The sequence below is a fragment of the Trachypithecus francoisi genome, unplaced genomic scaffold (assembly GCF_009764315.1).
Source record: "Trachypithecus francoisi isolate TF-2019V2 unplaced genomic scaffold, Tfra_2.0 Lachesis_group4, whole genome shotgun sequence".
Taxonomy (NCBI): Eukaryota; Metazoa; Chordata; class Mammalia; order Primates; family Cercopithecidae; genus Trachypithecus; species Trachypithecus francoisi.
This window is the reverse complement of record NW_022681469.1, coordinates 141,146,120-141,218,208: the sequence shown is the minus strand read 5'-3', so window position 1 is coordinate 141,218,208 and position 72,089 is coordinate 141,146,120. Positions and strand designations below refer to the sequence as shown.

The 72,089-nt window shown below is 39.2% G+C and overlaps 1 long non-coding RNA gene across 1 annotated transcript; it reads left to right on the top strand.

Moving 5' to 3' along the window:
- Positions 1 to 38,514: 38,514 nt before the first annotated feature.
- On the top strand, positions 38,515 to 61,242 carry LOC117073375. Its single transcript, XR_004433212.1, has 3 exons — positions 38,515 to 38,525; positions 46,800 to 46,959; positions 61,215 to 61,242. It is a non-coding gene; the product is annotated as an uncharacterized LOC117073375 (long non-coding RNA).
- Positions 61,243 to 72,089: the final 10,847 nt, after the last annotated feature.

Here is a 72,089-nt window from a genome sequence, read left to right as displayed (position 1 = left end):
CCTCAAATTGGATCATGTACTTAGCTTTAAAACATAAAATTAGAATACTTTTTATGAAAAAATCAGAACAAATCTTCAGGGTTCACAGCTAGGCAGAATTCCTAGAGTTGTCACAAAAAGTACAATCTACGGAAGTGAATATTTATATTTTGGATCTCATTAAAACCTAAAATTTTTGCTCTGCAGAAGCTGATAAAAAGAGGATAAAGATACAAGATACAGACTGGGAAAAATATTCACAAATCATGTGTTCAATGTAGGACTTATATCTAGAATATGTTAAAAATCTCAAAACTCAACGGTAAAGTACGCCAAACAGTTCAGTTAGAAAATGGGCAAAATACACACAGAGATATTTCACCAAAGAAGATAAACAGATGACAAGTGAAAAGTGTTCAACATCATTAATTATTAAAAATGCAAATTAAAACCACAATGGGATATCACTGCACATCTATTAGAATTATTAAAAGTAAAGATAGTGATAGCACCAAGTGCTGATGAGGATGTAGAGAGACTGCATCATTCATTTATTACTAGTGGTAATGTATAATGGTGTAGAAACCCTAGAAAACAGTTTGATACTTGCTTATAAAAGTGAACATTTGACTATCATATAACCCAACTATTGTACCCTTGGGCATTTATTCCAGGGTGAGAAAAACTTATGTTCACATAAAAACTTGTGTACAAATCTTTATAGCATCTTTATTCTTAATAGTCCAGAACTGAATACAATCTAGATGTACTTCAGTGGGTGAATAATTGAACAAACTCTAGTATATCCACATCATAGAATGCCACTCAGCAGTACAAGGAGTGAATACAACTTCAGTAAATCTCCAGGAAAGTATACTGAGTGATAAGAGCCAACCTTAAAAGCTTACACACTGTATTATTGCATTTAAATAATGTTTTCAAAATGGCAGTTTTAGAAATGAGAATATATTAGTTGTTGCCATGAATAAGGATTGAATGAGGAGGAGAGTGATTATGAGTGTGGGTATTAAATGGCAAAATGAGGGATCTTTGTGGGATGGAGCTGTTCTGTATCTTGACTGTGGTGGCAGTCACACAAATGTATACATGTGATAGAATTGCGTAGAACTAAACACATACACACACAAATGAGTGCAAATAAGACTGGGGAATTCTGATTGGTGGATCGTGTCAATGTCAGTATTCTGGCTGTGATATTGTGTTATAGTTTTGCAAATGCTATGTATGGGAGAAACTAAGTAAAAGCTACTAGGTATCTCTCTATATTGTTCCTTTATAACTTCATTTAAATCTGCAATTATATAATAATAATTTGAATTAAAATGTGTTTGACCCTTGAAGAATTTTTTTAACAGTTAACATTAGTTGCACTCAAAGTTGAGCTGTCATTTAAATGTTTTAAAGCGAAAGTAACTTTGCAGAAACCCATAATTTCTTTTATTGCCAAATATAAGGCATACATTTAAAAATGTGAATATTCTGTAAGAGATGATTAAGAGCAGCGACTTAGAAGCCAAGCTGTTTGGGTTTCAGTCTAGATTCTATGACTTACTACTAGCTTTGTGACCTTGGGAAAACTCCTTAACTTACCTTGCTTTCTTCTTCTGTAATATGGTTCTGTGTAGTGGTGCCTATGTGCAGAATTATTTTGAAGATTAAATGAGTTAATATATTTAAAATACTTAGAAGGCACCTGACATTGACTAAGCATTAAGCATTAAGATAACCCATATTTTTTCAAGATTTCCTCAGAATTTTAATCTGCTAGTACTTGGTTTTAGACACTTTAAGAAGCTGTGTTATCTTTTGTATGAACGTAATTCCTATTGCTATCATTCACCCCTTTGGAACCCTAGTAGAAGAAGCAAATGAATGTCCTGGGCTGCGAGCTCTTGAGGTTTGTGTTAGGCTGGCACTGGGTTGGGTGACAATCCTCAGGAATTGTGGAGACTGACTCTTCTCCCTTGGAAGCTCTCTGCCAGCTCGCCGACCGCAATCCTCGTAAACACAGTTCTTTGTCAAGCCCTTTCCTTGCTCCACTGCCCACTGTGATAGGAGTCCCAGTCCAAACCCCAGACTCCTGAACTGATCTCACGTAAACTTCAGGACTGTCCTTTTGAGGTCCTGCTCTTGCAGTTGGGTAAGTGCTCATTCGGCTCGTCTTTGCATGACTTTAGATGATGATGTTGTTTTTGCCTATGACCGACAGCCTAAGAGAAGAACTTCTGGAGCCATCAGCGTGGCTTTCTGGGTCCCAGGAAATTTGGAAGTTAGAATTAACAGGTTCAGATCAGCATAGTAGAGGTTTGTGGTGTTCAGGGTGTCCCTGCCAGGAGAAGGGGCTCACTCCTACTTGAAAAGCTACTTCCTGGAAAGGTGAATAAGAAGAACAAAGGAATTAGTCAAGTTTCTGTGCTTACTACATGCCAGAGTCTTTTCATGTATAATCTTACATCTTTTTCTGAACCCAGCTCTGTGAGGTCAACTTATTACATTTTACAGAATAGGACAGGGAGGGCCAGATGCTCAGAGATTCTGACTAGCACAGATGGTGTCAGAGCCAGGATTCAAACCTATGCAGCTTTTATTGTACCCCACTGCAGTTAATAAAACTTCTTTTTCATACATTGTGTTAAATATAGGCAGTTAGTGCTAAAATGTGACTGAAAGAATCTGTAACACTCAAGAGCCCAAAGGTAGAAATAAATTGGAGAGTCAGGCATGAGTACAGTATCCTGGTAGGAGCAACTCTGAGAGTCAGGGAAGGAAACCGTGGGGAGGACCAAGGAAGGCACTGGATGTCTAGGACAGGAGGAGGGCAGGGACTCTGGCCAGGAAGCCAACGGGAGTTTGAGCATATTTCTACCGATGCACAATTGCCATGTCTTTGGGCTCCCACAGCTCCAGCAAGTGTGTCAGCGGGGCACTTGAGAGGGTCTTCAGCCTCCAGTAGCCCAGTCCATGCATTCCCTGTGATGAAGAAGGCCTCATCTTTCTTCCTGTGGTCACATGGATTTGGGACCTTGCCCTCACATGGGCTTCTGAATGGTTTCATGGTACTCCTAACTTCAACCAGACATGGGGGAGCTGTTATCATTGCTTCTGTCCTGGCTGTGTCTTGTTTCCTAACACAACTTTATCCTGCTCTTCCATCCTTCATCCTGTGGGGTGTTTCAGTCTGTAAAAGAAACAGAAAGAAACTGATATGAGGGTTACATACAAGAGAAAGGTTACATACAAGAGAAAGGTTACATACAAGAAAGAGATGGGCCAGGCGCGGTGGCTCACGCCTGTAGTCCCAGCACTTTGGGAGTCCGAGGCGGGTGGATCATGAGGTCAGGAGTTTGAGACCAGACTGGTCAACATGGTGAAACCCCGTCTCTACTAATGATACAAAAATTATCTGGGACTGGAGGCACGTGATTGTAATCCCAGCTACTCGGGAGGATGAGGCAGGAAAATCCCTTGAGCCTGGGAGGTGGAGGTTGCAGTGTTCTGAGATCCCGCCATTGAACTCCAGCCTGGGCGACAGGCTGAGACTCTGTCTCAACCAAAAAAAAAAAAAAAAAAAAAACAGAGAGAGAGAGAGATGAACTAAGTTAGCCTAGAAAAGCCAGGTATTGAGGGGATGGGGAATGGACGCTGAGGAAAGACTTAGTGGGTGCAATGTATGTTGTTCAGGTGATGGATGCCCTAAAAGCCCAGACTTGACCACTACATAATATTTGCATGTAACAATATTATGCTTGTACCATAAATGTATACAATGACGAGGCACCAAGAGTGCCTCTGGGTCCTTTTTAAAAAGAAGGGCCATTTTCTGCCTCTGATGGTTTAGAGCTGAGTCTTGCCTAAGCAGGGTGACACCTTCCTGGTTTCTCAAGAACTTGTTATGTTCTCTCAGCTTCTAATTAGCATTTTTATGTGCTTTCCTGGGGCTCAGTCCAGAAAGCCAAATAAATCATTTGCCTAACCTTCCTTGTTGAGGTTCCCCTGTGGGATGAGTGTAAGTATTTTATTAATCTTTTGGCAGCAAACTCCTATCAGTTCAGTCTTAGCTCAGCCAAGACTCTATAGCTATTTCTGGAGGCACACAGGCTGAGACAGGAGAAACAGTAAGAAATTATTTAGCTGTGCAGCGGAGATAATCTTACTGATGGTCTCTGAGTATATTTTGAAACCCTGGTTCTTTTTTTTTTTTTTTTTTCATCTTTTGCAAATTGCTTTCGTGGGAGATTAGCCCCTTCCGATGTTTTTTGTAAAGGGCACTTGAGTGTTTCTGCTGGGGGTTGGCTCCTCTGGGACAAGTCCTGGTGCTGGCGTGAAGCAGGTGAGCTAGCTGCAGTGGCTCCTCCTGCCTGGTCCCTGTGTAGCAGTGTGCTCTCACAATCCAGCCTTTCTAGAGTGCTGCTTCTTCTTCTGCCCAGCCCACAGCTCCTGCCCAGGTTCCCACTCAGCCTCTGACCTCGAGTTCATACTTTGTGCTTCTCAAGGATTCTGGCTGCAGAGCCTCCTTCCGTGACAGGGCCTGGCTCTTTTTGAGACTCCAGAAAGGTCACACAACCTGTGAGCCTCAGCTCCTCATTTATTTCATGTCTGGAGAATCACCTTTCTTACAGCATTATTGTAAGAATATTCAACATTTAGTTTATTGATATTTAAAAATAAAATATTACAAGCACATATGTGTACCATTCTGCAAACGGCAAAAGCACCCAGTAGCTGTGTATTCCTTGACTAGGATGACTGATTTCACAAGACCTGAGACCCTGCTTTCTTTCTTTTTTTTTTAAACAAGAGCATAAAAGTCAAGCAAGAAATCATGTTTTCCTGACCTGTAATCAGCCTGCCCTGCCCCAGCTCCTTGCACCCTTTGCTACAGCTTCCACATCTGAACTTAATATTTTATCTGTCTGAAACCACATTTTAAAATGGGTTTGATACTTTTCTTGATGCCTGGAAGGACTTGAGGTGTCCATCTCATTATTATGCCTATTTTTGCCCAAAATTCTTGTTGACCTGACTGGCCTTCCCCTTTGTCAGCTAAGTGTGCAAAACTTATCAGACACAAGCCCCATGAGAAATCAGCACAAAACAAAATGGGAGGCAAAGATACAGAACCCATCTCGTGCTCTTTGATGTGCTGCAGTCAATGACTGAGGCTCTTTCAACAGCAAGAGCATTTGGTTCCCTGTTTCTTTCATTGCTACTTTCTCCTTCCCCACTCCAAATTAGCTGAAACTTTACCAGTTAGCAGGGTAGGGTGTCATCTACCCCAAGTTTTGGTATATAGTTTTCTTTCTGATTGATTATAAGCATCTTAACAACCATTTTCTGTAATGAGGTTACTTTCAATGATCAAGTACAATTGAAAATGGGTTAAAGGTAAGGAGGATTTTCCTCTAGCCCCAGAAACTTATGTGTTCTCAAATGTATGCAAAATTCTCTCTCTCTGTTCATGATTTCCTCAGTCTAACTCTCTGTTTCTATGACTCCTGAACTCAACCTTGCACTGGCCTCTGTGTTTAGAAATTGCATTTAGTTTCTCTGATAATCAGTGTTTTCCAGTCAGCTCTGCATTTTTCCTAGGCAGACAGCATGGAGTCACAAGAGCGACAGCTCATACACTGAGTGCTACAGGGGTTAAGGCGTTTTCCTGTATTATCTTATTTAATCCCCAGGGCACTGCGATTACCATCCTCATTTTGCAAGTGAAGCCGCAGGTTTGAGAAGGTGAAGGGATCTCAGGCGCCAAGTACGAGGTGGAATTCAGAATCCAAACTTGGGTGCAGAAGTCAGAGCTGTGCTTGGAAGCTGTGTCTGCCTGGATTCCATTTTCTATCCTACTAACAATCAGCAAGCATTTCGAGGGCTCCGGCATGTCAGGACCCTGTGTCATGGTGCACGGATAAACAGAAGCCCTAGTAAATGCTGCACCATTGCATCCACTTAGATAATACGATGCCCTACTTGTAATATATAATTGAGGTTTATTCCTCACAGGAATTGGAGAAAGGGACAAAGATAATATGATTTTACGCAGTCTACTCTCCTCCTTCCCCCTGCCCTTCAAAATTAATCCCTTGGAGCCAAGAAGGCTGCACGTCCGGCTGCCAGGGCCTGGCAGAGAATCTCACTGTGTTTACTTTCTCATATGTTCTTCTGTGACCTTCTGTATCTGCCTCTGCCTCCCAGGGTTGTTTCTGGGAAGCATAAAGCTGGAGAGGCGCTCAAGAGAGCACTGGCCCCTGTGTCAAAGGGCAGAGGCTCTGGAACTTGGGCCGAGCACTAATTATCATGTGACATCCTGCCCTGACTGCAGGCTTTCTGTCTCTCATTTTCCCAAGAAATTGGACATTTGATGATAAAGCAGACTTTATCCTATCCCATATTTTGTTCTAGATATTTATTTTGTATCACGATATTTTATTCCAGAAGTTTTCTTTTGTGATTATTCATTTAAAAATAAGTGACACAGCACTTTACACATATCTGGCCAGTGCACGTTGATGCATCAAATATGCATACATTGTTCAAAATGATTGTTCAGCATCATTATGTTTTATTGGACCATTTTGTGGATGATCTTACCTGGTGTTCACAACAGCCAAGCGAAAAAAGCAAAACTAATTCCACATAACAAGTGAACGTTTGCTGCACAGAAACATGGCTGGCAGTTGGTCTAAGGTCTAAGCAGCTGGTGCCGTCCTCTGCATCAGAAGCCCTTGTTAAGTCACAGCCACCACTAGTACTGGCCTGGGAGTTAAACCGCAGACCACAGTGAAAGACTGGAAGTGCAAATCCATTAACATGATCATCCCTGGTTTATTGCTAAGTAACAACATTTATCTTGACCCTTTTTGTAGAAGAGGACATCTGCAGGCCTGACTGTGAGTGAAGCAGCTCACCTGGTCTTCCCCGTCAGGGAAACAGTGAACTTTTCCTAGTTTTCATTTGGTGCCCCAAACTAGGGCCCTTTTTCTTCATAACATCTCTAAGTGTTTTAACTTAAATTAAATTAAATTAGCATTTGTTGTTTACCCTTTGTTTTTCTTAAACAACAATAAAAAATTAGCTGAAAAGAACAGAAGGCAAACTGTAGGATAAACCATATATTTGTGTATGTATGTATGCATGCACGTGTGTGTGTCTACAGATACGTGCATATGTGAATGTGTATTGTATGCTTGTGTTTTTGAATGTCTGTGTATTTTTATGCATGTTTGAGGGTATGTCTTTATGTGTGTTTGTGTGCATGTATGTTTGTGAGTATGTATGTGTGCATACACGTGTACCTACAAGAGGAACAGATATATTTGCTTTGCTGTTTCTTTGCAGCTTCTCTGTTATTATTTCTTTCTTTTGTATTGCACTGGGTCTGCTTATGTGGAGCATTCCAGGCAGGAGTATAGTGGTTCCCACTGGACAGATTAATGTCTTACCTATAACATAATCTCAACTTCTCCATCATTACTCATAGAAGAGTCTATATCTTTAGCTTTTCCTTCTCTGATTTGCTAAAGGCTAGATCCTTGTGTCTTGCAGACACCCACCTCTTCTCTCATACAGTCTATGAGACATACAGTACATTTCCCCTTTCCTTCTTGACTCCCCAACTTTTCTGTGCAGCAGAGAAAGAGACTCAAGACGTATTGCCAAGCTATCCGTTTGCTCCTCCTAACAAAGACTCATGGGACCCGTCTTTGGAGGAGTGCACGGTGCATGGCCTGGAGGGCATATCAGTGGACAAGCACAGTCTTTCTACCATAGGTCCAGTGCAGAAGAAAGTGCGTAGGTGACATCAGCGTAATGCACCTTAGGTCCAGGCGAGTACCCACCAGAGGATGGGGCACATCTGACAGGATTTGCATAGGAAGAAAACTTGCCCTGTCCTGGGAGTAACTCAAAATGACTCCTTCATCATTCGCAAATATTTTACATTGCTGTGACTCCTCCTACAACTGTATTCATATTCTCTCCCCAATAATGCATGCTCTCTAGTTTCCTTGTTGCAATTAGGGAGTGACTCCATTGAACTCTTCTTACTCACTCAGATGTAGATTGCAGCAGCCTCTCCCGCCATCCCTCTGGTGTCTCCAACAAGCTCTTTGAGAATCCTAGTGGCCAATGGGTCACACACTTGACAGTCTCAAAAAACATGTTACTTATGGCAACCTTGTTGCAATTTGAATATGCAAGAGATTTTTAGGTTGCTGGGATACAATCAACTTCCTAAGCAGAAATAGGAGAATTGCTCAGGAATGAAGTAACTGTGACAATCATTTTATTTATCCACTCTTGACCTCTTTTCTTCAGTCACATTTAATTTTTCTTCCCAGACAGGGTGGGAAAAAAGATGCTTTTATTCCTTGCTGCTATGACTAAAATAACAACAGATTTCTGTGAAAGATAAAGAAAGGAATGGACTTCCATTTAGCTCCACTCTGAACCACTTCAAACCTTCTGTGCTTTAATGCTCACCATAACCCTGTATAGTAAGTCCCATAGTCCCTTTACCTAGATGAGCAACTGAGGACACAGCCACCTCATCCTGGTAATGGTGTTCAGGACCGGTCAGTCCCCGAGTCCTCCACACCAGGGACCTGCTCATTCTGGACAAACAGGGGTGGCCTGTAAGGTGGCTTGCAATGCAGTGACTAAAGAGGCTAAGGCTAATTTTCTGGGTTGGGGACTGCTGTTCTGCATCACCCAGATGTGATTCTGACCAAACAGGTTCATGAGCCCAAAGATTCAGGACTCAGCTGGTAACAGGGAAGCAGGAGGCCAAGAGTTTCTGCGAGTTCTTAAATACCCTGTAGTTAAGTCTGTGAGGGAAAACGACTTCAGGAAACTCACCAGATCATCTGCTGGTGGACTGTGTTCGGACACGTCCATGTTGGGACCCATGCTGGGATGCCTCCTCATGCTGGGGCCCAGGGAAGCTCAACTCCCTTGTGCTCTACACTTTGCCTCTCCAGCCTTCTCTTTCCTCCTGTCCTGGATGTGTCACTCACCACCTGGTTCCTCCCTCCACGTTCCTAACTGGGGAGTTGTTGACTATGGCCAGTGGTGCTCTTTGAGCTAAAGCCTGTTCTGCATCTGCTGCTCTGACAGTCCCCTGACATCACAGCCCCACAGAAGTTCTCAGGCTCCCAGTCCCCTCAGGAAGCCCCTCAAGATGCTGCTCTCCATCCTTCCCTGCAGCCCAAATGACAGAGTCTACACCCTCCCCTGGTTGTACTGATCCCTTGGCCACCTGTCCTCATCCATTGCTGCTTAAACCTTCCTGCCAATCCTCAGCTCATGAAGTCACTGCTCTCCATGAACTTCTTTCTGTAGGCAATTTTTCTTGCCACATTCTCCAGTCTTTGAAAACCCATTTGGATTTGGGGTCTTTCGAGGAATATTCTCTGACTCTGAAAACTTGAGGAGACTGTGACACTGGTAAGTACTGTGAATGCCCTTCCCTTATGGGGCATGGCCATGTGGCAAACTTCTTGCAAGACTGTAATCTTGAGTGGAAGAAGTATGGCTGCAACACTTCCTTGAATTCTTTCTTAAGGTGCAAAGCAGCTTGCATGACGTAAATCATCAGTAAATCTTTCTCGACTGCTTGACTCTACTTTAATGCATTTAAACCCTACTGAATATATATTAATATTGTAAATACAAAAGCATTCTCATTTGAAAATTATAGGAACTGCATTTGGGAGAATACAAGAAATGAAGTGTCAATGTACTGATGAGTATAGTCAAACAATATTAGAAACAATGAAATCAACAATTAATCAGTGTTTATTGTGATGTATCTAGGATCCCCCAAAGTGCCCATGTTCTTTCATCCAGCAATTTAGGTACTAAAGAGGAAACAGTTTATAAACCTTTGTGCAAGAGATGTTATTTCTGCACTTTAAAGAAATATTGGCCAGAAAAAAAACTTCAAGTTCCAATTGTAGAAAAAGAAGTCATTGGAATTGTGATTTTTCCAATCTATGAAATATTATTATTTTGGATATTGCATTTATTATAGCAGATGTTGAAATGATAATTGTGAAAAGCATTAGAATATATAAAATAATGCTTTTGCTAGAATTTTAGGTTAAAAAAATAGGTTCATAAAGTAATTCAACATATCTAGCTCTACATCTCTATCTCCAAACATCCAGTCATTTACATTATTTATATTTGTGTGTGTGTGTGCATGTTAGCAATTGCAAATCTGTATGAGTCTGCAGCAATCTCAATTCTTGCCTTCTCAGAAAAAAGAATTCAACTTAAGGGGCATAAGGCAGAGTCAGAGACCCAGGCAAATTTTAGAACAAGAGTGAAAGTTTACTAAAAAGTTTTAGAGCAGGAACGAAAGGAATTACCCTTGGAAGAGGGCCAAGTGGATGACTTGAGAGATTCAAAGGCATGGTTTGACCTTTGACTTGGGGTCTTTTATGTTAGCAATTCTTCTGGGGTTGCATTGCTTCCCCCCTGATTCTTCCCTTGGGTGGACTGTCTGCACGTGCAGTGGCCTGCCAGCACTTGGGAGAGGGCGCATGTGCAGTGTGTTTACTGAAGTTGTGCACATGCTCACTCAAGGCCTCTTTCCCTCACCAGTCAAGAGTTTCCAGAGGAAGGTCATATTCCAGTTAAAGTCTGCCATTCTGCCTCTCAGTGCATATGCTTGAGCATACTTGCCCAACTCCTGAGATCTTATCAGGAAGCTGCTGATCACCAGTTTCAGGTGTTTTCTGTCTATTAGGAGACTGCCTTTCCCTGGCCTTGGCTTTCCCTGGCATTGGCTTCGACCAATTGTTATTTTAGAGAAGCAGTTTAACAACCACAGAGCGCTGGCTTCGACCAATTATGATTTTAGAGAGATAGTTTAACAACTGCCTGACTATCACCTGACATTCCTGGTGGGTGGTGGTGGGGCCTCTCCTGCCCTTCTCATGCCTAACTACCTTCTGTAGGAAGCACATGTACACAGATGGCACTGACAACACATGTATATGCATATCCCCAGTTATACATAGCAAGTAATTTATAGCTGACTAGCTACCCAGAGATATATTGTCATTTATATGCATATACCCATGTACATATATATATCTAATCTATTTGTATCAGTTGTCTATCTATGTATCTGTCTATACAACTGCATTAAAAAACTCACCAAAAAGTTAATAGTGGTTGTGTTTAGAGAAAGGCCTATATGGAACTAATTTTTTTTTGTTTTATACTATGTGTCTCCTAAATTTGCTCTTATGAGCATGCATTACTTTTTGTTTTAAATAAAAACAGTGTATTTTTTTTCAAAAGCACTTTGTCCACTGTTTCACATTTATGACCCTCAAGACTTTCTAAAAGTTGGACTGCAATTTAAATAAAAATAGCCACAGCCAAGACAATGGGCATTTTTCCTCTCTGGCAGCCACACAATGAGAATGCATTTGATACACAGCCCAGAACATTCCGAGTGAACTAACAGCAGGAAACACACTCAAGCTGAGATCATTATAAGTTACTAGATGACAATTTGTTCTAAGTTTTGAAAATTAATCCAGCAAATATGATTTGGCCACAAGAAGAAAATATCAAAAAATCACCTAAACCCAACTCTTCCAGTGTTGAACAATCTTTTGCTGTTGTTTGAATATAGCCCAGATGTCTGCGTTTTGTGCTTATGTGACTTTACAGAGTGCCCCAGTAATAGCAAAGAAGTTCCTACAGCTCGCTGGGAGCTGGGTGCACCCCAGGTGCCCTGCTGGGTATTTTAAATACAGTGTTTCTTATTATCATAGCAATCTTGCAACACAATACAGGTGTTGTTTTCTTCTTTTATAAAAGAGAAAGCTGAGGTAGACTGATGCTAAGTAACTTCTGAGAGGGTTGTGGTGACAAATGAAAGAATGCAGGTAAAATGCCCATTTCAATGCCTGGGGCATAGTAAGCATTTAACAATGTTAACTGTTGTAATTAACAAGGGCAACATTCCTGGTGGGTCGTGCCTGAGAGGGACCTTTCCACAACAGAGCGGTGAGATGTGAGATGTGTGGTCAGCAGGGCTCCTGAGCAGGGATTCCCACAGATATAATTTACTTCTTTGAGGCTAGGGGCCATGTGAATGGGAGCCGAGTTCCTACCTGTTCTCCATGGTGGCTGCTTTAAGACAAAAGCCAGAGAGAATCTGATAATGCGGAAAGAGCTTTCACATCAGGAAAGGAGTTAGCAGGCAGAAAGGCAGAATGATTTCTCACTTAGAAAAAGCAAACAAGAGTTACAGGACACCATGAGTTCCTGGGAGGGAAAAGGGTTGGAACTACAGATGTGCAATAAAGACCCAAACACCCACTGAGTGCGACTTCTAGCCTTCCAGAAAGCTTCATGTTCATGACGATGTCCCATGGAGCCACCCGTGGCTGGCTCAACCTCTGTTCCTGATTTCCTCTTCATTGCTGTCAGGCTCTCTGTCCTCAACACAAATCCACATCTCACCCATTCTGTGCTCAGGTAGGAAAGCACCAAAGGAGATTGAAAGAGTCTATTTAAATCTAGTGTCTGTTGCTAATGTTCTTTCCAGAATATTTTCTCATTCTGATCTACACAGCAAGTCATAATGAAAAGGTGGCATGTGTCCATCTTCCTCAACTTGACCTGGAGTTTGGAGAACAGTAGCCCAGAGATTTATGTAACCTGTAGGCGGCTCACAGCTAATCCATGCTGCTGCTTTGTGCAGATTACAACAAGCATCCCCCTGGGGAAGCACAGCATTGCAGGCAGGTGCTTTCTCCTCAAGGCAGACCTACCCTGCCCCAGCAAAGAAACTTGAATTTTGGCTCTGTCTCCCCTCTTTGGCCAGACACCTTGAACAATAGCAGAGCACAGCCTATGCAACTGTACATACTGACCTTAGGTGGCAGAAGGCTGAATTTATAAAAGAAGCAAGATAAATTTATTTGAATAATAACAAACATTTTTAAGAGACTAAGAGAAAGTATTCCTGGATGTTTCAAGAAACTTGAAGCAAATTAACTTTTTCCACGTAAATATGTTGCTGACCAAGGAACACAACATATGATCTTAAAGATAAATGGACCCCCACTGGCCCTCCTGATTAATTCACATATTCATTCAACATTCACCTACTGTCTGCCTGGCCCTGTGCTGGCATTGAGGATTCAGGGACCAATGTGGCAGCTGTGGTACTTGTGAAGCATCTCACTTAACCTGGGGCCCATGGACATGGCATCTAAGGACATGTATGTGAGTAAGAGTGAGTGTGTGTATGTGTGTGTGTGTGTGTGTGTGTGTGCATTTTCCAAGAATGGAAAGATTTCAGGAGATTTTAAAGAGATAAGAGGGACAGGGGAAGGTAATTAACCCCATGACTTAACAACAACAACAAAACTGACATCCAGAGGAGCCCACAGAGCAAAAACAGAGCAGGAAAACAATTGGGCACACAATGTTATCTTTCTTGTTCCCATCCCTTGCGGTAACTTTTCTTTTTCCAACAGAATAGAAGAAAAAGATGGGAAGAGTCAGAAAGAACAAAAACGTTGATATTCAACCATTTGAAACAAGAAAGAAGCCAAAGCAAAGAGGTGAGGATGGGAGAAATGTTATAAAGGAAATGGCATGGAGTATAGCACACATGCACATACACACACCCACATGCCTGCACAGTACAAAAAAGGTGTGAAATACCTACTTCCCATGGCTTAGCACATGTATACACGTGCATGCACATGTACAGAAAGAAAACATGTGGCACACCCTCAGTATGTCTTAGTACATAATTACATGCACACACTGAGAAAAAAGGCATGTAGCACCCCACACATATGCACACACACACACATATGTCTACATAGAAAGGGGAGAGCATGCACACAGCCCTTCCTGTTGCATATTACACACATGCGTACATGTACACAAACATGGGGAAAGGTTCAGAGTCAGTTTAGGAAATCGTTGATGATAATGGCTATTTGATTTATTTTAGTTAAATAGATTAACTAGTTAAATATATTTCTTTACTGTGGGATTTCTCCAGTCCTTTAACATGCTAAAAGGAATTAACATATCTCAAAGGAAAGATATAATATATAGTTCATATTATGTCCAAAGGTTATTTTTTTAAAAATTTTTACAGCGTCTCATAAGACCAGTATTTTGTGGGAGATTTAGAGGAGAGTGAGCTAGACGTGACGAGCCCAACCACTTATCCTGATTCGAAGGAATGGTGTCATAAATTGTGGTGCGGAGTGGTCAGGATCTTTCAACCTGTGCTTATCATGGCTGGAGGGGCCAAGGCTGCATTCTCTGGGGGCTACCACACGTTACCAAAGTGTAGTAATGAGGTGAGGAATGAAGATGAGAAGACTGAGGAGTCACGGCGAATGTGTGATGATGAGGATGTTGACGTTGATGACAGTGATGATGATGATGAAGATGATGGCAATGGTGATAATCATTTTGCTGCTGATGACAGTGACAATGATGATTAGGAAAAGGATAATGATGACAATGATGGTGATGACAGCAGAATTGGTGCTACTAAGAGTAAGCCTTCCTGAGCACAGACTGAAGTGAGAATGCATGGAGCAGCTCCTATGCTGATAAACACAGTGCATATTGCGGCTGCTATTATTGTTGCACGTTAGCGTTCACTCAAAGTATCTCATAAGTGCTATGTGTCTAATATGCATAATCCCAAGGAAAATGCAACCACCTCACTCCTATTTAATAGATGGGGAAACTGAGGCTTAAATGGTTTACTTTGACAAGTTTATCCAGTCCCTAAGCAGTAAGGCCTCCAGTTTGTTCAACTGTGCTCTAATCCCAGGGCCACACCCTTTGACCACTCACTTACGGAAGAGTTTCTTTATGACAGACAGTGCTAAGTATTTACAAATATCAATCTTCACTACAGTCCTTTGCCAGTTGTGTTATTGTTCCTGGTTCATAGAGGAGAACGTGAAGGAAGATATTGTTAGGCAACTAGCCTAAAGCTCGTCCAGCTGATGCAAGACAGAGCCCATCATCAGAATCAAAGCTGTCCCATTCACAAAGAGGAGCACATTTCAATATACGTGTTTGATTAAAGATTGGTGGCCCTTCTGTACTTCAGGGTACAGCAGGGATGGATGACACAGCAAGTCAGGGGAAGTAGCACATAGTGTGTGAGGTCTGCAGAATGATGCATGGTTGACCTCCAATGTGCACATGTAGGAAGCCTGGAGCCAGCCATTGGGGGAGCTCTCAGAGACCCTGTGCTCTGACTCATTCTTTCATGCATTTTGTTATTTCTTTGGCACAATGTAAGGGGAAGTACAATCTAGGCAGAGAAAAGAGCGCATGTAAGGACTTAGGCACATGAAAAATGACACAGTACTTGGTGAAGGGCAAGACGTCAGAACCAAAAATTTTGAGGCCAGCAGGAAAGCAGGGGTGTGTAAGGTAGCAAAACTGGGGTTATATGTCAAGGGCTTGTGAACCAGGCTGGAAATGACTGGCCCCGTACCATGCAGGAGTTACCACGGACTTCGTTTTGTTTTGTTTTAATTGCCTTGGGGTGTTGAAGGTTTGGAAATGGCTTGGACCAGTTTGTTTCCTAGGAAGACATTCCTGGAGGTGTGTAGCAGTATATCCTGGGATATGAACAAATGCAGAGACAACACAACTGTCAAATGAAGATGTAAATGATGAAGGCCAGCGAGAAGTGAGAGAGGCAGTGGGACATCTTCATGGTTTCCGCCAGCTTTAGCCTTCTGCAAACTCTGAAATCCAGGGACAGGGTCAAGGATGCAGAAAATTTTCCAACAGGAAGTTTCCTGTTTCTTCTCATTTAGAGAATGGACATGTTGTAATGACTTGGCTATAAAGTAGAATGGAAAACACATTTTTCTAAAGCCTACATTTCAAGGTCTCATATTGTAGATGGAACACTGCTGCAAGTCATGACTTTTTCAGGTTAAAGAAGACAGGATTTTTTTCTGTCTTTTTTTTCTCCTGGGAGTGCAGATTATAGAACAAAAGCATTCTGTTGCATAAACCCAACACAAGGCATCAGAGTTTGGGCAGTTCACTTTCCTGTGCATTGGTGCTTAGCTAGAGATCACCAAGGGTCACACATCTAAAGGAATTCTCCTTATTCATGGGAAACCTCCGACTCTCGGGAAGACAAGTTTTCAAATGAAAAAAGAATTCAGTTCTCCAGAGCCATATAGAAGAGCCTATCTTTCCAAAGTGTCTCTTTTTAGATGTCATCTGATGTGGTAGAATAAACTTGAGATTAGAATAATCTGGAATTAAAGTCCGATCCTCCAAGGAAGCGGCTCTGGGACTCTGGCCATTTTCCTTAGTTTCTCTGAGGCTCTCTTTTCTTACCAGTAAAACTATGAATAGTAATAAGAATGTAGTGAATAAAGTTGTTGTGAGATGAAATAAATTAATGCGAGTGAAAATTGGGTTCAGTGCCTGGCACATAGAGGTTGTTTGATAAATGGCTGGACCTGGTGGCTCATGACTGTAATCCCAGCACTTTGGAAGGCTGAGGTGGGCAGATCACCTGAGGCCAGGAGTTTGAGACCCGCCTGGCCAACATGGTGAAAACCCATCTCTACTAAAAATACCAAAATTAGCTGGGTGTGGTGGCGGGCACCTGTAATCCCAGCTATTCAGGAGGTTAAGGCAGAAGAATTGCTTGAACCTGGGAGGCGGAGGTTGCACCCAAGGTTGTGCCATTGCACTCCAGCCTGGGTGACAGAGCGAGACTCTGACTCAAACTTAAAATAAAAAAAAATAAATAAATGCTGATTTGCTGCATCCCTCCAGCACTTTCCTGAGGTGCTCCCACACGAGGGTATACATGTTTGGAGGCTGCAGATGGTACTCATGGCGAAGTGTGAGCTTTATCTTATAGGAGCTACACTTGCTGGAAGTCATCTGAAAATGGTTCAAACCTGCTATGGAGGTATTCACAGCAACATCACCTAAAGTCACGGTGGAGCCTGGGTTGGGAGTACCCTGGAACCAGGCATGCAGGGAGAACTAAGCCCCCCTGACATGGGGGTGGCGTTCCTTCCATTCCCGTTTCCCAGTGTCCATGTCCTACCAGCCCAGGATACAGTAGTGAGCGATTCATCCTTGTGGCAGTGAATGTCTGGGGCTGGGTGTGATGGAAGCAGGATGAGGGTGAGACAGCCCCAGGAAAAGTCCACATGCAAGGATTCAGTGTGGCCTAGTGTAGCTGCCTCAGCTTTGGGCTTGGACAGTTGCTGAACGTTGGGACTTTATGCCAGTTGTTGGGCATCCTAATCTGAGAAATGGCATCTGCCACTGCGATGCTTTTTGAGGTTCTTTTATAATCATTTAAGGTTGTACGTGACACAAAGACTTGAGAGTCTCACATATCAAAAAATGTTAAAAAACCTGTTTTTGGTTTGCTTTTTGTGCCATATTTTAGAAATTTGTCAAGGTAATACATATTTATGATTTTAAAGATAGTAATGAAGAGCTAGTAATAAAAAGCAAAATTTCTGCTTCGTTCTTTCCACTTACAGTTTCACTCTGCAGAGGGAAGCAAGTTTTATTCTCTTAACAATCTGGTTTAGTTTTTCAGCAACTCCATAGCTCAAAGTAATTTGCTCATTCATCTTTTCTTTTATTGATCCAGCTGAGATACTGTCTAAGATTTCTGGTTCTGATTCTTGGGACTTAGAACACAAATTCTATGATTCAGAATCTACACTTCAGCCCAAGTGTGTCCTCTTCAAGTTCCTTCTCTTTCCTGCACTCTGGGCCTTCAAGGTCAGGTTTCAAAGTGCCTTAACAGCCAGGCTAAGGGCTTTGAACCTTGCCCAAGGTCAAGAGGAAGTCATAAGGGAATTGTTACATAGGGGAGTTATATTGTTAACCATTATCATGCCATACTTTGAGTCCAATCTTCCCAGCAGATAAGCAAATAGAGCAATTTGTGATCTTTAGTAAAGATCTGGTTGGGTGTGATGGCTCACGTCTGTAACCCCAGTGCTTTGGGAAGCCAATGCAGGAGGATCACTCAAAGTCAGGAGTTCGAGACCAGCCTGAGCAACACAGCAAAACCCTGACCGTACAAAAAAATAAAAAAAAAATTAGCCAGGTGTGGTGGCAGCATATGCCTATAATCTCAGCTGCTTGGGAAGTTGGAGTGATAGGATTGCTTGAGGCCAGGAGTTCCAGGCTGCAGTGTGCTGTGATCCTGCCACTGCGCTGTAGCCTGGGCAACAGAGCAACACTCTGTTTCAAAAAAAAAAAATCTCAGTTGGAATAAGATACAGATCAAAGTTACTTTTCAAAAGCCAATTATGCTTTGTGGAGGGGGAGGGGAGATGTGGCTGACGCCTAGTGGTAGCTCTCATCATTATTTTCATGATCTTTGTTGGAGCTTGGCTTTGTAGGTTTTTTGGTTTTGGTCTTCACCACCAATCTCTTTCTGTAGAACTGATGGATCTGGATAAAGCACGCGTGACGGCTGCTGTGCTCTGAGCGTTAGGATCTGCATGCTTGTAGGCCAACCCTCTAACCTCCATCAGTCAAACATGCTGTGTTTTTTTGTCCCAAACATCATCCTAGATTTTATGGAATGGGAATCCAGTGCCTCATAATCTATCTAACACCCTCTCTTTAAGTGTGTGGCTGAACTAAAGAGAGTTTTTGTCTCCATGATTTGTACCTTCTTAAGTTTTTATGGTTAATATTTTATTGTTTTAATGTGAATCACTCTCCAGAAGTGCTTCAGAGATGGTTCCCATGTGTTTCCTTCCAAAAATATCCATATTCCTCTACTGTGTAAACCTTACAGCTGTTTGTTTGGCAGATTCTTTTGTTGTTGCTGTTTGCTTGTTTTTTTTTGTTTTGTTTTGTTTTAAGGAGTGAAGAGTTTAATAGGCAAGAAGTGAAGGGAGAAGACAGAAGGAAGAAGCTCCCCCGTACAGAGACAGAGGGAGGGGGGCTCCAAAGCCAAAAGAGGAGGTCCCCCGGCGGATTCTTTTTCGGTGCTTCATTCTGAAAAGATTCCAGGGAAGAACTTTTGCCATAGAACATCTTATAAAAATTATTCTTCTCACTCCAAATGAAAAATATTAGAGTGAAAGTCAGTAAATAGAGGAATTATACTGTGTTACTCCAATCTTATGTACACCTTCAGATTTTTATTTTGCTTTGTCATAAGAAGGGTGTGTGTTAAAGAATAGCTTCATAATGGTGCAAAAATACAAACTTGTAATCCTGATATTGTACCACTGGTGGGTTCCCGAGGGTACAGCAAGGGTCAGGTCCCCTGGACACACATCAGTTTTCACATCTGTACGTTTTATGAAGTAATGAGGAACTTAACTGTTTTACTCCCCTAACTCTTTATCCCCTGTGTACTCCTTTCTCAACAACGAGTAAGCCTAAGATGGTAACAGAATATGGAATATTCTACTTAGGTAAAATCTATTTATGCAGTCTCAAATATTTCGATGAATATTTGGCAATAGATGAAAAATCACTTGAATTTTTGTTTTGTGTGGCTATATAAACACTGTAATGCTTGATTAACATCATAATGCTTTAACTGAAGGCTATGAAACCTAACCTGTTTGCTCACTACACATTTAGAAACATTTTTTTCTTATAGGACAAATTTGTCTCCTACTATGCTGTGCCCCACCCATCACACTTCATAGCTTTGGGTGAGGTAGAGTATAAGTGAGCAGTGGATGTAAAAGAGTGTCTCGTATGTTGGATATATGTCTGTGTCCATTTGCTAGGGCTGCTGTGACAAGGAACCAGAAACTGGGTGGCATAAGCCATAGGAACTGATTGCTTCACTGTCCTGGAGGCCCAGAATTTGAGAGCAAGGTGTTGTCAGGGTTGGCTTCTTCTGAGGCCTCTCTCCTTGGCTTGTGGATGGCCGTCTACTTCCTGTGTCTTCCCTCAGTCTTCCTGACAATGTCTTCTCATTGTCTTTCCTTTGTGTGTGTCTCTGCGTCCCACAGCTCCAAGCCCCTCCGCTACGGGGTTATCACCCTCAGGGCCAGATATCAGACAATTAGACCATCCTTCTGCCCCAGAGCCTGGAAATTATTCGGGCAAGCCAATCCTAATTCTGCCTACCCGGCCTCTCCCATGCATTTCTGCAGAAGTGATGGTAAAGGCTCTTGCCCGCATTTCCTGTTCTTCCTCTGCTTCCTGGTGACCCTGGTGCTCCCTTGTGTGGCTTCCCATGGCCTGAGGATCCCCACTCCTCTCAAGCTGTCTTTTCAAAGGCAGTCATCTCCTGATCTGTTGGTTTCAACATGCATCACATTTTCTATCAATACGCTGCATTTTCAAACACACTCACCCTAGATACAGAAGCGGAGCCCCGCCGGTGCATGGTCCTGAAGCAATACCACCCTCACGCCAGTTTTGCTTTGCCACCATCTCTGATGTTTCCAAACTCTTTTACCTCTTCCTCCAAGGATCTTTACCAGGTCCTTGGAAGGATTTTACTTCTCTCTCTTCTGCCTCTCCACGATGGCTATTACAAAACCAGCTGTGTTGTGCAGTGCTTGGGTATGCTTATGTGGACCCTACTGATGGAAGGTAGGAACTATGTCTTTCCAGACGTGAGGGCCCCGGAGCCAGCAAATGTCCCTGGGATGTAGGAAAGCTATCCACCTCTGTCATACAGCCATTCCTCTTAAGGGCAGAGGCACACAGATCAAGAATTAAAGGATGACAAGGAAAAGGTTTTATCATTATATCTTTGTGAAGTCAGCTCTGTCATGAAATTTTATTTTCCCAGGTCCCTGATCTCATTGGAATATATCTTAGTATTTTCAAATAAATGCAAGAAGCTTTAAGTAACTAGAGAAGACTGTGGTGTGATCTTACTGTCTCCTAGCTCCACGTCAGTTCAAACTCTCTCACCTTGTGCTTATTTGGGATTAGTTGTCACATATGTAGGGTGTAAAATACCATGTATTATATTCCTGGAAGCTTAAATAAGAAAGGAGGAAATGTATATTTGTATTCTGTGCCTACCTTTCAACAGAGAAAGGCAATGTTTAAATCTCCTGCCTGCAGTTACCCATTTAAAGGCTGATTCTGAGAGTCATTTAACCTTAGAGTGAGAAGATCTGTCAGGGTCCTGTGGCCCAAGTGTGGGCAACAGCCAGGGCCTCGAGAGAGAGAGATCAGATGACTTTTTAAATTAATGAGAAATGTGACTGTGTGTGTATAGAGATAAAACCTCTGAGTAAATATTAAAAATAAAAATAAACCAGTGAATTATTTTGCCTATAAAAATGCCAAAGTTTTAGATGCTTACAGATATCCAGATGTTTTGAGATTTGCAGGATCTGATTTTCAGTGGATAAAAACGGAATTTATTTGCATATGATTTAGTTGGTTAACTGTCATCTTATTATTCTAGATATCCTTGGTGATGATAATTGATAATTGGTTGATAAACATGACATTAATAGTTATAATTTAATGAAATGTACGCATATGCAAATTGAAGTATAATAATGTAATATTTTACAAGTAATCTTCCTAAAGAGATGTCCCCTGTAGTGAATTATTATTCATTTCAGTTCTAAGTTAAATTACTTTATAATAGTCTGTGATTCTGATATAGCAAGGGTGCTCTTTTTTAAAAATAGAAAATGGACCAGATGCCGTGGCTCACGCCCTGCAATCCCAGGACTTTGAGAGGTTGAGGCAGGTGGATAACCTGAGGTCAGGAGTTTGAGACCAGCCTGGCATGGTGTAACCCTGTCTCTACTAAATCATCAAAATTAGCGGGGCATGGTGGCCGATGCCTGTAATCTCAGCTACTCAGGAGGCCGAGGTAGGAGAACCGCTTGAACCCAGGAGGGGAGGTTACAGTGAGCCGAGATTGTGCCATTGCACTCTAGCCTGGGCAACAAGAGCAAAACTCCATCTCCAAAAAAATAATAATAATAAAAAATAAAATAAAGTAAAATAAAATAATTAAAAATAAAAATAGAAAATGATCAGAAAAATACTGATTTCTTCCTTTTTCTTCTACTTTCTTTTAAGTCTTTCCTTCCTCCTTCCTTCATTCCCACTCTCCCCTCCTGCTCTTCCTCTTTCTTTATCCTCTTCCATCCTTTCCCATTTCTTCTCATAGGTCTGAAATAAAAGGCTAGGCATCAATGTCCCAAACATCCTGCCAAATATCCGTTAATTTTTTTTTTTTTGAGACAGAGTCTTGCTCTGTTGCCCAGGCTGGAGAGCAGTGGCGCGATCTCAGCTCACTGCAAGCTCCCGCTCCCAGGTTCACGCCATTTGCCTCCTGCCTCAGCCTCCCAAGCAGCTGGGACCACAGGCGCCCAACACCATGCCCGGCTAAGTTTTTGCAAATACACCTTAATTTTAATGAAAATTGAATTGGGATCTACACCAATAAAAGAACAGATAGTCAATATTTGGTTCTTATGAAGAAAAATCGCCTAGTGTTCCAGATTTAGCAAATAAAATTATAGAAAGCCCACTTCAATCAAAATTTCAGATTAAAAAGTTGGTAATTTTTCAGTATATCTAAGTTCCATGCAATATCTAGGACATACTTACATGGAAACATTACTCTTGGTTACCTGAAATTTAAACAGAACTCAGCATTCAGTATTTTATCGGGCAACCCCACATGGCAAAATAATTGATTTGGGAAAGAGGCAGATCCAATTTGGATTGCACAATGCATTGGATTTGCACTTTATTAGTGTGTGATGGCCGCACCTCTCTAAATGTCTCCTCAGCAGTACAGGGATGCTCGCTCATGTATCAAGACGCTGCCCTGAGGTCTGAGGGAGATCACGCTTTTGCATCCTGGACATATAGGAGGTGCCAGGCAGTTCTCCTCCTTTGCATAGAAGCCCTTGGGGATCCTTATGCCCTTCTTTCAGAGAGAAATTTCTCCTCTCTCACAAGTTGAACAGAGCCTGGCAATTGTGCAGGACAGCTAGGCACTGGAACAATTCTGCAGACATTATTTTCAGTTATTTTTCCTTCCATCTTCTGATGGGAGTAAAAACTGTAAATTAAAAACAGGCTGCAGACTCTTGCAGTTAACTGGGCAAAGTTTCATGAACAGAAGATTTAAGGTTTAAAGATGTGCTCTAAATTCTAGTGGGAATTAGTTTTTATTAAGCCCTAGTTTGGTCTCATTTCATTGCTCAGCTTTAAGAGCAAAAAAAAAAAAAAAAAAGAAAAAAAGACAATAAAGGATTTAAACTTAAGTAATTTTCTGCAATTAAAATCTTCTGGAATTTAAAAAAACCCAATTATATTAGGATTTGCCAAATATAAATGCATTTTCCATCAACCCATCCAAGAGGAACTGAATCAACCATCAGATTCTCAAGGAGCTGGTGGTGACTCTGCAGTCAACTGCTTGGGAATCAGGGGTTCTAGGTCTGGTCCTTTGACTGATGGTGGCACAAAAGACTACCTTCTCCCAGGGGTGCTGCATGCTCACAAATCCTCATGGCCCTTTGGTGTCATGAATGTTGGAAAACGAAGAACTCAAAAACAGGGAAAGAGGCAGAGGAATGTGTAGCTCTTTGCAGAGCAGAAGTGATGGTTTTCAGAAAAGCACAGCTGTTCTGGTGGCATCCTTATGCATTGCTGTAGTCAACAGATGCCCATAGTTGGCTGCATATCTGATGGGCTCAGGCCACATCTACAGGGTCTCAGCCTCTAGGAAGGGTCTGCAAAGGGGCAGACTCAAGTTTGGAAATTCCTGCCTCATCCAAATTTGACTGCATTTACTTCCAGGTGTAGAGAAACTTTGCAACACACTGAATAATTTTTTCAAATGTTCATTGTAATAATAATAATAATAATGATAATAGTCACAACAGGACCAGTACCTCCAGGATTTGAGAATGTAGCGTGCACTAACCTCACATGCTTTATATCACTTGCTGATGAGCAAAAAGAGCCCAGTTGTATGAAATGACATCTCAGGCCATGTGGTTAGTGACTGGAAGAGTTGGGGTTTCAGGTCCCTTGTCCATAACCTGGTGCAGCTGGGAAGCCCTAAGATGTGTCCAAATGATGGGCTCTTCCTACTTCAAGTTCAGTTCCCACAACATCCATCCAACAATCCCCTGAAAGTACCAAATTGTTGAATGATGTCACTCAGTTTGATAAATGTTTTATAAATGTAAAATTTTAAATTTCTATGAAAACAGGAAATGTTCTAATACCAGGTGGTCCTCCTCAAGCAGACTCATGCTCCGAAATTAGATGGCTAACAAATGAGGCCAGGGCCATTGGCTTGCCTTCTCCCCAAAGGACTAGTTATCCTCACTCACAAAATGTAGCCTCAGTGTTTACCTCTAATCCCGGGAAGACAGCCAGACAGCTCTTGTGTCTGATATTACTGGGATGCTGGAATGGCACAACAAACAAACAAAACACCCCAATAACAGCAAAACCTTGGAACCTGCTCAAGGCAGGGACAGCAGGTGCCCTTGTTAAGAGCCTGGCTCTGGAGCAGAAGCTGCAGCTTTTGCTCCACTCTACCGTAACCTGTTCTGTGACCTTGCTCACGCCATTGGACCTCTCTGTGCCTGTTTTCACAGCCATGAAACAGCGGTTATAAAAGTATGTACTTGATGGGGTTTTGTGACGATTTAGGAGTGATATACATCAGCACATAGAACATTATCCGACGCACATTGACTTCTGTGTAAGTGTCAGTGATCAGCAGCAGTAAAACGAGTGATAGTAAACTATCTTGAAATGTGTATTTCCAATCCAAAAGGAGATTGCAATAGTGGAAAAAGGGAGAAAACTTAGATGCCAATCAAAAGGGATAGATAAATTATGATGGAGCTTTGTATTATGTTTGTTATAAATGTATGTATTCTTCACTGTTAGGCAACAAAGTAGAGCTTTTCTTGATGTCCGATGGCAGCACAATAGTAAGCTGCACCACTTCTGTGGACATTGCAGATGAACACATAAAACCTCTCCCTCAACCAGATCCTGTACATGACAATGAAGAAACACATACTCAAGTGCTGAAAAATAGATTAGCAAAAAAAGATCAGTACCTTAAGCAAGGATCACAATAGAACAATTTAGCACAATGTTCTTTATCTCCCAGTATTGGTATCCTTGTGGGCAGTATCACAGTCTCACAGTCATGGTAAGAATGTAGATGGTCTGAAAGACAAATAATATTGAGGATCTCAGGAATCAAGGAGAAATGTTATCATGGAATTAGTGGGCCATTTGAGAAAATGCGGTCTGATGTATTCACTAATATGTTATATATTGAAATAATAATAAAATGTATTTTCATATATTTTAAAAAAAGAAGATGCAAATTCCAGATGCAAAATTCTGGTAAGCAGCAGAGCTGAGATTTGAAACCCATTTGGGTGCTTCTAAAGAGCTTATTCTCTGTATTATGGAGCACACATTTTGCCTCTGCTCTTCACAGTCTGAGACCAGGGAGATGCTGGCCCAGGATGCAAAGGCAGGAGAGGTGTCTTCCCGGTACTGGGAAAACTTTCAATAGTGTTAGCTGACTGACACGTGTAGAAAGCATGATTCCACAGATCCCCACTGTGGCTGAAATACCTTCCCTTACCTCTTAGTTACCTCTTAAGGGTAATTTAAGATTAAGCCATTTGGGGTTCTAAAGTTGATATTTTCTGATTATCTTCATTAGCCTTATCAGAGTCAATACCTTGAACTGTAATTTTCATAAAATTTTAATTTCCAGTGGAACATCAATATAAACAAAAACAGCTCCCCATGACCCTCCAAATGAAGTATGGTCCGGATATGAGTAGGAAGTATGGGTATGGTCTGACCCAGCCTTGTTATCTTTGTGTTTTGTTTTGTTTTTAGATTCTAGGTTTCTTTACTTGAAAACTGTAGAAAATAGGACATGATAGTCCTATAGTTCTAATTATTGAGAAAGCTTCAGACTGAAGCCAACTTCCTTCTGCTGGTAGAAAAAAAGAGTCTGTGACTATATCTTTCAGCCTCTTGTATAAATTCAATTTATATACAAACTCAAATTCTTAGCTAGACTGTGGGAATTTTGGCAGTGTTTATTTACAAAGTTAAAGTGACCTAGCCAGTAAAATGCTTTGAAACTGAATATTGTGAAGTACTGTCCGTTGAAGATGAATATTGTTACCATCCATAGTGTAGTGTTGAATTCACTGGATTGACAGCAGGAAGTAGTGCCTGAACTCAGTGCCAGGAGCAAGCCATGTGCAACCCATTTTTATGTTTTAAGTGTTTCCATAATCAGACACAGCTTCAATTAGGAAAGTTGGTATAGGTTTTTCATTTTCATGTGGTGTTTAGTCAAACCAGAAAGCCCTAGGGGAATCAAAGGTTTTATTTATCCTGGAGCCCACTGGGCATCCAAGACCAACTGGACCTTTGAGCTGTTTCTAAATATGGAAGACAGTTCCTGAATCTCTTCTCAGGAGATTGTATATGTGCAAATACTGGGGACTGTTTTTCAGCTGAATCAAGCCTTTGCTCTCCATCAATAGTGTACAGACAAATGTTCTTTCTTCAGTGAAATAAAGTATACATAACGGGTAAATAAAACCAGCGTGCACACAGGACAAAATAATTGTTAAAAAAAGTATTTGAAACCTCAGCCCCAATCTTCCAAATGCTCCCCCATGAACTCTTTGCAACCTGCCATTCATTAGCACTTGGATAACCCTAAATCTATCCACTTGAAAGCCAATCTCAGTCAACTAGAGGACCATGATCCACCTCATTTTCAGGATACCAAGGGGATAGGGTCTGGACTCATATTTAAATGGGAAAAAAGCTACACAATCAGATAAAAAGTAACATTGTCGCCAGTGCCTACAACAGAGATATGTGCTGACCATCATGAGGGAATCATAAGTGGGTCCGTATATTTTGCTGGTGAGAGGGTCAGTGAGGAGTAAGTGTTCTAACCTTGCTGGGTAAGAGGGGTTTTCCTGGCAGACACAGGGGAAGGATGCTCTGTAGGGGAAATAAGCAGACGGTTGAACTATCTATTCAGAGATGATTGCGTAGTTCTCTGTGGCTGGAATACAGGTAGTGCTGAGGGAAATGGCAGAAAATGGAGTGGATAGGTCAACTGAGTCAGCCTCTAGTGGATTCCACTTGGTGTGCCAAACCCAGTAACTGGGCAGCAGCCCCTGGGGGTGAGTTGCCAGTGCTTCCAGAGGCAGCTGGTTGAGGGTGGCCAGAAACAGAGTGCCTCTGGCCTGTTTTCTTCTCATAAGGTGGGCCTTTGTTTTTCCAGGGCAAGTTCCCTGAGAAAAGGTACAATGACAGTACAAAATATATTTTTTTCTATTCCATGGCTCTAATAAGACTAATTTGTTAAAAATTTTAAATGAAAAATAATTTACTTAATAATAAATAATAAATTTTAAATTTTAAATAAAATAATCATTTTGCTGATGTACTGCCTGTGGTTCAAAAACTTTGAGAGAAATTCATCTTTTTATTCTTTTTAGCAATGCAATTTATACATGATTGTCCTTTATTTCTAATGTATGTGATTCATTTGGTGCATGAATAAATACCACTTAATTTCATTCAGTGAAAATTAAATAAAATGTATATGCTATCATGTGGTATGTATTTTTAAGTATAAAAAGAATAAATAATATTTCTAAAATGCTTATCAATTAAAAACAGCTTTAACATGGTTTGGTGGTTAGGAATGCTTTTAGCTGCAAGTAATTAAAAATTTACTTTATAGTGACTTAAACAAACATGGATTCATTTTTAATCCACAACAGGAAATCTGAAGAATAGCAGTGACTACTGTCGCTGGAGCTGCTCAGCAATGCCATCTGGAAGCTGGATTTCTAAACCATTCTTATCACGTTGGCCAATTGTGCTCACACTGATGCCTCACAGTTGTAATGTGATTGCTTTGGATTTTGACATAATTACTGGGCACAAGATGGATAAAAGAGAGAAAAGGCTCAGTTTAAAGCCTATCAGAAGCACCCATGCACTTTTCCTCCATGTTTCTTTGGCCACTCTCAACTGTGAAGTGAATATCTGCTCTAATCTTCTAAAGAGTGGACAGTGACAAAATGACGATGGTAGGAGTTCCAAACAACCTAGTGGCCAATTACCTGATCTTACCAATTCAGGCTAATCTCAGATACAACCGGATTTCTTCAAAAATTTAGAATTGGCCTCTCTCTCTCCTCTGAAAGGTGTCTTCAGGGCTGCTGGTGGAGTATTAAGGCATTGGAGATATTTTTATGGGCACCCTCTGTCTTCTACTATCACCAGCTGAGGTGTAACTCACCTGTGCTGGCCTTGGTTGGCAGTCTGTTTTGGTGTTTTTGGTGACTTCTTTGTCCCTATCATCAGGTCTTCCCAGGGGTCTTGCCATCTCTTCCAATGTCAGAGCTTCTTAGTTCTAGCAGTATCAGCAACTTGTTTGTTTCTTTCAAGATAAGAATATGCTCAAATGCTCTTGTATACTGCCTTAAGGCTACTGGAAACCTGGAGGATGGTTCAACTCCCTCTGTTTCTAGACATACATGGACACCACGACTGCTGTTTCTGCTGCTCATGAAGATGCTCCACAGGTCTCTTTATCATGTTTACAACCTCCTTGATTCACAAGTCTCCTTTGCCTGCTGTCCCCCTATCTTCTCCTTACACACCTGTGACTCTCCACCATCTCAGTGATCTTCCTCCCACTCTCAAGTTTCTCCTCCCTCGGCTTCTTCTTTCTCAAACTTCTCTTCCCTCAAGCTTGTCTTCCCTACAGCTTCTTCTCTCTCAGGCTTCTTCCTCCTGGCCTCCCTCTCTAGGCTCTTCCTTATGTCAATTGGGTTTCAGTCGGGGTGGGGAGGCTGTTTACAGGCGAGACTGTTTATAGGTATTTGAGTTTTAAATAATATCCAGTTTATTAGCTAGTCTGCAGTTTTAAAAGCAGCATTTCTTATTTTTTAGGGCATATTTTACTTTACATATGAATCTAGTCAATTCTGCATTCTTTATTTAATATTCAATTACAGATTGAACCCCTAAAAATGCACCTTCATCTGCAAGCATATGTACTTCTTCAACTTTATCAAACTGAAATTAAAACAATGTTTCTGGTCAACTCACCACACATCCCGAACATGGAAGCCTTAACAGTCAAACAGAAAAATGCTCTCTAGGTTGCAGTGCTACTGAGGCAGGAGAATAGGGCCTGGAGGGAACATCTAGGATGCACGCTGACTTCCTAGAACTAAATCAAGTGAAAGCCCCTCAGCTGTGACAGGAATGTGAATGGCTTTGTAACTTCACTTCATTCTCTCCATTGACAAAGACCACACACACCGAGTAACATCCTCTCCATTTACAATAGGGTGCATTCTGAGTGAATGACTCTGTGACTTCACTTCATTCTCTTTATTTACATAGAATATATGCCAAGTAACCAATAGGAAACCTCTAAAGTATTGAAACCCCAGAAAATTCTGATAGCGAGGTCCTTGAGCCCTTATGCTCAGGCAGGCCCCCACACTGTGGAGTATGCTTTCGTTCTCAGTAAATCCCTGCATTTGCTTTCCTCGCTTTGTTTGTGCGTTTTGTTCAATCCTTTGTTCGAGATGCCAAGAACCTGGACACCTTCTACCAGTAACACTGCTACCAGCCTAGTGCACCTGAGCTTACAATGATAACAAACAATACTGGACTAAGCATTTAAATGCTGTTTATAAACAATTGTATTCAAAAAAAATTGAAAAAATTGCAGTACTATTCTGTGATGTCAGTTTCTATTAAACATTTCAAATTATAACCATGAATTTAAATAACAGGTTTTCTATTATGTCAGTGTTATGGCCACCTTCAGAGGCAGATGGACTCCATCCAAAGTTTGGTTTGGATGTTGAGACTGTTGGTACTACAGACACACACATACACACACACACATACACACACACACACACACCAAGGGAGTATGAAAAAGTCATAATCGAGGTCTCTGGGGAGAGCAGAGCAGGTTTCTCAAGCAGGTCCTACATGGCTCCAGAGTTCCAGGAAAGGAGACTGGCTTGGGTTTTATTGTGGCCAGGGCTGGGGCTGGGATGAAAGTTCTCCCAAGCAGGCGGGCACTTGCATGGTTTTAATCTTGCACTGGTGCGAAAGGAAGGAGCGCACAGGCATCTTATCTTGACCAGATGTGGGGCACAAGGAGAAGAAGAAAGGTTGGGGCTTAATAGATGTCTGCAGCAGTCCAACATCAAAAAATGGAGTGAGACCCAGCAACATGATTAGATTCTCATAAACACTTCACTCACCTTGAATAAGAGAAAAACCACACACGAATGGTAGTATTGATTGGGAATTTACCTGTTAATCAGTGCAACTCAAAAGCACTAATTCTATGGGTTTAATCTGAGTTAGCATCCTATTCTGTCCTATTTCTATACCTTCCCTGGACACACAGACTCTGACACAGTAGAGAGTATTTTACTCTTTTCAGATGGCTGAATCTAAGATTCAGAGTGGGGGTGGGATTGGCTCAATTAACTATTCACCTGCTTTTAATGTAAAATTGTCAAGCTTAAAAATGCAGGTCCTATATTATTTCAAAACTATTACAGAAATAGTAAAAAAAAAAGTTGCTTTTTGGAAACTACCAGATATTATAAGATCATCTTAGACTTAGTCTTATTTCAATAAATAGTGAAAAGTAGTACCCCATGGAGCTCTTATCCCTTTTGGTGGAAATGTTAACATCTCACCCCAGCAGTATTCATGTTCCATTATCTTTTACCTTTCACATATCTGTGCTTATAACACATTTATGTATTTTTTAGTATCAATTTGGGTATCAGTATTTTTGAGTACTTTTTAAAAGGACATTAAAAACAATTTCAAATGATAAAACCATGGACCTCTTAGTTATTTAAGCTTTTGTATAAAAATCCAAATTTTTGTGTTAATTGAAATAAAACCAATTTGTAATTTGAAGACAAGAATAATCTTGACAAAGACAATGCAAGAAACATATAAAAAACATGAAAGAAAATATTACCAAGGCAAATATACACAAAGAATAAAATATAACCGAATTGAAGTCATTCTAGGAATTGAAGTTTGGAATTGACATTCAAAAATCAATCAATCTGATTCAAACATTAAGAGAAAAAGCAGAAAAAAATATAATCTTAAAAAAGGAAAAAAAGGCATTTGATAAAAATCAATATTCATTGTGTATTGCTATGGTTTGGCTGTGTCCCCACCGGAATCTCACCTTGAATTGTAGCTCCCATAATTCCCACATGTCATGGGAGGGACCTGGTGGAAGGTAATTGAATCATGGGGGCAGGTCTTTCCCATGCTATTCTCATTATAGTGAATAAGTCTCACGATATCTGATGGTTTTATAAAGGGAAGTTGCCTGCACATGCTCTCTTACCTGTCACCATGTAAGATATGACTTTGCTCCTCATTTGCCTTCTGCCATGATTGTGAGGCCTCCCCAGCCATGTGGAACTGTGAGTCAGTTAAACCTCTTTTCTTTATAAATTGCACAGTCTCAGGTATGTTTTTATTAGCAGCATAAGAACAGACTAATACATGTGGTAAGGATAAAAACTTGTGACAAATTAAAAACTAAAAAAGAGATATTTTTAACATAAAAAATTTATTCACAAAAATTCTACAGCACACATCATTTTTTTTTTTTTTTTTTTTTTTGAGACGGAGTCTCGCTCTGTCGCCCAGGCTGGAGTGCAGTGGCCGGATCTCAGCTCACTGAAAGCTCTGCCTCCTGGGTTTACGCCATTCTCCTGCCTCAGCCTCCCGAGTAGCTGGGACTACAGGCGACTGCCACCACGCCTGGCTAGTTTTTTGTATGTTTTAGTAGAGACGGGGTTTCACTGTGTTAGCCAGGATGGTCTCGATCTCCTGACCTCGTGATCTGCCCGTCTCGGCCTCCCAAAGTGCTGGGATTAAAGGCTTGAGCCACCGCGCCCGGCCATCATTGTTAAAGGTATAAAAATTTTCCTAAAATTAGGAAACCAAAAATGATACCTAAAATTATCTCTTCTGTCCAACATTGTGTTGAGGTCCATGGCCCAGACAATGAAGCACATCTTTCATCACAGCAGATAATTCCAAAGACTTTTCAAAGTGGCTACACCATGTCATACTTCCTTAAAGATTGTAATAAAACTCCTATTGTTCCAAGTCCTTGTCAACACTTACATTTTCTATCTTTAGATTTAACCATTGTTCCGGCTATATCTGTATCCCATACAATTTTAATTTGCATTTCCTAATGATGAATGAATTTGGGTTTGTGCTAGGAAGTTCATTTTTGAGCTGATCATCTTCTTCATTTGACATGTTAGTTCAGGTCTCCTGCTCATTTTTCTTTTGCTCTCTTTTATTATTGATTCATAGGAGTTAGCTTTATGTTTTAGAAAATTGTTATCATTGCTGGTCATATGGCTTAACAAGAAGAAATTATCCCAGTTGTGGTTTCCTTTTCCATACTCTTTTTGCTGTCTTTTGATGAACAGAAGCTCTTAATTTAATATGGTCAAAATTATTTCTCTTTTCCTATGTATTGATCTTTTCCCCCTGCTTAGCATGTTTTCACCTCACCAAGGTCATGAAGCTAGTTGCCTATGTATTATCTGCAAGTTTATGATTTCATCTTTCACATTTATATCTATAATACTTCTATAATATCTTTTTTTGATGTCATAAGTTACTTTTTTTTAATACAGATATTTATTTGACCACTATCATGTTTCATTTTATTCTTGGGTCTTTGTTTTCTTGTCTGAAAGAATAAGGCAACTCTTGGTAGTATAAACCAAAAATAAAATTTTAAGCCTCCAACCATCTGAATGGATCAGACCCCTCCTCTTGGCCAAGGGCATTCTAAAGTTAACCAGAAAAACTTGTTCAGGCCATGACGGAAAGGGGAAGTTGGGCATGTCTCATTATACCATCCTTCCTTTTGTTACTCAGCCACAGCTGACCAGCATTAAAATCAACACAAAGCTGGAGACTGACAGAACAGACTCTTTAAGTCTGATAAGAAACATTTACAAGCTATTCTCTCTGAAGCTTGCTATCTGAAGGCTTCATCTGCATGATAAAACCTTGACCTCCACAACCCCTTATTGTATTAATTCCAGGTCTTATTTTATTTTAATTTAATTTAATTTTATTTTATTTTTGACAGAGTCTCACTCATCACCCAGGCTGGAGTGCAGTGGTGCAATCTTGGTTCACTACCACCCCTGCATCCTGAGTTTAAGCAATTCTCCTGCCTCAGCCTCCCAAGTAGGTAGGACTACAGGTGTGCACCACCACACCCAGCTAATTTTTATATTTTTAGTAGAGATGGGATTGCATTATATTAGCCAGGCAGGTCTTGAACTCCTGACCTCAAGTGATCCTCCTACCTCGGCCTCCCAAAGTGTTGGAATTACAGGCATGAGCCACCACGCCTGGCCTGATTCCACATCTTTAGATAATAACTCTTTCAATCAATTGTCAATAAGAAAATCTTTGAATCCATCTATGACGTGGAAGCCCTCGTTTCCAGTTTTCCCATGATTCTGGACCAAACAAATGTACATCTTCCATGTATTGATTAATGTCTTCTGTCTCCCTGAAATGTATAAAACCTAGTTGTAACCCAGTCACCTTAGGCACATGTTGTCAGGACCTCCTGAGGCTGTGTCACAGGCATTTCCTTAGCTTTGGCGAAATAAGCTTTCAAACTGATTGAGACTTGTCTCGGATACTTTTTAGTTTACAGTAGGATATATAGGCTTTCCTTGCATTGTCATCTAATTGATTATTTCCTCCTAGACATTTCTAAGGTTTTTGCACTGATACCTGCTTTTAGGTATAAGTTGATTAATTGAGCTTTTAGGTCAATCTTCTAGATATGAGAAGAGTGTGAGAAGGCTGAGTGTTTGCTGAAAGAAAGAAAGTTATCTTGTGAATTGAGGCTATTTTGTGTACTATCAAGCCCACATGTGTAGTTAACATGGATAGAGAAGGGGAGAAAGTGAGAGCTTGGATGAGTAACCCATAGATCATTCCATGAGACGAAGCTTTATCTATTTTTTTCTATCTTGATCAAAACTTTTGCTTTAAATACTATTTCAGAATAACTAGGATGCATCTTACATTACATAAGACAAACAGCTGGTTTAATGCATGGTGAAGCTTCATTCTCCCTCCTACTTCCAACAAATCCACTTATAATTATTCTCTAGGATGTTGCCTGATTATTGTTGTGAGATTGAAAACTACATATGGTTGTGTGGGAAGACCTCATCTCCCATGTTATATCCATGATTTACATTGTGAAGGCAAAGTCAGCCTCACTCAGAATGAGAAAGGCTGATGGCCTTTCTCTTATGCTATAAAGTTAGGGGAGAAAAGATTCACACTCTTTTTTTTTTGAAATGGAGTCTCACTCTGTTGCCCACGTTGGAGTGCAGTGGTGTGATCTCAGCTCACTGCAACCTCCATCTCCTGGGTTCAAGAGATGCTCCTGCCTTGGCATCTCGAGTAGCTGGGACTACAGGGGCCACCACACCCAGTTAATTTTTTTTTTTTTTTTTGTGGAGACAAGGTTTTGCCATGTTGGCCAGGCTGGTTTTGAACTCCTGATCTCAAGCAATCCACCCACCTCACCCTCTCAAAGTGTTGGGATTACAGTCATGAGCCACCATTCCCGGCAGATTCACACTCTTCATAAGATTACAGATGTCATCCTTTTGTGCTTAGTCTGTATGTAAATGTGTGAATGACTTATTACAGAGTCTTTCTCATTCTGGGTTACTGTGTTTTTACTTGACTTTAAAACTAAAAACTCACTTTAGGATGCCAAATCTTTTTAAAGGAGACTCCATGTATGTTGGTGACACCTTAAGAGATGAAGTAAGAAGGAAAAGATGAGCCTGGAAGCTTTTGTGCGAGAACCCGGAAGCTTCATGCCATCCAGCTAATTATTGTTCTCGTGCACATGGTTACTGACTTCCTTTCCTAAACATTTCTTATAACCCGACTACTAGAACTTCTCAAAGTATAGTTTTTATTACACATTTAGGGTTCATTCAACCAAGCAATACTTTGGGAAATAGACTGAGGGAGGGGCTAGAATAAACTGTCTATTCTAAAGGTAATGCCTTGTAAATTCATGTTAAACAGAATAATCATTGTTTGAAACTTTTGTAGGAGATGATTCTCTTAATGGCAGATCTTTAGAGACCCAAATAAAACCAAAAATGTGTTCTTTTGTTTTATGGCCAATAGCAGCACGTCACAGCTTCAAAAAACAACACATATGATCGAGAAAATTCATCCAAAAAAAGTCCCTAAACAGGTAAAGACTTATTTATTGTCAGATACAAGAAATAGCATTACAGGTCCTGAGAGAAGTTCTGGGTCACTGAAGAGTGGGTTATATAATGTATCTAAAAGAAACATTCAGAAACCCTACTATAGTGTACCGCTGCCTCACTTGTGTTGCAGCCTTGAAGGCGGCTACCAGGAGCCCTGCCCACATCTGTTTCACCCTCACTCCAGCCCTCAGGGAGCCTTCTTTCTCATGCTCCGCTCTTATTTTACTGGATCATCCTGTGGCCTCTTTCACAATCCTGGTTCTTTTTCTCAGTGTGCGCCTTATTTTTGTCACTGTGCAGGGGTTTAGCTTTCCTCAGTTTCTTGAGTCAGGTTACCTGCACAGTTAAATAAGTGCTGGGCAGCCCAACAAACACCAAAGAGAAGGATCCTGAAAAGAGAAAAGAGGAGGAATAGATACAAATACCTGGACCTTAACTTTATTTTCATTGCAGTGCATTGAATCACACTGCATTATGTGAACTGATAGGATGCTAGCTTTCACATGTCAAGCTATACTGATATCCTGCCAATTCAAAGAAGAGGTAGATAATAGCTTCTCTACAGAACCAAGCAAACCTTGCCTTTTAAGTAATAATCACTCTGTTACTGAAAAATTACTCAAATCAGATAGGAATTTTACTGTAGACTCTTGTTATTTGCTACAAATTTCTTTTAGTCTCAACTTCACTTGTCTTTCTTTTTCCTAAAAATACTCACTTTCATTTAAAGTATTCATTTGAACTTTTCTACTTTTTGAAAAATGTGTATTCAAATTTCTAACCTGTATTGAGTTACATTATTTTTCAAGATTAATCCAATTCTTGTAAAATTGCTACTTAGTGCCTTTGCTTATCCTTCCAGACCTTTTGAAACAGGTAAGAGTGGGAGATACTAGATTAGTCTTACATGTTTAAATTTTGCCTTTGGTGAAGATAAAAAAAGAAGGCTTTAGAGTCAGACAGACATGAGATAGAGTCCTGGCTTTAAGTACCTGCTATCTGACCTAGGGTGATATTTAAATTGTCTAGGTTTCAGTCTCTTCTTCCATAAAATGGAGGCATGATGCTCATTTTGAGTAGTTCTGCTAAGAATATGAAATAATTTAATGTTCATCAAAGGATACCGCTCATAACCAAACACAATCAACATTCAGTGAATGTTGAACGAATAAATGAGTGCCTGAGTGAATAGAGAAGAATGAATAAAGATTTGTACTGCCTTTTTTTTTCTTAAGAAAACATGCCATTTTGATACTTTTAGTCTTTCTATATCTTGATCATAAAAAGGTTTGAATGCACTTTATGGGGTTCTAACTCTGGTCAACAGCCAAACCTCCCATACTCAATAGCTGTTGATTTGGGTTGATTACAGCTCAGTAATCAACAAAGGCAGCACAGTCCTTCACTGAAAATTTTGAGACAAAGCTATATTTCAGAATTTAAAAATGTTCAGAACCTTATAAGATATGTATAAAATGTATGCCTATTATGTGGGATAAAGACTATAAATATCCTCTCTTCAGTTCAGTGTTCACAGCTAAATGCATTCAAATCAAGTCAAACCTTAAGACTGAATAAATTATAATTTTTTTGTTCATTTTAAAAGATTTCTGGATTCTAGAATTGTGAAGAAAAGAAATAATTGTGAATAAGTATAACAATGAATTATTAAATTGGGATAATTGTAGATTCACAGGCAATTGTAAGAATTAATAGAGACATCTATCATACAACATGGTTACTAGAGTATATAATAAATTATATCCTTGAAAAATGCTGGGTGGTTATAAAGCATTCTCAGAAAAATGATAACTATGTGAGGCATTGCATATCTTAATTGGGTAGATTTAGTCATTCTACAATGTATACTACTACCAAACATCATGTTGTACATGGGAAATACATATAATTTTATCGGCTAATTAAAAAAATAAAAAATATGAAACATTTATAAAAGAATTCATATGGAGAGATCCATTGCACTCATTGTCCTGTTCCCCACAATGGTAGCATTTTTGCAAAACTCTAATATCACAGCCAGGATATTGGTATTGATATAATCCACTAATCTTATTAAGATTTCCCCAGTTTTACCTGTATTCATTCTGTATGTGTGTATTAGGTTCTATACATTTTATCACTTGTATAGGCTCATGTATTCACAATAGTCAATATCTGAATAGTTCCAACACCAAATGGATCCCTGTTACCCTTTTACAACCACACCTGCACACCTCCTTCTCTTCACCCAATGCCTCGCTCTGGCAATCACTAATCTGTTCTCTATTCTTAAAATTTTGTCAACTTGAAAATGTTATATAAATGAAATCATACAGTATGTAACCCTTGGTTAAATTTCCATTTCTACATGTTCATTGTTAGTAGATAGAGATAATTGATTCTGTATCTTGTGACCTTACTCAATTCATTTATTATTACTGGGAGGTTTTTGGATTTTTTATTTTAAGTAAATTCCTTGGGAATTTCTACCTGGATAATTCTCTTCTGCAAAGAGAGATAATTTTGTTTCTTCCTTTCTAATCTGTATGTCTTTATTTTTCTTGCCTTCATGCAATGGTGAGAACTTCCAGCACTGTGTTGAATATGAGTAGTGAGAGTGGACATCTCTGCCTGTTCCCTTCTTAGGGAGAAGGCATTCAGTCTTTCATCATTAACTATGATGTTAGAGGTAGGTTTTTTTTTTGTAGATACTTTTATAAAGTTGAAGTATTTCCCTTCTATTTCTATCTTGTTGAGAGTTTTTATTATGAATTGGTGTTATATTTTCTTGAAATGCTTTTCCTGCATCAATTGATAAGATCATATGACTTGTCTTCCTCTTGTTTACATGGTAAATTATATGGATTGACTTTCAGATGTTGAACCAGGTTTGTGTACTTGGAATAAATGCTACTGGGTTATGGTGGTGTGACTGGACACTGCAGAGTTTAGTTTGCTAATATGTTGTAGATAGGTTTTGTGCCTAAGTCCATAAGAAATAATGACCTGTAACACTATTTCTAGCACTGACTGTGTGTGGTGTTGATAGAAAGGTAATATTGGTCTCATAAAATGAGTTGGCAAGAATTCCTTGTTTCCTATTTTCTGTAAGACACTGTAAAATGGCTATTATGCTTTTAAAAAATGTTTTGAAGAGCTCTTCAGGTCAACCTTCTGGGCCTGGACATTTCCTTTTAGGGAGCTTTTAAATTGTGAATTTGGTGGTTATAGGTTTATTAAGATTATCATTTCATCTCAGGGGGGTTTTGGTAGTTTAGGGTTTTGAGGAGTTGGTCTATACTTTCTAAGTTATAAAAATTACCAGCATATCTTTCTCCATCCTTTTATTTTCAACTAACCTATGTTGTGGAATTTGAAGTGAGTTTCTTGTAAGCAGCACATAGTTGGGCTATTTGTATTTGTTTTTACCACCTTGCCAATATTTTAATTGGTGTATTTAAGGTAATTATTGATACGTTAGCACTTACATCTGGACTTAGTTTATAAGTGTTGCATTTTTGTTGTTGTCTCTGAGGTTCCTTAGGCTCTGTTCACTCTTACTTTTTCTTTCCAGACTGTTTTCTTTTGGTTGTTCAGATTGGGTAAATTAAATTGTTCTGTCTTCAAAATTCACTCACTGTATGCATTGTCTTTACTAGTAGGACCATAGTATCAACTGAAAAGAAAAAATATTGTATTTTTTACTTCTGCAATTCCCACTTGGTTCTTTTTTTTTTTTTAAACCCTTTATTTATTTGCAGTTTTTTTTTTCCATTTGTTTCAAGAGAACTTGTAATTGATTGTTGCACCATTTGTGTGTCAATCTTTATGATTTGCCCATGGATTTGGCCAAAAAAAAAATCTAACATAGATGCTGGCTAGAAGTGCATTTGTTTCATTACTCCCAAGGCTTTCTTTGGTCTCTTGGTTTTCCTAATGATGTAATTGGTAATTTATAATAAAACAGTTCGTCTTTAATGTTCACATAGCTGTTCATTTCAGTGAGCCTCAGAACAATTTGTATGGCAGGGAAAGTTATGAAAAATGTACTGTGAAGTTAAATTGAACTTTAAAAAAAATACAAAAGAAAGCATTGGCTTAGAGCTAGTTAGACTTTTACATGAATTTTGAATTGTATGATCTTCTCAATCCCTTCTTTGTTGAGGGACATTTTCCTGGAACTAGTACAATAAGGGAAGGAAAGAAAATAAAGGTAAAAAGATTATAAAAGAAAAAGTAAAAGTGTAATTATTATAATTCAGCATAATTGTAATAACAAAAAATCTTTTCAGCATTACAGATAAACTGTTAGATAAGTGAATTTAGCAAGACCACTGGGATCAACACCATCATATAAAAATCAATTGTATTTGATGGAGTGGCAAACGAAAAGAAAATGAAAATTTTAAAATATTTAATTTAGCATAAAAAAATCAAATAACTAGGAATAAATCTATAAAAAAGATGTAAAATATTTACACCAAAAAGTATAAAAGATAGTTGAGAATATACATGTTCTATAAATATATGTATTAATTTCTTTTAAAAAATTATTTTTTATTTTTTATTATACTTTAAGTTCTAGGGTACATGTGCACAACATGCAGGTTTGTTACATATGTATACATGTGCCGTGTTGGTGTGCTGCACCCATTAACTCATCATTTACATCAGGTATATCTCCTAATGCTAGCCCTTCCTCCCTACCCCGACCCCACAACAGGCCCCGGTGTGTGATGTTCCCCTTCCTGTGTCCAAGTGATCTCATTGTTCAGTTCCCACCTATGAGTGAGAACATGTGGTGTTTGGTTTTCTGTTCTTGTGATAGTTTGCTGAGAATGATGGTTTCCAGCTGCATCCATGTCCCTACAAAGGACACGAACTCATCCTTTTTTATGGTGGCATAGTATTCCATGGTATGTATGTGCCACATTTTCTTAACCCAGTCTGTTACTGATGGACATTTGGGTTGATTATAAGTCTTTGCTACTGTGAATAGTGCTGCAATACCCATACATGTGCATGTGTCTTTATGGCAGCATGATTTATAATCCTTTGGGTTTATCTCCAGTAATAGGATGGCTGGGTCAAATGGTATTTCTAGTTCTAGACCCTTGAGGAATCGCCACACTGTTTTCCACAATGGTTGAACTAGTTTACAGTCCCACCAACAGTGTAAAAGTGTTCCTATTTCTCCACATCCTCTCCAGCACCTGTTGTTTCCTGATTCTTTAATGATTGCCATTCTAACTGGTGTGAGATGGTATCTCATTGTGGTTTGGATTTGCATTTCTCTGATGGCCAGTGATGATGAGCATTTTTTCATGTGTCTGTTGGCTGTATGAATGTCTTCTTTTGAGAAATGTCTGTTCATATCCTTTGCCCACTTTTTGATGGGGTTGTTTGATTTTTTCTTGCAAATATGTTTGAGTTCTTTGTAGGTTCTGGATATTAGCCCTTTGTTAGATGAGTAGATTGCAAAAATTTTCTCCCATTCTGTAGGTTGCCTGTTCACTCTGATGGTAGTTTCTTTTGCTGTGCAGAAGCTCTTTAGTTTAATTAGATCCCATTTGTCAATTTTGGCTTTTGTTGCCTTTGCTTTTGTTGTTTTAGACATGAAGTCCTTGCCCATGCCAATGTCCTGAATGGTATTACCTAGGTTTTCTTCTAGGGTTTTTATGGTTTTAGGTCTAACATTTAAGTCTCTAATCCATCTTGAATTAATTTTCATATAAGGAGTGAGGAAAGGATCCAATTTCAGCTTTCTACTTATGGCTAGCCAATTTCCCCAGCACCATTTATTAAATAGGGAATCCTTTCCCCATTTCTTGTTTTTATCAGGTTTGTCAAAGATCAGATGGCTGTAGATGTGTGGTATTATTTCTGAGGGCTCTGTTCTGTTCCATTGGTCTAAATCTCTGTTTTGGTACCAGTACCATGCTGTTTTGGCTACTGTAGCCTTGTAGTATACTTTGAAGTCAGGTAGCGTGATGTCTCCAGCTTTGTTCTTTTGGCTTAGGATTGTCTTGGCAATGTGGGCTCTTTTTTGGTTCCAGATGAACTTTAAAGCAGTTTTTTCCAACTCTGTGAAGAAAGTCATTGGTAGCTTAATGGGGATGGCATTGAAGCTGTAAATTACCTTGGGTAGTATGGCCATTTTCACAATACTGATTCTTCCTCTCCATGAGCATGGTATGTTCTTCCATTTGTTTGTGTCCTCTTTTATTTCACTGAGCAGTGATTTGTAGTTCTCCTTGAAGAGCTCCTTCACATCCCTTGTAAGTTGGATTCCTAGGTATTTGAGTCTCTTTGAAGCTATTTTGAATAGGAGTTCATTCATGATTTGGCTCTCTGTTTGCCTGATACTGGTATGTAAGAATGCTTGTGATTTATGCACATTGATTTTGTATTCTGAGACTTTGCTGAAGCTGCTTATCAGCTTAAGGAGATTTTGGGCTGAGACGATGGGGTTTTCTAAATAGACAATCATGTCATCTGCTAACAGGGACAATTTGACTTTTTCTTTTCCTAACTGAATACCGTTTATTTCTTTCTCTTGCCTGATTGCCCTAGTCAGAACTTCCCACACTATGTTGAATAGGAGTGGTGAGAGAGGGCATCCCTGTCTTGTGCCAGTTTTCAAAGGGAATGCTTCCAGTTTTTGGCCATTCAGTAAAATATTGGCTGTGGGTTTGTCATGTATAGCTCTTATTATTTTGAGATATGTTCCATCAATCCCAAATTTATTGAGCGTTTTTAGCATGAAGGGCTGTTGAATTTTGTCAAAGGCCTTTTCTGCATCTATTGAGATAATCATGTGGTTCTTGTCTTTGGTTCTGTTTATATGCTGGATTACGTTTATTGATTTGCGAATGTTGAACCAGCCTTGCATCTCCGGGATGAAACACACTTGATCATGGTGGATAAGCTTTTTGATGTGCTGCTGGATCCGGTTTGCCAGTATTTTATTGAGGATTTTTGCATTGATGTTTATCAGGAATATTGGTCTAAAATCCTCTTTTTTTGTTGTGTCTGTGCCAGGCTTTGGTATCAGGATGATGTTGGCCTCATAAAATGAGTTAGGGAGGATTCCCTCTTTTTCTATTGATTGGAATAGTTTCAGAAGGAATGGTACCAGCTCCTCCTTGTACCTCCAGTAGAATTCGGCTGTGAATCCATCTGGTCCTGAACTTTTTTTGGTTGTAGGCTATTAATTATTACCTCAATTTCAGAGCCTGTTATTGGTCTATTCAGGGATTCAACTTCTTCCTGGTTTAGTCTTGGGAGAGTGTAAATGTCCAGGAATTTATCCATTTCTTCTAGCTTTTCTATTTTATTTGTGTAGAGGTGTTTATAGTATTCTCTGATGGTAGTTTGTATTTCTGTGGGGTCGGTGGTGATATCCCCTTTATCATTTTTTATTGCGTCTATTTGATTCTTCTCTCTTTTCTTCTTTATTAGTCTTGCTAGCAGTCTGTCAATTTTGTTGATCTTTTCAAAAAACCAGCTCCTGGATTCATTGATTTTTTGGAGGGCTTTTTGTGTCACTATCTCCTTCAGTTCTGCTCTGATCTTAGTTATTTCTTGCCTTCTGCTAGCTTTTGAATGTGTTTGCTCTTGCTTCTCTAGTTCTTTTAATTGTGATGTTAGAGTGTCAATTTTAGATCTTTCCAGCTTTCTCTTGTGGACATTTAGTGCTATAAATTTCCCTCTACACACTGCTTTAAATGTGTCCCAGAGTTTCTGGTACATTGTATCTTTGTTCTCACTGATTTCAAAGAACATCTTTATTTCTGCCTTCATTTCGTTATGTACCCAGTAATCATTCAGGAGCAGGTTGTTCAGTTTCCATGTAGTTGAGCGGTTTTGATTGAGTTTCTTAGTCCTGAGTTCTAGTTTGATTGCACTGTGGTCTGAGAGACAGTGTGTTATAATATCTGTTCTTTTACATTTGCTGAGGAGTGCTTTACTTCCAACTATGTGGTCAATTTTGGAATAAGTGTGATGTGGTGCTGAGAAGAATGTATATTCTGTTGATTTGGAGTAGAGAGTTCTGTAGATGTCTATTAGGTCTGCTTGCTACAGAGTTGAGTTCAATTCCTGGATATCCTTGTTAACTTTCTGTCTTGTTGATCTGTCTAATGTTGACAGTGGGGTGTTGAAGTCTCCCATTATTGTTGTATGGGAGTCTAAGTCTCTTTGTAAGTCTCTAAGGACTTGCTTTATGAATCTGGGTACTCCTGTATTGGGTGCATGTATATTTAGGATAGTTAGCTCTTCCTGATGAATTGATCCCTTTACCATTATATAATGGCCTTTTTTGTCTCTTTTGATCTTTGATGATTTAAAGTCTGTTTTATCAGAGACTAGGATTGCAACCCCTGCTTTTTTTGGTTCTCCATTTGCTTGGTAGATCTTCCTCCATCCCTTTGTTTTGAGCCTATGTATGTCTCTGCATGTGAGATGGGTCTCCAGAATACAGCAAACTGGTGGGTCTTGACTCTTTATCCAATTAGCCAGTCTGTGTCTTTTAATTGGATTATTTAGTCCATTTACATTTAAGGTTAATATGTTATGTGTGAACTTGATCCTGTCATTATGATATTAGCTGGCTATTTTGCTCATTAGTTGGTGCAGTTTCTTCCTAGCATTGATGAACTTTACATTTTGGCATGTTTTTGCAATGGCTGGTACCAGTTGTTCCTTTCCATGTTAGTGCTTCCTCCAGGGTGTCTTGTAGGGCAGGCCTAGTGGTGACAAAATCTCTTAGCATTTGCTTGTCTGTAAAGGATTTTATTTCTCCTTCACTTATGAAACTTAGTTTGGCTGGATATGAAATTCTGGGTTGAAAATTCTTTTCTTTAATAATGTTCAATGTTGTCTCCCACTCTCCTCTGGCTGGTAGAGTTTCTGCCAACAGATCTGCTATTAGTCTGATGGGCTTCCCTTTGTGGGTAACCCAACCTTTCTCTCTGGCTGCCTTTAACATCTTTTTCTTCATTTCAACTTTGGTGAATCTGATAATTATGTGTCTTGGAGTTGCTCTTCTCAAGGAGTATCTTTGTGGTGTTCTCTGTATTTCCCGAATTTGAATGTTGGCCTGCCTTACTAGATTGGGGAAGTTCTCCTGGATGATATCCTGCAGAGTGTTTTCCAACTTGGTTCCATTTTCCCCATCACTTTCAGGCACACCAATCATATATAGATTTGGTCTTTTCACATAATCCCATATTTCTTGGAGGCTTTGTTCATTTCTTTTTACTCTGTTTTCTCTACACTTCTCTTCTCACTTCATTTCATTCATTTGATCTTCAGTCACTGATACTCTTTCTTCCAGTTCATTGAGTCGATTACTGAAGCTTGTCCATTTGTCATGTAGTTCTTGTGTCATGGTTTTCATCTCTATTAGTTCTTTTAAGGTCTTCTCTGCATTGATTATTCTAGTTATCCATTCATCCATTCTTTTGTCAAGATTTTTAGTTTCTTTGTGCTGGTTACATAGTTCCTCCTTTAGCTCTGAGAAGTTTGATCAACTGAAGCCTTCTTCTCTCAACTCATCAAAGTCATTTTTCCATCCAGCTTTGTTCCGTTGCTGGCAATGAGCTGTGTTCCTTTGGAGGGGTAGATGCGCTCTGATTTTTTGAATTTCCAGCTTTTTTGCACTGCTTTTTCCCTATCTTTGTGGTTTTATCTGTCTTTGGTCTTTGATGCTGGTGACGTACTGATGGGGTTTTGGTGTGGGTGTCCTTTCTGTTTGTTAGTTTTCCTTCTAACAGTCAGGACCCTCAGCTGCAGGTCTGTTGGAGTTTGCCTGGGGTCCACTCCAGACCCTGTTTGCCTGGGTATCAGCAGCAGAGGCTGCAGAAGATAGAATATTGCTGAACAGCGAGTGTTGCTGTCTGATTCTTGCTCTGGAAGCCTCGTCTCAGGGGTGTACCCAGCCATGTGAGGTGTGAGGTGTCAGTCTGCACCTTGTGGGGAATGTCTCCCAGTTAGGCTACTCAGGAGTCAGGGACCCACTTGAACAGGCAGTCTGTTCTCAGATCTCAGCCTCCATGCTGGGAGAACCACTGCTCTCTTCAAAGCTGTCAGACAGGGACATTTACTTCTGCAGAGGTTTCTGCTGCTTTTGGTTTAGCTATACCCTGTCCCCAGAGGTGGAGTCTACAAAGGCAGGCATGACTCCTTGAGCTGTGGTGGGCTCCACCCAATTTGAGCTTCCTGGTGGCTTTGTTTACCTACTTAAGCCTCAGCAATGGCTGGCGCACCTCCCCCAGCCTCGCTGCCACCTTGCAGTTAGATTTCCGACTGTTGTGCTAGCAATGAGGGAGGCTCCGTGGGCGTGGGTCCTTCCGGGCCAGGTGTGGGATATAATCTCCTGGTGTGCTATTTGCTAAGACCCTTGGTAAAGTGCAGTATTAGGGTGGGAGTTACCCAATTTTCCAGGTGTTATGTTTTCTTTTTCTAGGAAAGACAATTTCCTTTGTCTAGCAAAAGGAATTCTCTTCCCCCTTGCACTTCCCAGGTAAGGCGATGCTCACCCTGCTTCAGCTCTCACTGGTTGGGCTACACCTGCGGACCAGCACCGACTGTCTGACATGCCCTAGTAAGATGTACCTGGTACCTCAGTTGAAAATGCAGAAATCACCCATCTTCTGTGTTGCTCATGCTGGGAGCTGGAGGCTGGAGCTGTTTCTATTCAGCCATTTTGGGCACCCCCCACATATGTTTTAATTTCTCTTTGAGACAAACTCTTGCTCTACTGCCCAGGCTAGATTACAGTGGCACAATCATGACTCACTGCAGCCTTGGCCTCTCGGGCTCAAGCAAACCTCCCACCTCAACCTCCCAAGTAGTGGTGTTCCCAGACCAAACCAAGGGTCAGGCTGCTATTTCTCATGGCCCCAAAACAAGATGCAGATGAGCTGGTGAGGGAGATAGTTTTTACTTCTATAACTGGTTGTAGGGAGAAGGCCTGGAGATTGTCACCAGACCAACTCAAAATTACAAAGTTTTCCAGAACTTGTATACCTTCTACGGTGTATATCTACATGTAAGTGTGCATTCATCTAAAGACATAAGTGATTAACTTCTTTTAATCTGTAACTAAAGTCTGAGTCCTGAAGATCTTCCTCTGGAGCCTCAGTAAATTTCCTTCATCTAAATGGGTCCAGGTGCTGGGATGATTACCCTTATCTTGTCTCCTGCTAAATCACAGAAGTTTGGGGAGTTCCTTCAGACCGTCAATAAACTTGTTTGTGGAGGCCTGGAGAGTTTCTTCAGACCCACAATAAAGCTTGTTTAATCCTACATAGGTCCTGTTAAGAATTCCTTTGTTATTTTGTCATCCTTTAAGGCCAAGGAAAGGCCTAGGCAAAACTCTTGGTGGGCTTTTGTTACATCCCTGTCTTTGTATAAGGGGACTGGCTTTTAATGTTTAACTTAACCACTCGGTCAGTACTGAAACTGTTGTTATGGAGGCCTGTGTCAGTGAGACCTGGCCTGCCACACTGGGGCCTACAGGCATGTGCCACCATGCCTGGCTAAGTTTTTGTATTTTATGTAGGGACAGGGTTTTGCCATGTTGCCCAGCTGTTCTCAAATTCCTGGGCCAACCTGATCCACCCATCTCAGCCTTCCAAAGTGCTGGGATTATAAGTGTGAGCCAGTGTGCCCCGACTTGAGAAAAAAATATTTTTAAAAGACCAAAATAAATGAAAGAACATACTATGTTCATGAAATGGGAGACATATTATTGTAAAGAACTCAGTTCTCTTAAAATTATAGTTTCATGCAATATTGATCGAACTCTAGACAAGTTTTGTTGTGTGTGTGCATGTTCTGAAATGGACACAATATTTCTAAAATTTGTGTGTAAATGCAAATAAACAAATATTTCTTCCAATTTACTTCAGGCAATAGTTTTACTAAATATTTCACAGCTACGTAACACCATTTTTCAGCCTCCTATAATAGTTTTCTCACTACCCATTTTCTGGTTCTCAAACCAAACTTATATCTTCGAGGTTTTATTATGGTAGCATCCCACTTCCATGTACCTATTTGTCTTTATTAAATATTGCTACATAATGAAAAATGAGAATACAGCAGCAGCATACAACAAAATTAACTTATTTAGTTCACATATCTGTGGGTTAGCTGAGTGCCAGTGGGTCTAGACTGGGTTCACCTAGGAGGTTCTGTGGGTCTTGGGCTTATTCATACATCTGCAGGTCAGATGTGAGTGGTTAGTCTCAGCTGGACTGACTTGGCCAGGGCAACTCTGTTTCATGCTCATCCCCTCCTGAGAAAAGTCAGGGTGTATTTTTCTCATGGCAATGGCAGAAGTGCAAGAGTAAAAGCCCAATCATATGAGCACTTTTTAAGCCTTAAAAGGCAGTGCCTGATAACATTCCATTGGCCAAAGCAAGTCATTCGTCCAAGTCCAAAGTCAGGTAAATGAGGGCAAATTATTCTCTACCCATGCAGGAAAGACAAATATTTTTGAAAAATAATCTAATATATCACAATTTGTAATGAACTATTTTAGTTTTTAAAAATATGATTTTTTTAGAGCAATTTTAGGTTCACAGCAAAATGGTGCAAAAGTACAGAGTTCTCATGCACCAACCTCTCCCACCTGACACAGTTTTCCTCTTGAATTAGTAGGGAGCATTTGTTACATTCGATGAATCAACATTGACACATTATTACTATTAACTGAAGTATATAGTTTCCATTAGGGTTTACACTTTGTGCAGTACACTCCTACAGGTTTTAACAAAGGCATAATGTCTAGTATCCACCATTGCAGTATCATACAGAGTAGTTTCACTGGCCTAAAAATCCCCTGTGCTCAACCTATTTTTTGTCCTCTATATCCAACCCCCTGGCAACTTGATCTTTTTACTGTGTCCATAGATTTTCCTTTTCTGGAAAGCATATAGCTAAAATCATACAGTATACACTGTTTTCAGATCGGCTTCCCTCTCATACACATTTAATTTTTCTCTACACCTTCCTATGGCTTGATGGCTCATTTCTTTGTAGCCCTAGGTAATATTCCGTTATCTGGATGTTACAGATCATTTACCCACTCTCCTATGGAAAGACATCTAAGTTGCTCCCAAATTCTGGTAGTTCTGAATAAAGCTGTTACAGATATCTGTGTATAGGTTATTATGTGGATGTACATTTTCAACTCAATTCAGTAACTAGCAAGGGGTGCAACTTCCGGATCATATGACAACATATGTTTAGTTTTGTAAGAAATAGCTTAATGGTTTTTAAAAATGGCTGCGCCATTTTGCATTCCCACCAGCATTTGCTCTTTTCCCATTCTCAACAGCTTTTGATGGTGTTAGGGTTTTTTTTTTTTATTTTAACCACATGCACGCTTATCATTGTTTTAATTTGCAATTGTCGAATGACATGATGTTGAGCATCTTGAGCTTCTTTTCACATTCTTATTTGTCATGTATATATCTACTTTGATGAGATGTCTTTTCAAATTGATTCCATGTTTTGCTCCTTGTTGAATTTTAAGAGTTTTTAAAAACATATTTTGGATTATATGGGTTATTTATGAGATACAAGGTATGTATTTGCAAATATATTCTCCCAGTCTGTGGCTTATCTTTTTATTCTCTTGATACTGTATTTTAGAGAAAAAATTTTGTAATTTTAGTGAAGTCCAGTTTATAAATTATTTATTTCATGGATCATGTTTTTGGTGTATAGTTAAAAATCATGATCAAGCCTAAGGTCATCTAAATTTTTTCTATGTTATCTTCTATAGGTTTCATAATTTTGCATTTTGCATTTAGGCCTATGACTCATTTTGATGTAAGGATGTAAAGTCAGTGTCTAGGTTCACTTTTCTATATGTGGGTGTCTAGTTGTTCTAGCATCATTTAGTGTAAAAATAATTCTTTCCCTACTGTATTGTCTTTTCTCCTTCATCAAAGATCAGTTCAATTCATGTTTGTGGTTCTATCTCTGGTTTCTATTCTGTTCCATTAATCTATTTGCCTTATGCCATACTGTCTTGATTACTGTAGTTTCAGTGTTGTGTTGGCTGTTCTTGGTCTTTTGCCTCTTCAAATAAACTTTAGAACAAGTTTGCCTATATCCTTAAAATAAATTTCTGGGAGTTTGATTGGGATGGCATTGAATCTATAGGTCGAGTTGGGAAGAACTGATATCTTACTAATGCTGAGTCTTTCCAGAAACTGATCATATCTCCACTTATTTAGTTCTTTGATTTCTTTCGTCAGAGTTTAATAGTTTTCCTCAGATAGATCTTATAAATACTTTGTTAAATTTATAACTATTTTATTTCTGGGGTGCTAATGTAAATGATATTTTGTTTTTTTCTCAAAATCCAATTATCCTTTGCTAAAATTGATTTGATTAAATATATACATATACATATATATATATATATATATATACACACACACACACACCTATTTAGGTTGTCTATTCTTGTGTAAGTTTTGGCAGATTGTGTCTTTCAAAAATTGTTCAATTTCATCTAGGTTTTTGAATTTGTGAGCATAAGATTGTTCTCTCTGGGCCGGGCGCGGTGGCTCAAGCCTGTAATCCCAGCACTTTGGGAGGCCGAGGCGGGCGGATCACCAGGTCAGGAGATCGAGACCATCCTGGCTAACATGGTGAAACCCCGTCTCTACTAAAAAAAAAAACACAAAAAACTAGCCGGGCGAGGTGGCGGGCACCTGTAGTCCCAGCTACTCGGGAGGCTGAGGCAGGAGAATGGCGTAAACCCGGGAGGCAGAGCTTGCAGTGAGCTGAGATCCGGCCACTGCATTCCAGCCTGGGCGACAGAGCGAGACTCTGTCTCCAAAAGAAAAAAAAAAAAAAAAAAAGATTGTTCTCTCTCTCTCTATATTTATATATATATATATATATTTATTTTTTTTGAGACAGAGTCTTACTCTATCGCCCAGGCTGGAGTGCAGTGGCATGATCTCGGCTCACCACAACCTCCGTCTCCTGGGTTCAAGAGATTCCCTTGGCTCAGCCTCCTGAGTAGTTCTTTATTATCGTATTAATATCCACAGAATATGTGGTGATGACCTCTTTCATTTCTGATATGAATAATTTGTTACTTCTCTATTTTTCTTAGTTACTCTGGCTAGAGTGTTACTAATTTTATTGAGTTTTTAAAAGAGGCATCTTTTGGTTTCATTGATTTTTTTAACTGGCATGATTTCTGCTCTAATTTTTATTATATGTTTTCTTCTGCTTACTTCAAATTTAATTTGCTCTTCTTTTTCTAGTTTCTTAAGTGAAAACTCAGGTTACTGAGTTTAGATTTTATTCTTTAATACATGCATTTCGTGCTACAAATTTTCCTCTGCTTTCACTGCCTTCCACAAATTCTGATAAGTTGTATTTTTATTTCAGAAATTTTTAAATTTCCCTTGAGATTTCTCCCATGTGTTTCCTAGAAATGTGTTGTTTAACTTCCAAGTTGGGATTTTCCACTATCTTCCTATTGCTGACTTCTAGTTTAATTCCACTGTGGCCTGAATGGCCTGAGAGCAAACATTGTATGATTTTGATTCTTTTAAATTTGTTAAGTGGTTTCTTTTTTCAGAATACTGTTTATGTTGGTTAGTATTTCATGTAGGCTGAAGACAATGTGCATAATTTTATACATGTTAATTAAAGTGAACTGATTAATGATGCTAGTGAGTTCAACTGTGGCCTTACTGATTTTCTGCCTGCTGGTCTAATGGATAGAGGGATGTTGAATTCTCCAGTGTAATAGTACATTTATCTGTTTCATATTGAAGTTGTTTCACTTCTTGTCTCATGTGTATTGACACTCTGTTGCAAAGTACATATACATTAAAGATTGCTATTTCTTACTGCAGACTTGACTCATTTGTCATTATGTGATGCCCTTCCTTATCCTTGCTAATTTTCCTTGCTCTGAAGTCAGCTCTGTCTGATGTCAATAAAACAACTCCAGTTTTCATTTGATTAGTAGTAGCATGCTGTATCTTCCTCCATCCCTTTATTTTCAATCTATATGTATTTTTATATTTGAAGTTGATTTCTTGTAGATGACATATAGTTGGTTGTTGTTTCACTCTGAAAATCTCTGTCTTTTGATTGTATATTTAGAACAGTGGGATTTAAGGTGATTATTGATGTAGTTGAATTAATATCTACCCTATTGTTACTCTTTTCAATTGACTCTCTTTGTCTTTGTTTCTGCTTTCTGTGGTTTAAATTGGGCATTTTATAGGACTTCATTTTCTTTCCTTACTTTGCACATCAATTATACCTCTCCCCTTCCCCATTCTTTCAGTGGTTGCCCTAGTGTTTGCAATACATATTGACAACTAATCCAACTCCATCTCCACATAACACTATACTACTTCCTGGGTAGTGCAAGTTCCTATAATAAAGCTTTCCTAATATCTCTTGCTTGTCCTTTGTATCATTGCTGGCATTAATTTTAGTTATTCTTAAACTATAATCAATGAATGCATTGTTGCTATTATTTTTAACAAGCTATTATCTGTCAGATTAATTAAGAATTTTAAAAAATCAAATTTTCAAGATTTTACTTTTACTTATTTCTTCCCTAACACTCTTCCTTTCTTTATGTAGATCTGATTTTCTGACCTACATAATTTTTCTTTTCTTAAATAATTCCCTTTAACATATCCCTCAGGAAAGCTCTATTGGCAATAAATTCCCTTAAGTTTTGGTTGTCTGAAAGTATTTCTTTTTCACTTTTGAAAGATAATTTCACTGGATATGGAATTTTAGGTTGGCGGTTATTTTCTCTTAGCACCTTAAATATTTTATTGCATTCTCTTCTTGCTTGTATAACTTTTGAAAAAAAGTCTGATATAATTTTTAGCTCTGTTCCTATATAGGCAAGATTTTATTTTTCCTCTGGCTTCTTTGAGGATTTCTTTATCTTTGATTTTTCATGATTTGAATATGATATGCTTAGGTGTAGACATTCTGACATTTATCCTGCTAGATGTTTTCTGAGCATTCTATAAAGACATGAAATAAATTTCACAGAAAGTTGAAATTTGTAAATTAAATGGTAAGCATAGAGTTATCCAATATAAATGTAATATGGACCGTATGTAATTTTAAATGTTTTAATTCCCATGTTTAAAAAGCTAAAAGTAATGGTAAATATGGGTGATTATGTCTACATTAGTTAATTTGACAGTGGTAATCAGTGCACAATATATATGCATATCAAATCATCACATCGTACAGCTTAAATATAATCAATTTTTACTTGTCAATTAAATATTTAAAAGTAAAATTAATTTTAGTAATATAGTTTATTTGACTCAATATATTTAAATATTATCATTTTACCATGTAATCAATATAGTTATTAATTACACAGTATATTACATTTCTTTTATTCATATTAGTTCTTTGATATCTGTTGTTTATTTTACACTCACAGCCCATGCTAATTTATACTATCCATATTTTAAGTGCTCACTAGTCATACATGGCTTGAAGTTACCATATTAGACAGTGAAGGTCTATACATTTTTGTATACTAAAAGACTTCATAATATAAATATTTAAAAAATGAAATTACTATAGTAAAACATTTTAAATATGCTTATACATATACTTACATAAATAATCTTAGCATGGGAGAGAATTTTAAAGCAAAATAGATAGAGAAACTCACAAATAACTTAATGGAAAAAGGCACATGGACAGCTTACATACATGTGAAAAGATAGCCTTATTCATAACTAACTAAATAAAAACAAACACAATTTTTAAAATCAACTTTCCAGGCATAATAAAAGTGTTAGGAGGATTGTAAAAGTATAGAAACATGGGGCCGTCATGTAGAGTTGGTGGGTCACTATGTTTAGTGGGGAGTTATTATTCCTTTCTAGTACAAATAGGTATAAAATTCTAGGTTGAATTTTATTTCAACATTTTAAATGTTTGACTCCATTCCTCTTTCTTGCATGGATTTTGACAGAAAATCTACTACAATTCTTTTCTTTATTCCTCTATAGATAGGGTATTTAGTTTTTCTGACTTCTTTTGAGATTTATTTTCTTTGCCTTCGATTTTATGTAGTTTGATTATGATACTTCTAAATGAAAATTTTCATTATTTAATCTGTTTGATGCTTTCTGCGTTAGCTTGATCTGTGGTTTGATGTCTGCTGTAACTTTGGAAAATTCTTGGCTGGGCATAGTGGCTCATACCTGTAATCCTAGAAATTTTGGAGGCCAATACGGGAGAATTACTTAAAGTCAGGAATTTGAGACCAGCCTGGGCAACATAGTGAGATCCCATCTAAAAAAAAAATAAAACAAACAGTGAGACATGGTGGTGCCCACCTGTAGCTAGACCTGCTAAGGAGACTGAGATGGGAGGATTGCCTGAGCCTAAGAGTTCAAGGGTGCAGTGAGCTATGATGGTTCCATAGCACTCCAGCCTGGGTGACAGAGTGAGACCCTGTCTCGAAGAAAAATTTAATGGAAATTCTTGGCATTATAATTTACTTTTTTCCTGCTCTGTTCTCTACTTTTTCCTCCTGGTATTCCAGATATTCCTGGTATGCCTATCTCATTTATTTGGAAATTATCCTATAATTCTTGGATGTTCATTTCTGTTCTTTATTTTTTCATTAATTTTTGGAATGTCTTGTACCTTTTTCATTGAATGCTATTGAGTATTAGTCACTCAAGTATTGAGCAATAGTCACTAAAGGACATAGACTATTAGTGTAAGGATTTGTGTTAATCTCCCTGGCCTCCCAAGACGAAGGCTGTAACAGTTAAATCCACCCCAGTGTATTTTCCTTTTAACTGCACCCGCTAGAGGCTTTAAATTGCTCCTTTGTCCTTATCTTTGTCTCCCCTCCTGACTCTGGGCTCTCCTGGGTGCTTTTCTTAGGGGGAGTCTGTGTCTTTCAGCTCTTCAAGATGTAGTCCACTCTTATTACACAGGAAACCTGTTGGTGCAGTGGTGAGGAGTAGAGATGGGCAAGTATTGGAATCTATACTCCTACGATTAAGTCTCAGGCTTTTGCTGTGTCCGTGTCCCTGGGCTGTGACCTTCATAACCTTTTTTGTCTTCTTAGCTGAGACAGCAAGGCTGGAGAGGGTTAGAGGAGGAGCAATGCCCCTGCTCCACCTGGGATGATGCTCTAGTAAAGTTTTTCACCTTGAGGAACAGTCTATTGTTACGGAGAATGCTCTGGGGTTATTTCACAATAATTACAAAAATTACTTTCTCCTGTCAGAGACATGAGGATTTTTTTTTTTTCTTTTTAATCTTTACTATGGGAACCTCATGGGATGCTTAGAGGTAAAACTCAAGAAAGTTTGAAGGAGCCCTCAGGCTGTAACATCCAGGAGCTTAATCACCCTCCAGCAGTCCACAAAGCCTCCAGCAATTTGTCAAAATTGTTATGGAGATATTCTTACCAGTTGTGGCTCGAGCCATATCTCTTAACAGTGGCTTCAGAGATTCCAGATCTTGGCCAACAGGCCTCAGCCATGATTCTCCGGATTCCCGTTTCTTCAAATTTTGGGGTGGCAGTTTGCTCTACAGCTCCTTTTGTTGATGGTAACAAGAAAAGTTACTGGTGTTTAATTTGTTCTTTTTTTTAATCTAAAGATTAGGGTGATCAAATTCAAGCATTTTATAGGAACTGAAACTGGAAGTCTTCTATCGTTTCGTGTAAAAAATGTTCATGTCACCAGTTCATGTTCATGTCACCAATTTCTCTACAATTTACATTTCTGAAAGGAGGGAGGAAAGAATTTTTGTTTTTTTTGTTTTCTTTTTGAAGATCAAGAACTAATATTTCAGAATATCAGATTTATTTTCCATCTGAATATAAGCAGGTAGAGAAACTGTAACAGCATAGAATTAACTTGTCTTTCACTTACAAAAGTTTGACATAACCCAAGACAGCATGTTCTTTAAATTTCGTAGATGCAAAAGAGAGAATGTGAGTTGAAATTATTTTTTTCTAAATGCTTTCTATATATTTGTTTCTCTAAGATCTTAATCATTCATTAATAATGTTTAGTTTCTAAGATGTCTCACTAAAGCTTGCTTTATTTTCTAAGTTTGTAATTTTAAATTCAGGCAGTTTAAATCCTTTAGAACATATCTACAAAAGTATCCAACAAAATCAACCGGAGAATGAATATTTTCATGTCCTGATCTGTAAAGAGTTAAATGTCAAATTTTTCCAAAACAAACAAATAAAAACAAACAAATAAACAAAGAAATCGCCTTTGGGTAAAAACTCACAACGGAAAATTTCAACCAAGGAAAATTATTCATAAAATTCAAGTGTCTTCAAATTAAAGCTTATAGTGGAAACTGTTTCACAACTTTAATGATATTGACCATTCTCCCAAATGTTTATAATGGGTTGCAATATGTAAACTCAATGAGAAAAGCCAAGTACAAAATGTCAGGCCTAAAACCACATAAAGGCTCTTAATAATTTTTCTAATTTCTGTTCCCCTGCAGGCTTCTGTTGTGAAACATAGATGTCTTCTGCAAGCAGCTGCCACGACCATATCTCAGAGCCCTAGTGAGTTGTAGAGAAGTTTCAAGAGTTAGGGTTTTTCCTCTGTACAGTAACTAAAATAGTAAAAAAAAAAAAAACCACAATTTTTATTCATAAAAATTGAATATAATAAATGCGTTTTTATTTTGGGGCTCATTAGTGCCTTAGTCACAAATTGAATATGCTTGTGTCTGTGTCTGTGCCTGTGTTTGCCCTGAGGCTTACAAATCAAGAGATAATTATTGGTCCAAAGGAAAACAGTATGTGCACTGCGGAAATCTGTGCTACTCTCAACTGCTGCTATTTTCCAGCTTTTCCACAGTTCCAGTTCAGATGGGTGCTTGAGCCCAGAGCTCACTTTTCTAGCTCTGGTCTGAAAGCGAATTTGGTTTGCAAATGGAAAGGACAATTGGATTCATAAGCCATAGTCACTTATCAGACACTTACTACAACCTCATGTGCTTTCCATCTTTATCCTTATTATAATTCAAGGGGGTGAATATTATCCTTCCTCTTTTAAAGATGCCTACTAACTCTTAGAGACTGCTCTTAACTGATTCAACATCCTTCTGGTGGGGAGAGGATGCCTGGGAAAAGCAAATGAAAGGACTGTAAAAGGGAAAAGGCTAATTCCAAAGAACAGAGGGCTGGCCCTCCAGGTGTCTTCTTGGTGAGCATCTGTTACCCTGCCAGAGCAGCCCGGTATAGGTTTACTCAACAACTCAACATATAATTAAGACAACCCTGTGATCTTGCCAAGATGCTCTTATTTGTTGCCATGGCACTATTGGTCCTGAGGCAACTTTAATAAAATCAAGATGACACTGACTTGTAGAAGCTTGGGAAATTTCACTGTGGCTGTGAGGTTTGGCTAGAGTCTGTGGAACTAGGGCATAGCTGTTTCCACTTCAACTCCAAAGTAGACCTCCAGACAAGAAAGAAAACCCCTTCCCCTAGTGCAAAGTTTTGTAATCTCTTCAGTACTTCACCCCACTCTCTGCCTCCAGATACCTACAAATCCACACCAAATGGCTGGGTTCAGAGTAATGTTTCTAAAAGACATATGAAAACTCAGTCATATGAGGCTGGATGATTATCCTGAGAGATCATCTCCTCCATGCTCCTTCTTGAAAACTTTTAGCATTTCTTTTTTATTTGGTCTACTTTCTGTCTGCAAACATGAATGTTGTCTTTATTCATCATCTTGACTACAATGGCACTGTTGGTTCCTCTACCAGCATTGATAGATTAGACAACATAAAAATTTCATATGTAAGTGTGTCAACTCTGTAAACATGAGAACTATAACTGTCTATCATAATGGAGCAGATTTGACTTTTATCACCACTATTCCAAGCAGGGGTGACACTACCAGTTCCAAGATTCTAAATAAAGATGCCTCAACACATGGAAATAAATACCCATGGAAATAAATACCCTGGACCAGAGGAAATTAAAGCACAAGAAGAAAATCAGGTCAAAATAGGAACAATGAAATTATACACACTGTATAGGGTGAGTGTATTTGCCATAAGTGATTCTAAAACTTGGTTTCAAGCTTTATGAAAATCAAAAAAAGGCCTGACTACCAACATATATGTTTGTAATTATCTGAAATAAGAAGGTATTCCAAATCATCAAAGGAGACAAAAACATACTCTTCTATTTTCTAAACGAAATTCCCAAAAAATTATTAAGTGATTTTTATATTGGACTCTGAGAATATAAGATAAAGTAAAAAGAAGTTGAGTAAATGTAGCACTAGCGAAGGAATTTTTGGTCATTGGGTTTATTGGAGGGTGAAGCTTGAGCAACCATTTGTGGAACATCTTCCCTAAGCATGAAAGAAAGATTGATTGAAACTGAAAGAACATTGGGCTAGAAATCAAAATCCCAGGTTTGAATTTTAGTTCTGTAGGTAGCAATGTGTGACCTTAATGAAATCATCGCCTTTGTTTACTCAATTGTTTTCTATGTGTGTTACAACATAAATGCCACATAGGTTTTGTTCACTTCTATACCTCTGGCACCAGAAAAGTGCCTGGCACATAATAAATGCGCAATAAATATTTGCTAATACATTTGTTGAATGGGTGAAACAGCAGAAGATTTACAAATAAAAATATTTGAGGAATATAAAATATCTTACAAATATGGGGGTAAGTGATGGTAGAATTAGAACATCATTATCTTATTTTCACGTGTAGGCTGCTTGGGCTACTGTAACAAAATCCTGCAGACTAGGTAGCTTTAACAACAGAAATTTATTTCTTACAGTTCTGGAGGCTGCAAAATTCAAGATTAAGGCTCTTGAAGAGTTTGGTTTCTGGCGAGAACTCTTCATGGTTTTCAGGAAGAACTCTGGTGCCTTTTACAAGAACATAAATCCTATCATATCCAGGCTCTGCCTTTATGACCTCATTTAACCTTAATTACTTCTTGATAGGCCCTGTCACCAAATACAATCAGTTAGAGAGTTAGGGCTTCAGTGTATGAATTTGGCAGAGTGCACAATTCAGTGCATAGCACTAGTAATGCCAAAGAGAGCTAATTCAACGGCAGCCTGGTAGCTTAGCAAATGGAAACATAAGTAGCCCAATGTCATTTCTCAAATGAGGCAGGATAAAGAATAATACAGACAATAAAAATAGAATTGCAATGGTATTCTAAACTATATTAAGAAACTCAATTTTAATTATTAAACCCCAAATACAGGTTCTTAGTCAAAATCTTTTTAACTCAGGTTGTATACTATATAATTAGAAGAGATACATGATTATCTCACGGTAATAAAACATTTATAAGAGGGAGAATATATAATTCTAGCTTTGTTTTCTCATTGCTCAATGTTGAAATCCTTCAATGGTTAGCATATTTTGAAATTTAGAAAATGTTCTGAAAATTAAATGGGGCCATAAAGTCAAAACAGGAAAAGTCATCAATGCCAAGCCAAAACATTTGAAAGTTATGAAAAGCAAAAAGCATTAGAAAAGATGAAAAATGATCCTGAATCTTTCTGCCAATCAGCATAATTTCCAAAGTAATTGCAAATCATATGACCTATCAAAACCCTTGGTCAATTCTATTACTTACACTCTCAGTAACAGAGATGCCCATTCCATACTTTTTAAAAATGCTTTCTTTTTTCATTTGGTTTATGAGCCACAGTAGTCTTCTATTTTTCCTATTTCTTTTTCTTTTTAAATCAACACTCTTTCTAGATATGCTCTTCCACTCAGAGGTTGTAAATACCAGCAATCCACATTGCTTCTCATGGTTATATCTGAAGCTCTAACCTCTCCTTTGAGGCCTAGTGTTACATTCCCAAATTCTCATTTAATACTTCTGTTTGGTTCTCCAGTAGACGTCCACATTTAGTAAGCTCCAAACTTATTCTTGAGTGCAACACAAGTCACCCCGTTGTTAAGGCCCACAGCCTCAATGCCACACTTGGTCTCTCCCGCAAGCAAGTTCTTCAAACAGGCCTTGCATTGGCCATCTCTTATCTGGACTTTGGCAGTCGTCTCTTGGTTGGTCCCCTGGGTCCACTCCAGCTTCCTAGTTTTCCTGCCCTTCCCCACTCAGACTACAGGGCCCAGAAACTTGTTGGATTATTGAGGTCATAGAAGGAAGTGAACTGGGAGGTGACTGGCCTGGTCATGGTGACCTTGGAGATAGTCAGAATAGAGAACAACTGTCCCATACCCAAGATGCCCTGATCTTCTACATACAATTTTGTTTCTCCTAAACAATGAAGGGAGACATAAAGGTGCTTAAATTGCCATCGTTATTTGCCTTTTTATGTGCTTTTGCTGACAATGACCTCTGTGGGTCACACACTTCCTTGGAATTCTTAACCGCTTAGTGGCTACATTCCCCATGCAGAAAATAGATTTGTTGATATTCCCTTTTTCCTAAGGTTGATGGGAGGATTAAATGAGATGAAGCATACCAGAGTGCCTACTTCAACTCATGCAGAAGGATTATTTCTAGTTATGTTATTATTTTTTTAGATCAGTTCCTATGGAGGTGTTCGGCCTCAAGCCACACATGTGGATGTAATAGTTTAACTCCCAAGACTAATTTAGTACTCTCATCTCCAAGTGTTTGTCATTCTCCCTTCGTATTCCAGGCACCCAACCAATTATTAATACATGTCATCTGCCTCCACCAATGTATGATCAAATTACCAAAGTATTTAAAAACATAGTAAAATAAAGGACATCTTTTAACCCCCAAACAAGAAACAATCTCAGAATAGAGCTCAGACTTGTGAGTGGAACACATTGGCCTTGACATTTCTATATTAGATAACTATGATCCATTTGTGTGACATTTCCCAGAACCAAGGAGAAGGCTACACCACAGCTAGGATTTCTCTCCTTCTTTTTCAAAAGACACATCTTAAGTAGGGAACCATCTTAGAAATGTCAGCTTTTAGTTCCTACTTTGGCCTTTTCACCGATGTTTTCAAGATCTTAAGATTGGATTCCAGCTGGAACAAAAGCTTCAGGCATTAGTGGTTCCCTGGGCCCAGTGGTCTCTGGAGGAAGGCAGGTGTTTCCCAAGTCTCCGAATCAGGGACAGAACCCTAGGAATCTGCAGCAGCAGGACTTCTTCCTCCTTCTTCATCTCTATTCAGAGATTTCTGCATGCAAGAATTCCTGGTTTTTTTTTCTTATTGTTTCTCTACCAACTGCCTTTATTTTTTTCCAGCTTTACGGAGGTATAGCTAACAAATAATTTTTCAGGTATGCAGCATGATATTGCAATACATGTATTTGTTGTGAAATGATTACCGCCATCAAGCTAATTGACATATCCATCATCTCACATCTCACAGTTTCATATTTTTGTGTGTTGTGTGACTATTTAAGATCTATCCTCAGAAAAATTCAAGCACATAATACATTTTTCTTTTTTCTTTCTTTCCTTTTTTTTTTGAGACAGGGTCTCAGTCTGTCATCCCATCTGGAGGGCAGTGGTACAATCATGGCTTACTGCAGCCTCGACCTCCTGGGCTCCAGCAGTCCTCCTGCCTCAGCCTCCTGGGTAGTTGAGCCCACAGATGTATGCCCCCACGCGTCAATAATATTTTTAAAGAAATTTTTGTAAATTTGGGGTTTCACTGCTCAGGCTTGTCTCGAACTCCTGGCCTTAAGCAATCCTCCTACCTTGGCCTCCCAAAGTGCTAGGAGTACAGGCATGAGCCACTGCACCTGGCCTACATGATTCTTAACTATGGTCACCCAGATCTCCAGAACTTATTCATCTTATAACTGAAAGTTTATATCCTTGACCAACATCTTGCCAATCCCCCACACCAACGTTCAGCAACCACCATTCTATTTGGTTTCTATGACTTCAACTTTTTTAGATTCCACATATAAGTGAGATCATGCAGTATTTATTTTTCTGGGTCTGACTTATTTCACTAAGCATAATTCCCTCCAGGTTCATCCATGTTGTCACAAATGTCAAGATTTCTTTCTTTTTAAAGGTGGCTAGTATTCCATTGTGTGTATATAGCACATGTCCTTTATCTATTTAGCATTGCACATAGGAGTACAGCTATATCTTTGAGACTCAAGTTTCATTTTTTTTTCAGATATATACCTAGAAATGGGATTTGTGGGTTATATGGTATTTCTATTTTTAATTTTTTGAGGAACTTTCATCCTGTTTTCCATAATGGCTGCACGAATTTGCACTTCTACCAACAGTGTACAAGGGTTCCTTATTCTCTATATACTCATATGTATAACAAAATATAGAGTATTTCTCTATATACTCTTATGTAAAGTATTCATCAGACGTGAAAACTTTAGTTTCATTATAATGCTGCTTATGTTGGTAGTGTGTAGTAAATAAAGTGAATTGGTGGTTGGAAGTAGAAAGTGGAAGATATACTTTTCCAGCAAAGATTTGGGATGGAGAGGAGGCTACAGGAACACATCCTCCACTCTGGCGTGGAATGGAGGGGTTCTCAAATCTGAGTCAGGAGGTCTTCCATGGGATGCATGGCCCTGGGTGTAGGGAAACTGTGTCCTCAAGGCTTTATGTCTTTAGTTTCCACTGGGCCAGGTAGGCTCTGGAAAGTCAGGTCAATCTGCAAGGAGCATCAATGTCTCTGAGGCATATAATCAAAAAGGCTTTCAGTTGTCAAAGGAAGGTGAGAAAGGAGGGATGAATGCAGACTGGCACAGTCAGGGGAGGGCCAACAGCAAGAAGAGTTTAAGCCATCTTTAAAAAATAACAAAGCTCAGCCTGGCATTGTGGCTCATGCCTGTAATCCCAGCACTTTGGGAGGCCGAGGTGGGTGGATCACCTGAGGTCAAGAGTTCGAGACCAGCCTGGCCAACATGGCAAAACCCTGTCTCTACTAAAAATACAAAAATTAGCAGGGCATGGTGGTGCACATCTGTAATCCCAGCTACTTGAGAGGCTGAGACAGGAGGATCTCTTGAACTGGAGATGCGGATGTTGCAGTGAGTTGAGACAGCACCACTGCACTCCAGTCTGGGCAACAGTGTAAGACTCTGACTCCAAAAAAAAAAAAGAAAAGAAAAGAAAAAAGAAAAAAAATAAGAAAGCTAATTGCAGCAACTTCCTAATGGAGCAAATATTCATTTATTGTCTGCCAGGTAGCTGTTTGTGTTTTTAGAACCTTCACCATAATTCCCCATAATCCTATGAGATAAATGCTATTATATTCCAATAACTATGATTACTATTATATTATTATTATGAGAATAATGGTAGAATTTAATTAGACACTCAATCTCAGAGGATGTTTTAGAGGGTCGAATGGGTTAACAGGGATATAAAGTATTCAGATGTGTTCCTGACCATCTGGCTAAGTCCTACACAGGTCTTCACAGGCCCTCCATTATTCTCTTTCTTCTAACCCTGGTGAGGTTAGGGAACTTTGCTGAAGGTCGCATAGAAAGTAAGTGGAGGAGTAACTTCCACATTCTATTTTAATGTGTTGCTGACTGAGATAGTTAGATCTACACAAAGGGGCCGATGATATTTATGTGCTCCCTAAGCCTGGAGATCTGAGGAATGAAGGCTTCCAGATCTGTCTCATGCTGTGCTGCACATCTTCTCCTGCATATGGAATTCTGATTGTGCATTTCAGCTTGGGAGCCTCCTTCTTCCTGCACAGAGAGAGCCCTTCAGCACCATTGCTCAATGTGGGCTCAGCCCAGCCTTGGAAGCTGACCAAGTAAACAGCCAGTTTAAACATGACTGCAAATACTTCTACCTAAAGAGAGATGAACATATAAAAAGAGAGGCTGCAAAAGTTGGGAACAATATGATTCAGGGTGTATTTTAGCATAGAGAATCTGTGGCCCTCACCAGACTACCCAGGAATCCACGTTGTCATGTAAATGAAGTGTGTGGCTTCAATTCGTCCCCGACAACATGGTGGTGTTAGCAGTCCCACGTTATAAAGGAGGGAATAGGTTACATGAATGTGAGCGACCTGCTCTTGGGTCTTCTACTCTAGGTAACCTCTCACTGCTTCCCCACTCCACAGCCCTGGGGTTTCCACTTGGCACTACCTGGGTCCTGGCCCATCCTGGGAATAACTTCCTTTACTAGGCACTGTGGCCATTTCAACCAGGTGTCACGGCAGTGTCATCTGGCAATGGGATTTTATTTTTAGGATACCACTTGGGCACTCCTTGGACATGATTGTGGCATCCACTGGAGGACATTGCTCCTCTCGGTTGCTATTTTCTTGTGTGCTGGAACCTTCTGGATGACAGAGCTGCGTTTACTTCAGGGTCAAGAAAGCATTCGTTCCCCCTTTACATGTTAGATCTTCATCATTCTGGGTTCCAAAGGCAGTGCTGATGGGCGCCCTAATGTGCCAGAGGGCTCAAGAAAGTTGCCATAAGTTCTTTGAGTTCATAACCATACCCGCCTTCTCCTTGGCATCCAAACATATTTTATTTATTTTTTTATTATTATACTTTAAGTTCTAGGGTACATGTGCATAACGTGCAGGTTTGTTACATATGTATACTTGTGCCATGTTGGTGTGCTGCACCCATCAACTCGTCAGCACCCATCAATTCATCATTTATATCAGGTATAACTCCCAATGCAATCCTCCCCCCTCCCCCCTCCCCATGATAGGCCCCAGTGTGTGATGTTCCCCTTCCCGAGTCCAAGTGATCTCATTGTTCAGTTCCCACCTATGAGTGAGAACATGCGGTGTTTGGTTTTCTGTTCTTGTGATAGTTTGCTAAGAATGATGGTTTCCAGCTGCATCCATGTCCCTACAAAGGACTCAAACTCATCCTTTTTTATGCCTGCATAATATTCCATGGTGTGTATGTGCCACATTTTCTTAATCCAGTCTGTCACAGATGGGCATTTGGGTTGATTCCAAGTCTTTGCTATTGTGAATAGTGCCGCAATAAACATACGTGTGCATGTGTCTTTATAGCAGCATGATTTATAATCCTTTGGGTATATACCCAGTAGTGGGATGGCTGGGTCATATGGTACATCTAGTTCTAGATAAACCTTTTTGGCAAGGGTATCCAGGCTATGGTCATACCTGTGTAGCAGCTACCCCACAGGAACTCAAAATCATTGCTCTCATCTAATGACTGATGTTATTTAACTGGGTCAACTGACCTTTTAAAGCTTATTTTACGTTAAAGAGCCTCTCAGTCTCTCCTAACCATAGATTTCCACTACACCCACCCCACGCTATTTGTCAAATACGTCCAGACATGTCACATTCAGTTGGGCAAGAAATAGATTGAGGATGTCGGTGGTGACGGTGATGATGATGACAGAAAACAATGTCACCTTCAGCTAAGTATGCGCTGAGTTCCAGATACATCTGCCAAACTTTTTACATCATCTGATTTCATCTTCACAATATATGATTGAGGAAGCTGAGATTTAGCAAAGGTAGATAATTCGTTCAAGGTCCCATAGCTTGTGGCTTAGGCACCCATGGTTTATGTGACTCTCCCCTACTTTCTGCTGTAGATATTTGTGTGTGGATAGATGTGTGTGTATGTGTTTATATAAATAAATAGATATCCATTTGTATAGGTGTATATGGGATTTGTTGGACCCTGTATTATACTTTCTCTGTCCTTTTCTGGGACCAAATAGATTTAATTGTAATAACTTCATGGCAAATTATAATTTATGAATATAGTAGGGTTCTTTCCTCTCTTGTTTTCCTTTCCAAACTTCTTTAAGAGAGTCTTTCCATAGTTGCTGTCTGACTTTGCCCAGTTAGTCTCCCATGTTAACTTTGGAGTCATTTTGCCAAAGAGTAGTCTTTCCTACCTACACGCATTATTCTCTGTCACCCTATCCTAGTCACTGCCTTCTTGGTTCTTGTTGTAACTATACATCTATATGTTTGCCCACTTTTTATTGTATGTGTCCCCTACTGGACTAGAAGCTCCATTAGGGGAAGATCTGTGCTTGGTTTGTCTGTTTGGCCAGTGTTTAGTACCATGCCTGTCATGTAGTGTAGAGACTCAACAAATGTTTGTGCAATAAGTGAATGAACATACTTTTGAGCAAATTAATTTGGGAAGAAATTAATATGTTTAAAATATTTGGCATTCCAACTTAGGAGCAAGACATAACCACTGGTAATTGACTTTTATATTTTTCAGTAATACTTTATTTCTCTTAATATAGATTCTATATGCATTTCTTAGTATGGTTATGCTTGCATATGCACTTATACATATTTATATATGTATATACTTACACGAGTATACTATTTCTCCCTTCTCAATCTTTGTTTCTGTTTCTGTCTCTGCCTTTCTCTCTGCCTATCTGTCTGTATCTGTTTATGTATATGTGTGTGTGTCTGTCTGTCTCTGTTTTGCAATTAACAACGGGCTATGTTCCATCTATATTTTCTAAGGTAAGTACTTTTTGTAAGAAGTCTTTGTTTCCCAGCATGACTCCGGCCACATCTTTGGTTGTTTCAATATTTTAAGTCCTTCCAATGCCAAAGTTTTTAAATTTGTAGGCTCCTCTTTTGCATGCTACTCACAGAAACCGATCTTCCGCATGTTTTCCTCTCTGAGTCATTTACAAGTTACAAGTTACAAGCATACCATTATTTCTTTTTTCTTAAAAATAAAAGGAAAAAAGCCCTTATTATTCCTATAAACTCCTCCAGCAGCCACCTCATTTATCTGTTTATCCTTTAGGGCAAAACGTCTCAAAAGAATATTTGTTACTCACCATTCTATCATTCCCTTCTTCCAGTATCCTTGGACCCTGGCCACTCATGTTTTACTTCCCACTGGAGATGCTTCTCTTGAGGTCAGCAAAGACCCTTGTGGTGAAGAATCCCATGATCATTCTTCACGCTCCTGGCAGCTGCATTTGTCATGCCTGATCACTGCCTTATTCTTTGTATTATTATTATTATTGTATTGTGGTAGAAACACTCAACATGAGATCTACCTTTGTAAAAAATGGTTAAGTGTACAACATGGTATTGGTAACTATAGGCACAATGTTGTATCACAGACACATTCATCTTGTGTAACTTAAATTCTATCCCCATCAAACATCAACCCTCCATTTCCCCTCCTCAGCCCCTGGGGACCCTTATTCAGTTCTCTGCTTCTGTGAGCTTGATGATTTTAGATTCTTATGTAACTGGCTATCTCTGTCCCTTTTGTGCTGCTATAACAGAATACTTGAGACTGGTTAATTCACAAAGAACAAAAATTTATTTATCACAGCTCTGGGGAAGTCCAAGATCCAGGTGCTGGCCTTTTCTGCTGTGTCCTTACATGGTAGAAGGCAGAATGGCAAGAGAGAATGAATTCCCTCTGTCAAGCCCCTTTCTAAGAGCCCCTAATCCCATTTATGAGGGAGGAGTGTCCATGACCTAGTCTCCCTCTCTCTCTCTCTCTCTCTCTCTCTCTCTCTCACACACACACACACACACACACACACACAGTCGCATCTCTTAATACTATTGCATTAGTAACATCTGAATTTTGGAGAGGACACACTCAAAGCATAGCACAGGCAACCCCACTTCTGTATATTTATTCAAAATAATTAAAATCAAGGCCTCCAGGAGATATTTGCACACCCATGTTCACAGCAGCATTTTTCACAATAGTCAAGAGGTGAAAATAAGCAAAATGTTCATCAACAGATAAATGGATAAGGAATATGTGGTATATACATGTAATAGAATGTTATTCAGCCTTAAAAGTGGAAGAAATCCTGCCCTATATGACAACATGGATGAACTTTGTTGTTTATCCATGTAAGTGGTATTATGCTGAGTGAAGTAAGCCAGTCACTGAAGGACAGCCTCATTCTTAAAATACTGCATTTTAATCTCGCCTTTCTTTATGCCACTCTGCCTCTCTTCAATGGCCTCTTCTGGTTCTTCTCATCTTGCTGACCTCCAAATCTTTACTTTCTTAATTCTAGTTCTCAGACCTTTCCTCCTCTCTCCATACTGACTTCCCAGCTGACGGCTTCCACTTTCAAGACTTCAAAAATCCAAATATGTCTCTCCAGTCTTAACATCTCCTTTGAATTCCCGACCTTAGACTTCCCCTCTGACATCTCCACTTAGGTACATGTTTGACAACTCACATTTAACATGTCCAGAGACAAGTCCTTATTTTTTCCCAACACACAGAGTTCTCATCTAGTCTTCTCCATTTTCAGTATACAGAAGACTCATTTCTTCCAGTTGCTCATGCCCACAGTTTGGAAGCATTCTTGACTTCTCTCTTTCTCTGAAGCCCACATCTTATCTGTTAGACATTCCTGTGTGTATTTCTCCATCAGTAACTTTTCCAATTTGGCCACATCCCACTTTTCTCCCACCTCATTACATGGAGAGATGCCATGGACATCTTTCACCCAGGCTATTGCAAAAAGTTCCACGTTGGTGTCTCCGTTTCCCCACTTGTTCCCCTGCAGCCTGTCCCTCACACAACAGACAGAGCAATATTTTTGTATGTTCCATCGTGCATTTTGTAGAATGTCCCTTAATTTAAGTTTTGCATCAAGGCAAAAAAGATTATGCATCTTTGGCAGCAGTACCATAGGATCAATGGGCCCTTCCCAGTGCATCACATCAGGAGGTACGTGATCTTGATATGCTTCAGGATGGGTGAGGTTGACTTTGATCATGTGGTTCAGATAGTGTTGGATAGACTTCCCTAGTAAAGTTACTATCTATCTGTCTGTCATTAATGTACATCTTGGGGAGGGAATACTTTGAGACTAGGCAAATCCTCTTTTTCCTCACATTTTTACCTATGAATTTAGCATCCATCCATTTATAATAATTATTACTGAGCTGTGTGCCTGATGATGATTTACCATATCCTTCTTTCCTGCTACATTTTAAAATTAGAGATGTGGCATAGAACTGCTCCTTTTTACTTACTTGATTGTTTATTAACTTATGTACGAACTTGTGGGTGTTTATTCTACAGATTAGAATCCTCTATTGTGATGACTTTTTTGCTCTAATTGTTCCAGTTTTGACCATTAGAAGCTCCTTCAGATTGGCCACCACATTCTTTCAACAAGTCCCATTATTTTGAGGGTACTTCTTCACTTTCTGGTACTACCAAGTATTCTTGGCTTGCAGTGTATTTTCCTGGCCCTAACTCTAGAACAAAAACCTTCTTTGAGAAGCTGTGCTTCCTTTTCTTGATAAATTGTATTTAAAAACAAAGACTTAACATTAGATGCCATGCTTCTATCGTGTCATTGCTTCTAGTCTCTTTCAGCAGACAAAGCTAGAAAATACATATAACGTATGCATCCAACCCACCATTGCACACCTCTCTGTATTTTGGTATTCATTTATCTGTACATGTATGAATAAGTCCCTGACTGTAAGTTAACTCTGCAAAGTGTATTTTAACTTTTTCATTTTCTTTTTGTTGTAGTTTGTTTCTCCAAAAGTGAGAAACCTGGTTGTCATTATCTATATTTTATTGACTTATTTGTTCAATATTGGCACATATATAAAGTAGTTTCAGAATTACTAACTGATAAATAATCCTGTGGTCCTATGGAAAGAACTTTAACTCAGTTACAGCATTTTTGTGTAGTTTTTTGTTTTGTTTTGTTTTTACTCTCACAGTATCCAGTCAAGGTACTGTTTCCCATAGTTGTTTGTGTTAGCTCTTTTCTTCCCCACTCCCTGAAGGGCTGTTATTCATTTACACACAGTGGGTCCATTTGTGACTGTTGGTATTCCAGTTTTGGTTACACCACATCCTGGTTGGTTTTGTTTGTTTACGTTTTGGGTATGTGAAGGACGTATGATATATCACTATAATTCTAAGAGTTGGAGATACACCCAAAACAATTAACTCCTTCCTCATTCCTGCTACTCTGTTTCCACTCTCACTCATTAAACAGTATATTTTTTCCACATTTGTCTTGCTCATCTCTTACATGTAACTAATCTCTTTAGATCCTGATTTATTAGTTCTGTATTTTTTTTGCACAAATAAACAGATCTGAGTACATTTTCTTATATGCTCTTCTTTCTAACATGAAGGATGGCATGCCATAGATAAGCTTTTGGGCTTCACTGTTCTCATTCACAATATCTCCTGTGTAATGATTACTCTATATCAATTCGGTAATCTGTCCCATTCATTTTTACAGTTAGATAATACTCCATCGTGTGGAGTATTACCAGAATTTTTCCAACCCCTCTTTTGTATGTGGACATTCAAGTTGTTTTATAATCTTGCAATTACAAGTAAAACTGCAATAAACAAACTTGTGCATGTTTATTTTAATATTTTGAAGACATACTTTCAGGGCAAATTCCTAAAAGGGAAATAGGGAAGTTGAAGGGTAGCCTGTATATTTTTTGTTAGCTATTGCCTAGTTTGCCTTAGAATTTGCATTCCCATCTGTCATGTGTAAGAGTTAGTGTGTGCCCCTAGTACAACAAAATGTATTATATTTTCTTTTTAACCTTTGCCAGTCTGATAAGTGAGAAGTTTTACCTGTGTTGTTTTGATTTGAATTTGTCTAATCATGAATTTGAACATTTTTTTCCTATGTCAAACAGCTGCTTTTCTATCTTGATTGTGAATCATCGGTTCATTTCTTTTTCTATTTTCTACAAGAATTTTTGTACTTTTTCAATTTTAAAGAGTTCTTTATAGATCAGGGATATTAGCCTTTTACCAGTAATATAGCCTTTTACCAATGTTTTCTTCTAGTTTGTCTATATCTTTCCTTCTTTTCATTGTCTTTCTCCAGTCTAGCTGTCAGTGTTATACGTGCTTTGCAAATGGATTTAGGAAGTTCTCTCCCTTCCTTCCTTCCCTCCTTCCTTCTTCTTTCTTTCTCTCTCTCTTTCTTTCTTTCTTTCTTTTTTTCTTTCTTTCTTTCTTTCTTCCTTCCTTCCTTCCTTCCTTCCTTCCTTCCTTTCCTTTCTCTCTCTTTCTCTCCTTCCTTCTTTCCTTTCCTTCCTTCCTTCCTTCCTTCCTGTCTCACTCTGTCACCCAGGCCGGAGTGCAGTGTCACAATCTCAGCTCACTCCAATGTCCATCTCTAGGATTCAAGTGATTCTCCTACCTCAGCCTCTCCAAATGCTGGGATTACAGGCATCAGCGACTGCACCTGGCCAGGAGGCCAGGAAATTTTTCCTTTCTTTTAATGCTTTGGGATAGTTTATAGAGCATCAGGACTACCTGGCCTCTGAAGGATTGACAGAAGTTCCCTGTGAAACTACTTGGGCCCAGTACTTTTTCAGTAGTAGTTTTTTCATATCTTTCTTAATTTCTGCTATGGAAATCATTCTGTGTAAGCTTTCTCACTCTAATGGAAACATTTTGGTAATTTATATTTCCCTAAGAAATTTTCCATTTCATTTATATTGCCTAGTTTCTTTGTATAAAGTTCTGCAAATTAGTCTGATTACTGTTGTTGTTTTATTTTTATTTTTTCTGTTGATTTATTTTTATTTATTTATTTATTTTTGAGACGGAGTCTGGCTCTGTTGCCCAGGCTGGAGTGCAGTGGCGCCATCTCCACTCACTGAAAGCTCTGCCTCCCGGTTTCACACCATTCTCCTACCTCAGCCTCTTGTGTAGCTGGGACTACAGGCGCCCGCCACCGTGCCTGGCTAATTTTTGTATTTTTAGTAGAGATGGGGTTTCCCCGTGTTAGCCAGGATGGTCTCGATCTCCTGACCTCGTGATCTGCCCGTCTTGGCCTCCCAAAGTGCTGGGATTACAGGCGTGAGCCACCGCGCCCGGCTATTTTTATTTTTTAAGTTCTGCTCTTTCAGTGATTATTTTCCTCCTGTCATTTTTTTTGAGTTTGTGATTTCCCCCGTTGCTTCTTAATTAAGTTAGGTAGTTGTGTGTCTATTTCGTTAATTTATAAAACATAATTTTAGTTTAATAATTTTTTGGTTTAATAATTGTTTCCTAATTAATTTTTGCTTTTTTTCTTTATTATTTCATTACTTGAGTCTTCTTTTGAATTATTTTGTTATTCTTTTCTTGTTTTTTTGAAGTGGATTTTAATTCACTTATTTTTATTCTTTCATTTTTATTGATAAAAAAGTTTATTATTTTTATATATTTACATAATTTTAAATTATCATTATTTTAAATTTCAAGACAAATTCTCACTCTGTTGCTCAGGCTGGAGGGGCAGTGGCATGACCATAGCTCACTGTAGCTTCAAATTCCTGGGCACAAGTGATCCTTCTGTGTCAGCCTCCCGAGTAGCTGGGACTACAGGCACGTGCCACTGCAACTGGCTAATTAAAAACAATATTTTTTTTGTAGAGAAAAAGTCTTGCTGGATCTGGCCTCAAACTCTGGAGCTCAATTGATTCTCCTGCCTCCCAAAGTGCTGAGATTAAAGGCATGAGCCACCATGCCTGACCAGGGTGCTGCTTTAAGGCAGGAAGTTTGTGGTGATTGGTCGTGCAGTCGTAGAAAACAAATACATATTTTAATACTTGGAAGTGAGTTACTGAAAATATGTGAGTAGCTTTCGGACTGGATGGTGGGCAGAAGATGGAAGAA